This window comes from Bubalus kerabau, chromosome 14, assembly GCF_029407905.1.
Source record: "Bubalus kerabau isolate K-KA32 ecotype Philippines breed swamp buffalo chromosome 14, PCC_UOA_SB_1v2, whole genome shotgun sequence".
NCBI lineage: Eukaryota > Metazoa > Chordata > Mammalia > Artiodactyla > Bovidae > Bubalus > Bubalus kerabau.
This window is the reverse complement of record NC_073637.1, coordinates 65,755,187-65,827,275: the sequence shown is the minus strand read 5'-3', so window position 1 is coordinate 65,827,275 and position 72,089 is coordinate 65,755,187. Positions and strand designations below refer to the sequence as shown.

The 72,089-nt window shown below is 42.8% G+C and overlaps 1 long non-coding RNA gene across 1 annotated transcript; it reads right to left on the bottom strand.

Annotated features, from left to right (window-relative positions):
* Positions 1 to 20,221: 20,221 nt before the first annotated feature.
* LOC129627013 (uncharacterized) lies at positions 20,222 to 39,283 on the bottom strand. Its single transcript, XR_008702383.1, has 3 exons — positions 38,063 to 39,283; positions 35,669 to 35,748; positions 20,222 to 21,482 (listed from the first exon to the last, which is right to left on the bottom strand). It is a non-coding gene; the product is annotated as an uncharacterized LOC129627013 (long non-coding RNA).
* Positions 39,284 to 72,089: the final 32,806 nt, after the last annotated feature.

The window sequence follows — 72,089 nt, the reverse complement described above, 5'->3', positions numbered from 1 at the left end:
TTTCAGCTGGTTCACGAATGACATGGTTTCAGTACCACCCTGGCAGCTGCCCTCCTCTGAATTCACAATCCTTTATCTCAAGAACATTTGCCTCTGTGGTGAGTTGATCAGCACAGAATATTTTAGACTACTGCTCCCTGCATATGGACCTAGTACTGCATGAAATCAAAATGAAACATGTTTTTAAGGTTTATCCTAAGCAGAACTCAATCAATCTCCACTGGAGAAGCTAGACTAGAATCGTCAGACCCTGGAAGTTAGGGGGAATTCTAGGAGGCCAGTAGAGATGAAGTCTTTTAATTAATTTGTTTATGGCTGTGCTGGGTCTTCACTGCTGTGTGTGGGCTTTCTCTAGTTGTGGTGAGCAGGGGCTACTTTCTAGTTGCAGGGCTTGGGCTTCTCACTGAAGCGGCCGCTCTTCTTGCAGAGGACAGGCTCCAGAGCGTGCGGGCTTCCGTAGTTGCAGCACTCGGGCTCAGTAGTTGTGGCATTCGGGCTTAGTTGCCCGGTGGCAACTGGGATCTTTCTGAAACAGGGATCAAACTCATGTTCCCTGCATTGGCAGGTGGATTCTTAACCACTGGACCACCAGGGAAGTCCAGTGAAGCCTTTTTTTTTTTTTAATGGGTTTATATCCAGAGGGGGTTTATAGAAGGAGGCAAGATGGGGAGTCCAAGGTGAAGAGAGACAGCATGAGGTAGACCCTACCCTGTCAGCGGACAGAGGTCCTGGCAGGGAGACAGGCATCGTGCCTGATGAAAGGTGCAGAAGACAAATAACTTATTGTAGTTTCAACTTGTCTACTTAACTTTTTAGAGTGAGGTCAAACTTCTTGTTTTTAATCTATTTAAGAGCAAGTTATATTCTTTTAAACATCCTTTGCAAAACCTTCAATTAATTTACAGGTTTTCTCCTTGCTGATTTCTAGAAGATCTTTATATATCAAGGAAATTAATCCTTTGTGTTGTATGGCACAACTACTTTTTTCAATTTGTCGTTTGTTTTTTCACTTTATGGTATTTTTAAATTCTAGATAGAAAAGTTTTATGTTTTAAGTGGTCAAATGTATCAGTCTTTTCATTTGGGGCTCTTTTCTTCTTCTTTGCCTCCTCCTTATTCACATATATCATTTTTAAAAAGCCTTCTCCATTCTGGTACTATAAAAATAATCTCCCATGTCATCTTCAACTATTTTTATTATTTCACTTTTTACATTGAAATCTTTGATCCTTCTGAAATTCATTGTGGTGAATTCATTTATTGTTCATTTACTGTGTGTGCCAGGCATGGTGTTCAGCATTTTACATATGTTACCTTATTTAATAATAAGATAATGTATAATAATAATATTAATATGTAATAATAATAGTAACAATAATGGTTTAACCTCTATTTTACTGATAAGGACACTGAAACTTAGCAAGGCAAACTCAGCCAAGATCTTACATCTAGTGAGCATCATAATAGAACTCAAGTTGACCTGAGTTCAGTTTTTGCTCTTATCATATTTATAAAAGTTTAGAAATCCCCATCTTCATGAGTGCTATATTATGCAAGATTGCTGATGAGTATGTGATGACAATGACCATTCTATGAGATGTAAAGAACCAGGAAGATGCATTGAGGTAGGGCTACTAGATGTCATTTAGCCAAAGTCACTCTTCAGCAGGGCAACTCACTCATGCATCAACCTAAAAGTTAAGAATTCAAATACTTCTCTTAGAAAAATGATGGATGATTTGATTACATTACACCAGAGTAAACAGAACTGTGACTATGAAATCTTTCAATGTTCAAGAGCCTCTTGAACTTCCTTTGTCAGGGAACAGCAAAGATTCCGAAGTTTGGATTGGGTTCAGTCTGCAAGTAGAGCATAATTACTGAATTTGATTGATTCTTAGATACATATCTTTTCACATTTAACATCTCTGAAATTAGGATGCCTCTTCTGATCAATGGTGTCTTGTAATTTCTGTTGACCAGGTAACAGATAATACAGGGCAGTGACTGCTTGCATAGGAGCCAACAACCTGCTTTATATTTCTAATGGTACAAATGGACAATGGCCACTCATCAACTTTTCACTCAACAAACAATTTAAGGATCAATTCAGGAAGGAATACAATCTTGATTATTTTCTGGAATCTTCTGTTGACACCTTCTGAAAAGAATCAAGAAAGGAGCTGTATTAAAAATTGGGGGTTGGGGGCTGGAGTCATTGGCTCAGGGGGAAAAAAATCCTTGAAAGAACTGTTTAAAGAAATCCTGCCTAACTGACACCTCTGGCAGCAAAGAGGATGATTGTCTTTGGAAAAACAGGACAAATATACCCAACTCTGCAGTGAAATGCATTTTAGAACATTGGATTCCATTAAAGAAGTCTGGGGGAATACCTTAACCTATTTATTTTTTCTTATGCTTTCCTTTTGTATTATGCACAATTGATGTGAAAAACAAATCTATGTCTATTAAACTTTTTTTTTTTTTTTCACAATTAAGAGTCATCAGTAATGGTGACATCAGCCTATATTCCTGGCTCTGTATTGAAGTAACCTGTTGAACAATCTTGGAAGCACTGCACAAATCAATGATCGCTTCTGGACTCTCATCTGGTGTTTTTTTTTGTTTGTTTTTGCTGCGTGGCTTTCAGAATTTTTGTTACCTTACCAGGGATTGAACCTGGGCCCTTGGCCATGAAAGCACAGATTTCTAACTTCTGGGCTGCAAGGGAATTCTCTGGACTCTCATCTGAAAGTGATCCCAAGTCCTAGGACCATTAGCACAAGAAATTTTTCTTGTGGTAATTCTCAGAGTCTTAGTGGAAGACCAAGTCCTTTCACTCTGTGGTTCTTTCCTTTGTGCCTCTAAATAAAGATGCCCACTTCCTGCAGGGGCTTCCTTTCCATCACAGCTGGTTAATGCAACTCTAATTCAGTGAATCTCTCTCTTTGACTCTGAGGGCTTCTTTCTAAAGTATCCTTAAAACCTTCCTCACTAAACTGTTCCTGCACAAAACTAACAGCTGAGGGTTAGGAGGTGCCACAAAGAGCTAGTAAAGTTTAAAATGTTCCTTCCACCATTATGAAACAAAAATGTTAAGTAATATGAAAGCAATATGACAGAAAGTGAAGAACTAAAGAGCCTCTTGATGAAAGTGAAAGAGGAGAGTGAAAAAGTTGGCTTAAAACTCAACATTCAGAAAACTAAGATCATGGCATCTGGGCCCATCACTTCATGGCAGATAGATGGGAAAACAGTGGAAACAGTGACAGACCTTATTTTCTTGGACTCCAAAATCCCTGCAGATGGTGACTGCAGCCATGAAATTAAAAGATGCTTGCTTCTTGGAAGAAAAGTTATGACAAACCTAGGCAGCATATTAGAAAGCAGAGACATTTCTTTGCCAACAAAGGTCCATCTAGTCAAGGCTATGGTTTTTCCAGTAGTCATGTATGGATGTGAGAGTTGGATTATAAAGAAAGCTGAGCGCCAAAGAATTGATGCTTTTGAACTGTGGTGTTGGAGAAGACTCTTGAGAGTCCCTTGGACTGCAAGGAGATCCAACCAGTCCATCCTAAAGGAAATCAGTCCTGAATATTCATTGGGAGGACTGATGCTGAAGCTGAAACTCCAATACTTTGGCCACCTGATGTGAAGAACTGACTCATGGGGAAAGATTGAGGGCAGGAAGAGAAGGGGACGACAGAGGATGAAATGGTTGGATGGCATCACCGACTCGATGGACATGAGTTTGAGTGAACTCCAGGAGTTGGTGATAGACAGAGAGGCCTGGCGTGCTGCAGTCCATGGGGTTGTAAAGAGTCGGACACGACTGAGTGACTGAACTAAACTGAACTGAATATGAAAGCATTGTGTCCTCGTTTAATTGATGGCATTCCCTCCTCTTTTCTCAGTGGTGCTAAGCCACTGGTGCATCTTGAAATCAACAGCATCTCAAATGAGATGAAATATGGTAACTTCAGCTTTGGAGGGGCATGGGTCAGGGAGCCAGTTAAAGAAGTACGTGAAGTCATTGTCGTCACATATTTATAATTTTGAACTAGCCTATAGCAGGCTGACCAGGTCAATACAAGTTTCTACCTTTTGTCTTAAGCTGTGTGTTCTTAATTGTACTTTCTTTTGTAACCAGGGTATAGGATTTTACCATGGTCCTTTAAAAATTTTTATCTTCTCGACTCTGGCCTGTTGTTCTCATCTGCCAATCTCATTTACAGTTTTAGTTATCCCTTTCTCTAGCTTTATGCCATCTGTAAACAAGCCCAACCTTTATATTTTTATTTAAGTCACTAGTAAAAATGTTGAGCAGTTCTGGGACAACTCTGACCCATGGCAGTCATTAGTGAATCCTTCAGGTTGGCATGAACCACAGATTAACTCTTTCTGGACACGGCATTCTACCTATTCATCCAGCTGAAATAAAGCATAGTTGGTAGGCACGCAAAGTTTGATCACACAGTTGGCCCCTCAACCTTAACTCCACCATATCCTGGCTATATGACCCCGGGCAAGTTACCTGATGACTCTGCTTAGTTTCCTCATCTGTAAAATGGGACAGTTGTTTTCACTTTATAGAAATGGGTAGATGTTTAAATTAAATAGTAATCACAAAACACTTAGCAGAGTTCCTGACATAAAGTAGGCTCTCAAAAATCCAGAATAATCCACGGCTGGAAAAGGCTAAACAGAAGAGCATTTATAAGCTATATTTGGAACAAAACAATCAACCAAGTAAGGCTATCCTCAATTTGGGAGAGGAGATGGATAATGCTAACATATATAAGAACATTATAAGAAAATAATCGGGACTTTCCTGATGGTCCAGTGGCTAAAAACGGTTAGTCCTACCAGTTTTCTCACATTTCTCCATCTTGCTCAGTACATATCATGAGACCCTGTGCAAATGCCTAAGAAAAACTCAACACAAGCTAATTCCATCATTCTGCTGTTGTAAGAGACTTATTTAAAAAGTGAGATCAGTTTAGTGTGCATAGTTTTTTATTTATAATTTATAATGACATTTTTCAAGAAGAGGTTGATGCAGCTGAAAGTAAAAGACATGTATTTATTTGTGATGGCTCCAGTCTGACTATCAATGATCAACACTACTTTTAAGTGTTTGTGAATACTATTAATGCTTTCCAAGGTTTTACTAGGAATCCATATACAATTGACAATTCTGTATTTTATTGAATCTTCCCTTTTGCCATGTGATGGCAACAAATACTCATCTACCTCCGTCCAGGCTTCTAGGAATTATACCATTCCCATGAGATGGCAACCCACTCCAGTCTTCTTGCCTAGAGAATTCTGTGGACAGAGGAGCCTAGTGGGCTGCTGTCCATAGGGTCACATAGAGTCAGACACCACTGAAGCGACTTAGCATGCATGCATGCATTGGGGAAGGAAATGGCAACCCACTCCAGTGTTCTTGCCTGGAGAATCCCAGGGACAGGGGAGCCTGGTGGGCTGCCATCTATGGGGTTGCACAGAGTTGGACGTGACTGAAGTGACTTAGCAGCAGCAGCAGCATGATTTCTTAAAGACTGATGTTGAGATGTATATAATTGCATCTGCTGGTTACTTTTTATCCTGGATGTATTTCATAGGAGTTGCAGAATTAAACACATCTAAAGCAGCTGGCACTCTCATCACCTTCTCATTTATCCTGGATTTCATTTCCTTATGCATGCTCAGTCGTTTCAGTCATGTCCAACTCTTTGCAACCATATGGACTGTAGCCTACCAGGCTCCTCTGGTGGGATTCTCCAGGCAAGAATACTCAAGTGGGTTGCCATGTCCTCCTCCAGGGGATCATCCTGACCCAGGGATCGAACCTGAGTCTCCCACATCTCCTGTACTGCAGGCAGATTCTTTACCACTGAGCCACTGGGGAAGCTTATAGCCCTTGTCATTCTGTCCCTAAGAGTAGTGGTTTTAAATCTTTAGGGTATATATTGATCACTTGGAGAAGGAAGAGCTGTTAAAAATGTACATTCCCCACAGGCTTCTAGAGAGAGGCTTGGTAGGTCTGAAATGGGGCCTGGGAACATACATTTTTATAGATACTCTAGATAAGTTTGATGCATCATCTATGAGAAATACCTTCTACAGAGGAAAATGACAGGAAGTAATTTGTTAATTATGATTTTTAATGCATTTTAAAATTTATTTGGCTGTGCTGGGTCTTAAATGGAATATGGGATCTAGTTCCCTGACCTGGGATCAAACCTGGGCCCTCTGTATTTGGAATACAGAGTCTTAGCCACTGGACCATCAGGAAAGTCCCGATTATTTTCTTATAATGCTCTTATATATGTTAGCATTATGCATCTCTTCTTCCAAATTGATCATAGTCTTACTTGGTTGATTGTTTTGTTCCAAACACAGCTTATAAATAGCTCTTCTGTCTAGCATTTTCCAGCCATGGATTATTCTGGATTTTTGACCTTCCTGATGCTACTCACAAAGCTGATGCCTTTTAAAAATATTTGTTCTTAGTTTTGGGCCATTCCTGTCATTGTTAGCCTGTGTGCTTTGAAAGGATAAGCCCATTGGGGTGCTCTCTGTGCAGTCCTCCTTGGCTGGCTTCTTTAGATGCCCACAGGGCATAGTCTATACCCTCATGGCATCCAGCCAGGATTCACTGATAATGAGATAAAGGCTATGGATGACAAGAGCTCTATGAGTTAGATATTAGAATACTATAGGAAATTTGCCCGCCCCAAAATTGGCCATATACTGGTGCTCTGCCACTTGTGGTTGAAGTGTGAAGGGGTAGATTCAGACCAAAACTGAGGTCACCCAGCTGTCTGTCTGAAACTGCTGATTATTGGCCTTCTCCTAGAGCCATTCCCTGAAGATCCATTTTCCCTTCTTCCTCTCTGGCCCTCTGGACCTTGATACACTTTTCCTACTGCATATTCCACACCGGATTTTAGTTATTTGGTCATATGCCTGCCATTTATTACATTAAACAAAGGAACTATGTTTTCTTCATTTAAAACAAAAACAATATAAAACAAACTCTTGTACTCTGCATACTACTTGACATTCAGTATTTGTTGAACTAAGCCACAGATAACAAATATTCGACAGGCATGCTATATTCCCAGTCCTATGTTGGAGCAGATGTTGCTAATGTATCTCAGAGCTCTCTCCTTCTGAACTTAGAAGCAGTTTCAATACTCTTCAGAATGTGGCTTGCCATCAGATCTACCAGAATTGACTAGCAAAATGAAACCTACTTGCCAATTCTAATCAAAACAGAAGTCCTTTTCTCCCACTACATTTCAGTTGTTAAGTTCATTTGTGAAATTAAAAAAAAAAAAAAAAAGCTTACAAATTAAATACTTGGAAGTCAAGTTGGTATGATAAATACTAAGGGGAAAGCAAGGGGAAATATACTGGATATAGAATAGCCAGCATCTTACAGTTAAGCAGGTGTCTGGGTTTTCCCACTTTTGAGATTCTAGAATGATACTAATGATGTAATAATGATAATGATACTAAAACTCAGCACCTCATCTTGTGGGATCAGGGAAGTCTGAAACCTTTCAAGTAATGATTCTCCTATATCACAGAAACAGAGCCTACACTTCAGGGAGATCTAAAATCAATGTGTAAGTTGAGAGCTGTGTCTCCTAACATACATCAGGAAGCCGATTGGCACCCTTTGTGCTGAAACAGAGATAAACAAAAGCAGGACCATCTGGGGCTGTTTCCTGTCCTCCAACTCCCTTCATCTCCCCTTCCCCATTCAACTTTTGAACCCTGATTGTCATCTATCACTTAACAATCTTGACAGTTTCATTTTGCACTGGTTAAGTTATCTTTTCGATACCTATAACCTGGCCCAAATGGGACTGCTCTAAAGTAAAACCAGACCCTCCTCATCTCTGCCTCTTTCTTTCACTTGTGGCCAGTATAGTTGCTTTAAGTTCCTGTTTTAGACGTCAGTGATAGTGAGAAAAATGCCCCTTCTCTCAACTCCTAGATTGAAGGCTAAAGAACTGAAAGGTACATTTAGAGTATTTATAAGCTCTGAATTTTCTGGAGTCAGTCTCAAAGGGAAGTTGGATCAGGAGGCTGTAATACAGAAATGCTTATTTTTCGGGCCCAACTAGTGAGTGAGATTCTCCAAATCGGCAAGCTTTTACCCTAAAAGTAATTTTTAATTTGATTTCCTTAAAAAATACAGGAAATATATCAAAGACATTACATCCCTGTCTTTCTCAGAAATGGCTTCACTGGTTTGATGCTACCACAGGAACAATACCAAGAATGGAGAGGTTTGTTCACTAAGCTGTGAATGGTACCATGAGCCTCCCAGGAGCAACTGCAGAATGTTGGGCAAAATGTCTCCATTGTAGACTTCTCTGGTGGCCCAATAGTTAAGAATCTACCTGTCAGTGTAGGACACGGGCTTGATCCCTGCTCCAGGAAGATTCCACATACACCTCGGGGCAACTAAGCCCAAGAGCCACAACTACTGAACCCACGTGCTGCAACTACTGAAGCCCACATGCCCTAGAGAGCAAGAGAAGCCACTGCAACGAAAGCCCACGCACCACACACAACCAGAGAAAACCCGAGAGCAGCAACGAAGACCCAGGAGAGCCAAGAAATTCTCCACTGTGCCTCTTCTAGAACTTTCTGAACATTTTATACATGTATATATAAAATCCTGTTTTACACTTGTGGGTTTGTTAAGTGCCATCCCTGACTCTTGTAATGAGCCTGCCTTTGAAAATACATGTTTTCCTTCAAGTTATTCCTTCTCTGTGTTTATGGGCTAGAAAACCAAAGAATGAGGTTTCTTTGGATTGTGTATAAAATAAGAGCAAACCAGCTGTGAATGAGGCCTCAAAGACTTCTGATGAATAAAGCACATTAAATAAGGTGACAACACTTTTGTCATCTAACTGGATTATGTGGAGTCATTTTATATACTTTTAGATTCTTGGGTAGTTGAGTTCTATGGAAAAGCAATTTCTCGATAAAATGTTACAATTTAAAAATAATTTAGCAGTGGTTCAAAAATTAAATTTTGGGGGGAAAACTTTTCTTAGAAAATTTCAGATATATTTCTTAAAAATTTTAATGGCCATTCAAGTTTTGTAGCCTATTTAAGTGAACTCTACAATGATTCTTTTCCTAAAGTACAGAAGACTTAAAAAACACGTGCTTGCTTTTCCTATGGTAACTTGCTTACAGAAGATTGTGTTGGGTTTTTGTTTCTAAGTGTGCAGTTCAGTTAAGCCTAGAAAGATGAGAGGACTTGCATTTCCAAGAATAAGGCAGGATGAGGATCAGACCAATCTCCTACTAGAAACAACCAAAAACACTCACTAAAAAAAAATATTTATAACTTCTTAAAAGCATCAAAGATCAGACAAGATAGTAAGAGGTTAAAGCCCCAGATCAAAGGAAAACACGGTCTCTGAAAGTTAAGTGGTACCCTAAAGCTGTTTTTGAACTAAGGACATTTGCCAATTAGGCCAGTTTGGTTCTTAGGGCTTCTTAGGACAAGGAGCACAGAGTCAAAACCTAGGGCTTGCTCCTCTCCTTACTAAAACAGGAAAAACCCTCAGAGCAACGGTGAAACAAAAGTAAATGTGCTGCCGCCCTCAGGTCCTTACACTGGGCAGAGCAGGACAGATGGGAAAGGCAGGGAACTGCCCTGACAAGATATAACTGCAGGTTAGCACTCTCACAGCTTGAAAGCCACATTTATTTGATGATGAAAAATAAATAAATGAAAACAAAGAGAAAAAGAAACCATAATACCATAAAACTCTCTCAAACTAAAGTGAATTCAGTTTCAGTTCAGTTCAGTCACTCAGTCGTGTCCGACTCTTTGCAACCCCATGAATCGCAGCACGCCAGGCCTCCCTATCCATCACCAACTCCCAGAGTTCACTCAGACTCACATCCATTGAGTCAGTGATGCCATCCAGCCATCTCATCCTCTGTCGTCCCCTTCTCCTCCTGCCCCCAATCCCTCCCAGCATCAGTCTTTTCCAATGAGTCAACTCTTCGCATGAGATGGCCAAAGTACTGGAGTTTCAGCTTCAGCATCATTCCTTCCAAAGAAATCCCAGAGCTGATCTCCTTCAGAATGGACTGGGTGGATCTCCTTGCAGTCCAAGGGACTCTCAAGAGTCTTCTCCAACACCACAGTTCAAAAGCATCACTTCTTCGGCACTCAGCCTTCTTCACAGTCCAACTCTCACATCCATACATGACCACAGGAAAAACCATAGCCTCAACTAATGGACCTTTGTTGGCAAAGTAATGTCTCTGCTTTTTAAAATGCTATCTAGGTTGGACATAACTTTCCTTCCAAGGAGTAAGCGTCTTTTAATTTCATGGCTGCAGTCACCATCTGCAGTGATTTTGGAGCCCCCCAAAATAAAGTCTGACACTGTTTCCACTGTTTCCCCATCTATTTCCCATGAGGTGATGGGACCAGATGCCATGATCTTCATTTTCTGAATGTTGAGCTTTAAGCCAACTTTTTCACTCTCCACTTTCACTTTCATCAAGAGGCTTTTGAGTTCCTCTTCACTTTCTGCCATAAAGGTGGTGTCATCTGCATATCTGAGGTTATTGATATTTCTCCCGGCAATCTTGATTCCAGCTTGTGTTTCTTCCAGTCCAGCGTTTCTCATGATGTACTCTGCATAGAAGTTAAATAAGCAGGGTAACAATATACAGCCTTGACGTCCTCCTTTTCCTATTTGGAACCAGTCTGTTGTTCCATGTCCAGTTCTAACTGTTGCTTCCTGACCTGCATACAGATTTCTCAAGAGGCAGGTCAAGTGGTCTGGTATTCCCATCTCTTTCAGAATTTTCCACACTTGACTGTGATCCACACAGTCAAAGGCTTTGGCATAGTCAAAAAAGCAGAAATAGATGTTTTTCTGGAACTCTCTTGCTTTTTCCATGATCCAGCGGATGTTGGCAATTTGATCTCTGGTTCCTCTGCCTTTTCTAAAACCAGCTTGAACATCAGGAAGTTCACGGTTCACATATTGCTGAAGCCTGGCTTGGAGAATTTTGAGCATTACTTTACTAGCATGTGAGATGAGTGCAATTGTGCGGTAGTTTGAGCATTCTTTGGCATTGCCTTTCTTTGGGATTGGAATGAAAACTGACCTTTTCCAGTCCTGTGGCCACTGCTGAGTTTTCCAAATTTGCTGGCATATTGAGGGCAGCACTTTCACAGCATCATCTTTCAGGATTTGGAATAGCTCAACTGGAATTCCATCACCTCCACTAGCTTTGTTCGTAGTGATGCTTACTAAGGCCCACTTGACTTCACATTGCAGGATGTCTGGCTCTAGGTCAGTGATCACACAATCATGATTATCTGGGTCATGAAGATCTTTTTTGTACAGTTCTTCTGTGTATTCTTGCCACCTCTTCTTAATATCTTCTGGTTTTGTTAGGTCCATACCATTTCTGTCCTTTATCGAGCCCATCTTTGCATGAAATTTTCCCTTGGTATGTCTAATTTTCTTGAAGAGATCTGTAGTCTTTCCCATTCTGTTGTTTTCCTCTATCTCTTTGCATTGATCGCTGAGGAAGGCTTTCTTATCTCTTCTTGCTTAAAGTGATTTAAAATGTTCCTGTGTGCCTCCTTCTTTTTCAGACACTAAGTTGTGTCTGACTCTGTGACCCCATGAACTGCAGCATGCCAGGCTTCCCTGTCCATCACTATCTCCTGGAGTTTGCTCAAATTCATGTCCATTGACTCAGTGACGCTATCTAACTATCTCACTCTCTGTTGCTCCCTTCTCCTCCTGCCCTCAATCTTTCCCAGCACCAGGGTCTTTTCCAGTGAGTTGGCTCTTCGCACGAGGTGGCTAAAGTATCGAGCTTCAACTTCAGCATCAGCTCTTCCAATGAATATTCAAGGACCAATTTCCTATAGGATTGACTGGTTTGATCTCCTTGCAGTTCAAGGGACTCTCAAGAGTTTTCTTCAGCACCACAATTTGAAAGCATCAATTCTTCTGTGCTCAGCCTTCTTTATGGTCCAACTTTCCCATCCATACATGAATACTGGAAAAACCATAGCTTTGACCATCTGGACCTTTGTCAGCAAAGTGTGCCTGTGTGCCTAGCAAAGGCAAATGAAAGCTCTTTCTGAAGGAAATTAGTGTCATCTTAGTCTTTAAAGACTAGATTCTTTACCGTCTGAGTCATATTTGCAAAGCTATGTTTTTTCCAGTTGTTTTTCTATATTATACTCTGGATAATTTCTCCTGATCTATATTTTGTTTTCTAATTTTCTCTTCAGTGTGTTTAAATTGCTTAAACATTTATATTGAGTTTTTAACTTGGTTTATTGTAGTTTTTACTTTGAGACATTCTATTTGGTTCTTTTTTAAATTGGCTAAGTCACTTTTTATCATTTCCTGTTTCACATGTATTTTCTTTTTTCTCTGAATTTAGTAAGCATAGTTGCTTGTATATATTGTGTAGTAATTTCAAAATTTCTTTGGAGGTCTCTTTCTTCTAGTTTTCATTCTTGTTAGCATATGTCCTTGTAGGCTTAGTTATTTTTGACTGTACACTGTTTATTGTCCTAGAGAACTTGGAGTATATACCTGTATCTCTCTCTCTCTAGCCTATCAATGTGGCAAAGCAACTAATAAAAGCAACAAAATGATTATCACAGAAGTCGGGATGGTGATGTCTCCAGTGCTCAGGAAGAAAGACAAGAGAAGGGTTCTGAGGCCCTGGCAATTCTATTTCTCAGCATGAGTGGAGGTCACTCAGTCATGTCTGACCCTATGGACTGCAGCCCACCAGGCTCCTCTGTCCGTGGAATTCTCCAGGCAAGAATACTGGTGTGGGTTGCCATTTCCTTCTCCACTGGATCCTCCTGACCCAGGGACCAAACCTGCATCTCCTGCATTGGCAGGCAGACTCTTTACCACTGAGCCTCCAGGAAAGCCCAGGGTGGAGGTGACACACACTAATTACTTTTAAACCATACATATATTTCACGTAATATCAAATACTTTTTCCATAATATCAAATACTGTATAATAATAGAAAATGTCAAAAGTGGAACTTTCTTGGTGATTCAGGGTTAGGATTCCATGTTTCCATGCTAGGACCTAGGTTCCATCTCTGGTCTGGGAACTAAGTTCCCAAAAGCCATGAAGCATAGACAAAAAAAAAGAGTAGAAATCAAGATCAAGAAGCCTGGAATTTAAGTGGTATTCACAGAATATTTACTTAATGAGTAATGAGTTTTTAACAACTGAGAAAGAGATTTTCCAATCTGTAGAATATCCCTGCCCCCTTACAGCCTGCTGACATTTGACCTCTCCTCTGCTCATCAATGGGCTACCCAGGTAGCGCTAATAGTGAAGCATCTGCTTGTCAATGCTGGAGATGTCTTGTGGTTCGATGCCGGTTCAATTACTGGGTTGGGAAGATACCCTGGAAAAGGAGGTGGCAACCTACTCCAGTATTCTTGCCACATCATTCCACCATGATAATGATGATGGTGGATATTAATACCATTAATCAAGTTCGAAGAGGCCAATAGAGCAGGTTGTGGGGTGAAGGGAACAGGCACTGCATTTTTTTAAAAATTGAAGTATAGTTTATTTACAATGTTGTGTGAATTTCCACTTTATTTTACATTTACTGAGTTTGAGGTATCTGTGGGAGAAGGCAATGGCACCCCACTCCAGTACTCTTGCCTGGAGGATCCCATGGATGGGGGAGCCGGGTGGGCTACAGTCCCTGGGGTCGCTAGGAGTCAGACACGACTGAGCGACTTCACTTTCACTTTTCACTTTCATGCATTGGAGAAGGAAATGGTAACCCACTGCAGTGTTCTTGCCTGGAGAATCCCAGGGACGGGGGAGCCTGGTGGGCTGCCATCTCTGGGGTCGCACAGAGTCGGACACGACTGACGTGACTTAGCAGCAGGAGCAGCAGCAGCAGCAGTGGGACATTTAGGTGGTGATTTCTATTAGGGAGTTAGAAATTTGGTTTGAAACTGAGGAGAAAAATGAAATGTGAACATGGAAATTTGGGTGCCATAAACATTTATAAAATGGAGTTTAAAACCAGAAGAGTATACGGGATAGTCTAGTGGGATTGGCAATATGTTTGTTGAATCTACTTGAAAAGTATGCTCACCTAAGTCTAAGTGCTTTTTCCTTAGCATGTATTTTAGATCTTGAGTAAGAACAGCTTCATAGAATATCTTCCTTTATCCAAGATCATACTGGTCTCTCCTTAGAGTAACTACTAATGGCTCAAGTTCAGGATACAGCTTTAATTTAGAACGCTGAAGTTTACTGGGCTTCCTGGTGGTTCCATGGTTAAGAATCCACCTTGCAATGCAGGGGACTCTAGTTCGATCCCTGGTCCCAGAAGGTTCCAGATTCCAAGGAGAAGCTAAGCCCTGTGCCACAACTACTGAAGCCCATGTGCCTAGAGCCCATGCTCCGCAACAAGGGAATCCACCACAACAAGAAGCCTACACACCGCAACTAGAGAGTAGCCCTCATTCACCACAGCTAGAGAAAAGCCCACACACCACAACGAAGACCCAGTGCAGCCTAAAATAAAATAAAAATAAATAATTTTTTAAAAAAGAATGTTGGAATTTAATAAAGTCATTTAAGAATGATAGACATGGGGACTTCCCTGGCTAAGACTCTGAGTTCCCAATGCAGGGGACCCAGGTTTGATCCCTGGTCAGGGAACTAGATTCCATGTGCAACAACAAAGTTTGAAGATTTGAAGATCCTAAATGCTGAAACGAAGACCTGGCACAACCAAATAAATAAATAAATATTTAAAAAAATAGACTGGAGAATTCTATTAGAGTATTCTGACAGGTGAATCTTGTACCTGAATACTAATTATGTAAAAAGTTTACACAAAGTATTTAATGTAGTAACAAGAGTTCTGAGGAGGTCAAGATACGTACTCTTCTAATTGATGCTTTTGAACTGTGGTGTTGGAGAAGACTCTTGAGAGTCCCTTGGACTGCAAGGAGACCCAACCAGTCCATCCTAAAGGAAATCAGTCCTGAATATTCATTGGAAGGACTGATGCTGAAGCTGAAACTCCAATACTTTGGCCACCTGATGAGAAGAACTGACTCATTTGAAAAGACCCTGATGCTGGGAAAGATTGAAGGTGGGAGGAGAAGGGGACAAGAGAAGATGAGATGGTTGGATGGCATCACCAACTCAATGGACATGAGTTTGAGTAACTCCAGGGAGTTGGTGATGGACAGGGAGGCCTGGCGTACTGCGGTCCATGGGGTCGCAAAAAGTCCGACATGACTGAGCGACTGAACTGAACAGATAGAAAACTGGTAAGCAACTTATTAAAAAATTCAGCATATAAAAAATTCCTGATGTTTAAACTTTTTAAATCTAATACTGTGACTTTCAGTTACATATGTCTTAAGTTTCGGCTTCCCTGATAGCTCAGTTGGTAAAGAATCCGCCTGCAATGCAGGAGACCCCGGTTCAATTTCTGGGTTGGGAAGATCCCCTGGAGAAGGGAAAGGCTACCCACTCCAGTATTCTTCAGCTTCCTTTGTGGCTCAGCTGGTAAAGAATCTGCCTGCAATGCAAGAGACCTGGGTTCGATCCCTGGGTTGAAAAGATCCCTTGGAGAAGGGAAAGGCTACCCACTCCAGTATTCTGGCCTGGAGAATTCCATGGACTGTATAGTCTGTGGGGTCCCAAAGAGCTGGACACGACTGAGCGACTTTCACAGCCACAGCCAGCCATGTCGTAAGTTTCAGACTTTTTGAAGCCAGAACCATAGAATTATTAGCTCTGGCATGGATCTTAGAGGTTGTTTAATTGACTTCTTTAAGTTCTCAAACAGAGACTAAAGAGAGAGTGCTACGCCGTGAGCACACCACATCATGGCCACTTGGCCTGGGATGAGCGGCCAGGTTCCTCCATCCCTAGATCATTCTTTCCTCTTTACACCATCTTTCCTCTCAGTGGAATCCAATGTTGCTAAAGTTTCAGGATAGAAATGAATCAAACTTCAAATGAGAGGTTTTAATTTATTTATGAATTTAATGCATATCTGTGACACTCGGAGCTAGATAAGAACAAAAAGCCAAGAGTGATTAAGATTCTTCCTTTGCCTCATTCTGTCTCAGGCTTCTTGGCAGAATGAATTATCGGAGTCCCACAAGGACAGACCCAGAGGACAGGACAATGACAAGAGTCTGATCTTGAGTAGGATTTAGCAAATAAAAATAAGATTTAGCAAATAAAAATAAGAGGCTGCCCAGTTGCATTTCCCTGGGTTGGGAAGATCCCCTGGAGAAGGAAATGGCTCCCCACTCCAGTCTTCTTGCCTGGAGAATACCGTGGACAGAGGAGCCTGGAGGGCTACAGTCCATGGGGTTACAGAGTCAGACACAACTGAAAGTGACTTAGCACAGCCCAGTTACATTTGAATTTCAGACAAATTATGAATACTGTTTTTTAGTGAATGTTCCAGGTGTTGCATGGGACATACTTACACTGAAAAACTGTTTTCACTGTTTATCCACAATTGGAATTTAACTGGGAGTTGTGTGTTTTATCTGGAAACCCAAATCTGGAAGTCAAGGACACAGACTTTCAAGCTCTGAGACAGGAGGGAAGCAGATCAAGTTGGCCCCACTAGAGGTAGCTGATGTTTTACAAAATTGCCAACTTCACAACGAGGATCTGCCACTCTTTGTGCAACAGTGGAGTCGTCCTGCTGTGGCACTGCCACCCGCCACATTGTGGTGTAACGTGGGCCTGATCTTTCAGGAGATTAGCAGGGATGGTGGTGGAGGCAGTGGGTCATATGGACACTGTCTCCATCTCCGTGTGTTCTAAAGCAGCTGTGTCTTTAACAGTGCAGACCAATTTTTCCAGCAGAGAACCAGAACTCATTATATAATCAGTGATTACAAAACCAAAGCTAAAATGTGGAACAATACAGTGTTCCCTTACAGAAGAACATAAAAAAAGAAATATTCTGCAAGACAGTGTCTCATCCTGGCATCCAAGGTCCGGACCCTGCACACAATCCTCACTGAACAGAAGGCTGAGCCTGAAGTCTCAGGAGACAGCAGGGAGCCTTGTCACAAAACCGGGGCTGAGATATGGGAGGTGAAACGCCAGCCGTGTGGCAGCATCTTAGCAGTGTTTGGCCACACGCTCAGCAGCAGCAAGATGTCATACAACACTAACGGTGACTTTCAAGTTCAGCTACAGTGGCCACAGCAATGCCAGCCCTAGACTGTGAGCCTAGGTGTGAAATGATTACCGCGGGCGGCTCAGGGTCCTCAGCTGGAGGCGGTGGGGGTGATGGTAGCAGCGGCAGTGCTGCTGGGAAGAACATGAGGAGTGATTGGGTAAGCCTGGGGAGGAACACTAATTCATCAGCAGTGTTGGGCTCTATGGGCTTCCCTGGTGGCACAGACAGTAAAGAGTCCACCTACAATGCAGGAGGCCGGGCTTGATCCCTGGGTCAGGAAGATGCCTGGGAGAAGGGAATGGCTACCTACTCCAGTGTTCTGGCCTGGAGAATCCCTGGCGGGTTACTGTCCATTGGGTTGCAAAGAGTTGGACACGACTGAGCCACAAACATTTTGAGTTTTCGCTTTCAAAGGAGAAACACTTGGAGACTACTGTTTCTCCTCAAACTTTTGCCTGCTAATTTTAGCAGGATCTTGCCTGCCGCAGTTATTCCTATGGTTCCTAACGGTGAATTTCTATTTTCTTCATTCTTTATACATTTATTAAGTGGAATTCTTTTGTAAGGAAGAGCTGTCCTTTCTCCTACATTTATGTATTGACTTACTTTTAAAATATTTATTTTTATTTATTTTATTATTTATTCGCTGCACCCAGTCTTAGTTGCGGCATTCAAGATCTTTGATCTTTGCTGTGGCATGCAAACTCTGAGTTGCGGCCTGTGGGATCTAGTTCCCCCATAAGGGAACGAACCCAGATTCCCTGCCATGCGAGCACGGAGTCTTAGCCACTGGAAAACCAGGGATGTCCCCATCTATTTATTTATTCAGCTATTTATTTATACCAGGATGGACTCATGGATATTTCTTTTATACTTTGATGCTTTAAGAAATTAATCAAATGTCAGATTATTTCTTAAAAAAGTTCCCTCTTCTCACTCTCATGTTCATTGTCTATGCCTTTCTCTGGTGCTCCAGCTCTGTTGGTACTGTCAACTACAAATTGGCACTTGCCAAGGGCATTTGCCAGCAACCGAGCAACAGCAACACGGGCTTTTGCCATGTGCCCATGCTACTGCAGCTGCTGGCCTTCGACACTCCCTGAAGGGGTTTCAGGGTGGAGAGTGAGGCACTCTGTGCTCCAGGGAAACTGGTGGAACAGGTCTGTAGATATTGATACTTTCAGGAACTGCTTTCATGATCCCAGTCCTTGCATTTCCTCCCTGATATCTAGAAAAGCACTAAATCCTTTCATGGTGACATGGCTCCTCATGACTAGCAGGGAAGCCTTTTGTAAAACAAGTTCTTGATTGCCCCGAACTCCCCCTTCACCAAAATCTTATATACTGACCTTCCCTTACTGCCTCTTTGGAGCAGTCTCTCAGAGCTCTCTGAGGTGCTGTCTCCCGGGCTGCAATCCTCATTTGGCCCCAAATAAAACGTAACTCGCAACTCTCATGTTGTGCATCTTTTTAGTTGACAGGACCCTAACCCTGAGATTGGTCTGGCTGTTGAGCCGCTGCTCTGAACAAACGGGAATGAATGCACGGGGAGCCACCGTTCAAAGGAAGCCTCTTCATGCCGGGCTTGGGGGCAGGTACTGCGAAGGTGTGTAATGCTGCCCTGACTCTCCTGGAATGAGGGGGCTGAAGCCCTGAGGTTCAGGAGGGCGGGAAAGAGGGGGATCCTCACCTCCAGCCATGATGGGCAGGAAAGAGGAAAGGAGTGCTGAGGAAAGCCCGGAGGTTGCAAATGTCTTAACAGCTGGCATGTCTCAAGTCGTGTGGCTCAGGTCTGGAGAGAACATGATTACTCAGGTCAAAGTCTCTGTAGAAAACCAGGCATTGGCTGGGGTTAATCTCAAGGCCGCCTCTGTAATGGGTATCTGTTTATTCTCTGTGTTGGCCCTGATCTGGACATGCGAGGACAAGGTGATTATTTGGGTGAAAGGTCTCCTTCATGAAACGATCCACTTTGAATGGCAGAAAACAACCCTCTTTTCTTCTAAGTACCCTTGACAATTGTTCCTTTTATAAGGGGTCACACTGGGACTTGGTCATTCAGCCAAAATTGGATTCAAGGGGTGAATAAGTCAGATTGACCATCCGTGTGTCCACAGATCACCTTTACAGTTTTGAACTTGACCTTGTGCGTGGCTGTCCTTCTGAGTCAGAAGTCCCCCAAGGAGCACGGGTGACTGTCTCGTCAAGAGAGAAGAACCGCTCACTACAGGCTTAGAGTTCCTCGTAGATGGAATGCCCCCTCCGTGTGGCCTCTTAGTTTCACTTTTGCAGGAAACATAAGGCTTTTCCTCTGGAGAGGAATTCAGGGCAAGGCAGAATTATACTCTGTAGAAACTTTGGTTTTCTTAGCACCCAGTATAATGGAGTCTGTGTGTTTTCGCCTGTTCCTTGCTGAATCTCATCTATGTACCAGGCCCCCACGAAGAATGCTTTTCCATCATAGGGAAGCTTTCAGAAGTACTGTTAGCCCACTTTCCACATGAAGAAACTGAGATCCAGCAGTTCCCATCCCGAGGGAGGGCAGGGCGAGGAATGAGATCTCTCTGGCTCCAAGGGCAAATCCCTCCACCAGGCCTCACCACCTTTGGGAGGGAGCATGTCCAGTTTCAGCCCTTCTTTCATTCCCTGTCCTTGTAATCCTCAAATGTTGTGCATTTGGAATTTTTTTCTTGGCTTTGGGTCTTGGGTCTCAACTCCACAGTGCCTGCAGGAATGTACACACGGCCTTCCAGGGAGGTTTTTTCCTCAAAAAGTCCAGACTCTTCAGTGATACAGTTGGTGGATGGGGAGTCAGAACCTCAGGGTTCAATGTTTCCCCTGGGTGAACTCCAGAGTAACAGGATCGGGGCAGAGCACTCCAATCTGCATTATAATAATAAATTCTAGTTTGTATTTCTTGAGCAGTTACAAACTGCCAGGCATTGTTGTGGGCTTCCCTGGTGGCTCAGTGGTAAAGAATCTGCTGCCAATGCAGGAGATGCAGGTTTGAGCCTGGGGTCAGTAAGATCCCCTGGAGCAGAAAATCGTAACCCACTCCAGTATTCTTGCCTGGAGAATCCCATGGACAGAGGAGCTTGGTGTGCTACAGTCTTTGGGGTTGCAAAGATTCAAACACAACTTAGTGACTAAGTATCAGCAGCAACAAGGCATTGTTAGAATCACCTGATACACATTATTTTCCCTTAGTACTTCCTACAACCCCAAAGAACAGGTCCCCAATCTCTTATTCAGATTCCACACAGGTCCCTGGTATGCTTCAGAATTCAAAATGGTTCATATTTGGGAGAGACAAATCAGTGCATATACTGGATTATTGATAACAGCCCCATAATATCCATCCGTTATCAAACACTGATGTTCCTGCAGCAAACTTCCAGATAATCATGTTTAATGGGATAAATGAAAACTAAGTCTTACATTATTAGTTCAGATCAGGTTTTGCCATCAAATGAATTTTGTACAAGTTTACAAAAAAATCTGTGGTTTTGGAGCCCTTTGGATTTCAGAATTGCTACAAAGGGATTGTGGATCTGGAATGTTATAATTCATACTATAAGAAAACGGAGTGTTTAGCTCTATGAAGAGCCTATCCAAGGTCACACCGAGAGTGACAGGGCCAGCGTTTGGACTCCGTCTGCTTCTGCTCAGCCCACTGCATGTGATCACCTCAGCTTGACAGCAAACCTTCATGTGGCAGGAAATAAAGTACTCAAACCTGCCCTACTTGAGAAACTAGGCATGGGTGACATTCACATTCCTTTTTAATGGGAGTGATGAATACATGTTCTTGTAAATCGGTAGGCCGGAGCGCATAGGGGAACACCTCCTCAAAGAGATGAGTGAAACCAAACTCCACGCGTGTTTGGGGAGGGGAGGAGAAGGGTGAGTGGCTTTCTCATTCTTGCTAAGGAAATATGCTGTGCTTTCTCTTTTTCCAGCTTTGTGTGTGTTCTTCTTAGGCTCCCCTTCTGCTCTGGTGAATGGGCTCCCTGACCTCGGCTTTCTGTTCTCATGGGCTCCAGGAGCGCTTGGCATTTCCGCTGCTGCTTCCCCTGCCGCTCGCTCATTCGGGCCTCTTCCTCTTTCCTGAGGTCGGGTCTCTCTTGACCACGTTATTGGCTCCACTGGTCAAGAGCCTCCCCAATCCTCTCATCTGCTGGTGCGAACCCAGGCACACAGCCACCTGCTAACTGAACTGCAGAGAAATAGTGTAATTTCCCAGGTAGTGGTAGAGTCCACTTGCCAATGCAGGAGGTGCAAGAGATGAGGGTTTGATACCTGGGTTGGAAAGATTGCCTGGAGGAGGACATGGCGACCCATTCCAGTATACTTGCCTGGAAAATTCCATGGATAGGGGAGCCTGGCAGGCTACAGTCCATGGGGTCACAGAGAGTTGGACACGACTGAACAACCGAGCACACACAGAGAATCATTTCACATAAACACCCTCAGTCTCATTCTAGAACTGAAGGTTTGACATTCTTACTGTTTGAGGGGACTGTAGAGGACAAGAAGTGAGGTGCCTCAGTGTGTGTTACTGCTGCTTTGCCAAGGCTCCTGCCTCCTCCAAGTCACCAAGAATGCGAATACTTAGCCAGCTGCTTAGCAAGACGTCAGCTTCCAGGGAGCAGAGGAGAAAAGCAGAGACACACTGGCTTCTTGGCACTTGAATCTCTGCATTTTGGATTAACTTGGCCTTAACTAAATTATCATCATGGGCCATCCCCTCTGGATAATGAGGAGAGGTTGTGGTGAATTTACACGCACCTGGTTAACTTCATCTTTATATTTTTTCGAAAAAGCATATTGTCCTTCTTTGGAGATGTTTGAAGCATGTCCAAATTTTGGTGGGGCACAGCAATTGCTAGTATTTATTCAGGCTACTTTGCAGAAGGGAAAGGCTACCCATTCCAGTATTCTGGCCTGTAGAATTCCATGGACGGTACAGTCCATGCTGTTGCAAAGTGTCAGACATGACTGAACAACTTTCACATTCAGCTTGTTTGGTGGAGTCTGACATGGGCAGTATGCAGGTCAGGAGGCAACAGTTAGAACTGGACATGGAATAGACTGGTTCCAAATAGGGTAAGGAGTACGTCAAGGCTGTATATTGTCACCCTGCTTATTTAACTTACATGCAGAGTACATCATGAGAAACGCCGGGCTGGATGAAGCACGAGCTAAAATCAAGATTGCTGAGAGAAATATCAATAACCTCAGATATGTAGATGACACCACGCTTATGGCAGAAAGCCAAGAAGAACTAAAGAGCCTCCTGATGAAAGTGAAAGAGGAGAGTAAAAAAGCCGGCTTAAAACTCAGCATTCAAAAAACGAAGATCGTGGCATCCAATCTCATCATTTCATGGCAAATAGATGGGGAAACAATGGAAATAGTGACAGACTATTTTTGCGGGCTCCAAAATCACTGCAGATGGTAACTACAGCCATGAAATTAAAAGACGCTTGCTCCCTGGAAGAAAAGCTATGACCAACCTAGACAGCACATTAAAAAGCAGAGACATTACTTTGCCAACAAAGGTCCATCTAAGGTCCACCTAGTCAAGGCTGTGGTTTTTCCAGTGGTCATGTATGGATGTGAGAGTTGGACTATAAAGAAAGCTGAGCATCGAAGAATTGATGCTTTTGAAATGTGGTGTTAGAGAAGACTTTTTGAGAGTCCCTTGGACTGCAAGGAGATCCAACCAGTGCATCCTAAAGGAAATCAGTCCTGAATATTCATTGGAAGGACTGATGCTGAAGTTGAAACTCCAATACTTTGGCCACCTGATGTGAAGAACTGACTCATTTGAAAAGACCCTGATGCTGGGAAAGATTGAAGGTGGGAGGAGAAGGGGATGGCAGAGGATGAGAAGGTTGGATGGCATCACCAACTCAATGGACAAGAGTTTGAGTAAACTCCAGGAGTTGGTGATGGACAGGGAGGCCTGACGTGCTGCAGTCCATGGGGTCACAAGGAGTTGGACACGACTGAGTGACTAAACTAAACTGAACTGACATGGGCAAAGGAAAACTAAATTAAAAATGGATCAGCCCTGTTTAAAAAATTTTATTATTCCACAGGGATCTCTCTTCTTGTGACATCCTGTTTTACCCTTGATGATATTATGAAAGATACTCTTTTGTTCTTCAACTTATGAGAAAACAAACCATGGAAAGTAACAGGAATACCACTGATTTTCATTAAGGGCTGATGAATACTTGAGTCAAATCTATTAATTACAGAGATCAAAGGAGAATCATACATTTTCACTCTAAGTTCTTTTTTTTTTTTTCCTCAGAAGAATAGAACCCAGTGAAACCAAGTATTTCCTAACCCAGTAAAGAAATCTGTGACAATCGGTCCTACGAGCTAATTTACTTAGAGTTTTTGTGTTTAAATTACACATGGTCTGGTGGGTCTTGCCCTCCCTAGACTTTTTTTTTTTTTTTTTTTTTAACCAATTCAAGCCAGTGAAGTCAATACCAGCAAATATTTTCATGGGCACAGTTTCTTCTGACCATGAAGCTCATTTCTTTGTTTACCTTCTGTGGTCACTACACATTCCCAGATTCACTGGTTCCCATCAAAGCCTCTCTTCTCCCACCTTTGATTCCAGTTCATGTTTTCTGTCCTTAACATGGCAAACTTTTGGTGACTCATGGTTTTATATTCAGCTTCCTTGTTTTCTTACTTGGTACACCATCCCTCTGTGATAATCCAATGCTAAGACTTGATTGGTCACCTAGGAGTTAGAGAATCCAATGTATATCCACCCCTGTTAAGCTCTAGAGCTCAGAACTCGACAGCCTCCTCTTGGATTCTGTTAGGATGTTCCACAAGCATCTCAAACTCAATATGCCCCAAAGTGTACTTGTCATTCACAGCTGCCCTTCTCTCCATCACTGCCAACACCCTCCTCCTCCTCAAACCTGTTCTTCTTCTTAGACTTCAAGGTCAACGGAAGGTCTCATCATTTTTCCATCTCCTAAACCAGAGTCATCTTCAGGTCATCCTTCATGACTTTGTCATCCTTCATATTCAACCAACTCTTCTTCCCAGCCATGCTCTTCAGTCCCTCTACTTCCCAACTAGCTTTCGGAGCCAATCCCTTCTCCATCCCACTGACATTGTCTTGGTGTAGACCCTCCTCCCTTACTGTACTCCACTAATTCCTACAGCCCTGGGTTAGCCTCACTCCCATCCATCCTAACCCTCACCTCAAAGTAACCTTCACACATGCTTTCCACTGGAGCTAATTTTCTCAAACACAAATCTGTCTTTTTCTTTTTCACTTCCTTAAAGCTCTTCAAGTATCCCTCTTCATTTACAAAATACAGTCTTATCTCCTTAGCACCATATTCCAGGCCTCCCATGTTCTGGCCCCATCTTCTCCCTCTTCTCTTGCCATATCTTGCCTTGTATGTTTAGATAATCTGACACTTCTCACTGATCCTTGAACATAGCAAGTGGCTTTAAATCTTTGGGTCTCCGGGAACTTCCCTGGCAGTCCAGTGGTTAAGACTCCACACTTTCAATGCAGGGGCTGCAGGTTCAATCCCTTGTTGGGGAACTAAGATCCCACATGCCATGTGACAAGGCAATAAAATAAATAAAAATAATACAAATAGAAACAAATGCTTATTAAAAACAACAACAACAACAACAACTCTTTGGGTCTCAGTACATGAGATTCACTCTCCTAGAATTCTCTTTCCCCTCCTCCACTAGAAGACACCTACAAGGTCATTCAATAAATACCAACAGGGGTCTGTTATGTACCTTAAGACTGTCCCAGACAGTGTAGACAAAAATGTGAAGGCATGGTTCTTTTTCTAACCATCCAGTTGAAATATCACTTCTTGAAACTTCCTTTAAATATCCCCTCGGCAGCCCCACCACCTGTGCATAGTAGATCACTTCTTCTTTCTGCTTTGTGTATACGTTTTTCCACAGCGTGTATGTGATATCATTTTTGTTTGTCTGCCTGGGCTCAGAACCAACGCCCATAGCTTCAGAGAGAGGAAGCGAGTAGTTTAAAGACTATGTAGGCACTGACATCTGTGCAGTAGGCAGAATTCTAAAATGGTCTCTCAAGATTCCTGATCCTTGACAAATTCTATGATGCTGATGAATCTTGATAATCTTTTGGAAACACAAAGTTGCAAAAATATTAGTATTCTTAGAGAGTTCTCCAAAAGAGTTGTTTGTTAGTAAGATATTCTCCTCTCCTGATCACTCTCATGAGCTAGTCACTGTCTCTCACCATAATGAAGTGTTAATATACAGATGTCTGTGTTTAGGGTTGATATTATTAGTCCAGATCATAGTTACGGCATGAGGATTCTCTAGTTGTGATGCACAGGCTTAGTTGCTCTGCAGCATGCAGAATCCTAGTTCCTCAACCAGGGATGAAACTCGTGTCCCCTCCACTGCAAGGTGGATTCTTAACCACTGGACCACAAGGGAACTCTCTGCAAAATATTTTTTGACTGAATGATACAGATAAATTGGAAATTCTTGCTTTAGTTATTTAATCAACCATATTCGAATTTCTCGTAATAGGAGGGATATTATGACCTATAAGTAAAAATAAAGAAAGTACATACATGTAACATGATGAGATTTTGTTTTATTTATGTTTTGCTCTGAAACTGTATGGGAGGCTCAGTTACTAATAGTTGGCAGAGGGAGATTAAAAAGAATCCTGCTGTAACTGTTGCTGCTATAGTTTGTACTTACATAATGTATTTAATTATAAATATGATCATCAATCGGAGAAGGCAATGGCAACCCACTCCAGTACTCTTGCCTGGAAAATCCCATGGGGGGGAAGAGCCTGGTAGGCTGCAGTCCATGGGGTCGCTAAGAGTCAGACATGACTGAGCGACTTCACTTTCACTTTTCACTTTCATGCATTGGAGAAAGAAATGGCAACCCACTCCAGTGTTCTTGCCTGGAGAATCCCAGGGACGGGGGAGCCTGGTGGGCTGCTGTCTATGGGGTCGCACAGAGTCAGACATGACTGACGCGACTTAGCAGCAGCAGCAGCATGATCATCAATATTGACTTGTCACTGGGACATTTGGCAACTGTCTTTAGACAAAGGTTCCAGAGGGATCTTTGGTTATTATCCAGGGATCTAATAGAATGTTAATTCTCCGAGCTACGTTTCAACCTCAAGAGATGTCCTTGGCTGATCTTGCCTTTTAACAAGAGAAAATAGGAGAAAACTTTCTTTCAGGAACAAACCTCCGGTGGAAAGTGATAAGGAATTCCATATGATACACAGCACTAGCTCTATTCTGAGTCATAAGTCTTACATCAAACTTTTTTCTTCAAGTTTTATTGAGATATAATTGACCGATAGCTCCGTATAACTTTAAGGCATTTAGCATAATGATTTGGCTTATGCATCATGAAATGATTACCACAGTAAGTTTAGTGAACATTCATCATCTCATATAGATACAAAATTAAAGAAATAAAAAATATATATAGTTTTCCTTGTGATGAGGACTCAGGATTTACTTGCAACAATTTTTATATTAAATACATAGCAGCATTAATTATATTTATCATGTTATATTGGTATTTATTTATCTTATAATGGGAAGTCTGTGACTGCCTTCATCCAGTTCTCTTACCCAAACCTCCTGCCCCCAATAACCATAAATATGATCTCTTTTTCTGTAAGTTTGTTCCTTTGTTTTTGAACTATAATGGATGTATAATATTACGTTACTTCTTGGGACACAACATAGTGATTTGATATTTCTATGCACTTTAAAATAATCACCATGATAAATCTAGGTATGATATGTTTCCAAAGATACCACATATTATCGACTATGTTCCCACATTGTACATTTCATATCCATGATTCACTTATTTTGCAACGGGAAGTCTGTAGTTCTTAGTTTCCCTCATTTAATTCTCTCCTCCCCCTTCTCCTTTCCTCTCTGGCAACCACTTGTTTGTTCTCTGCATCTGTAACTCTGTATTGTTATGTTGGTTCATTTGCTTTATTTTTGAGATTTCACATATAAGTGAAACCATACAGGATTTGTCTTTCTTTGATTTCTTTTACTTAGAATAACTCCCTCTAGGTCTATCCATGTTGTTACAAGTGACAAGACATAATTCTTTTTTATGGCTGAGTAGTATTTCATTTTATGTGTATGTATCTGTGTATGTGTATATATATATGTGTGTGTGTGTATATATATATATATATATATATATATATATATATCATATCTTCTTTATCCATTCATCTCTGGATAGGCACTTAGATTGCTTCTACATCTTGGCTATTATAAATAATGCTGTTATAAACCTAAGGGTGCATGTATTTTTTCTAAATAGAGATTTCATTTTCTTCAGATAAATATCCAGGAGTGGACTGCTGGATTATGTGATACTTTCTTTTTAAATTTTTTTGAGGACTTTCTATTCTCTTTTCCATAATGGCTGTACCAATTTATATTCCCATCTACAGTGTACAAGGGTTCTGTTTTCTCCATATCCTCACCAACAGATGCTATTTTTTTGTCTTTTTGATAATATCCATTTGACAGATTTGAAATATCTCATTGTGCTTTTGATTTGCACTTCTCTAATGATTAGTAATGTTGAGCATCTTTTAATGTGCCTGCTGGCCATCTGTATGTCCTCTTTGGAAAAATGTCTATTCAGATCTTTTGCTCATTTTTAATCACACTGTATAGCTTCTTTTTTTTGAAGTTGAGTTGCATGAGTTCTTTGTATATTTTGAACATTAGTCCTGTCAATATATCATTTGCAAATATCTTATCCCATTTAGTAGATGGTGTTTTTGTTTTGTTGAGCGTTTCCTCCACCATGTGAAATTTTTAGTTCGATGTAGTCCTGTTTGTTTACTTTTCTTTCCCTTGCCTAAGGAGACATATACAAAAAATATTACTAAGACTGATGTCAAAGAGTGTAATGCTTATGTTTTCTTCCAAGTCTAATGGTTTCAAGTCTTACATTTAAGTTTTTAACTCATTTTGATTTTGGTATAAGAGAATAGTCTAGCTTGATTCCTTTGCACATAGCTGTCCAATTTTCCCAACACCATTTATTAAAGAGGCTGTCTTTTTCCATTTATATATTCTTGCCTACTCTGTGGTATGTTAACTGCCCACACAAAAGTGAGTTTACTTCTGGTCTCTCTATTCTGTTCCATTGATCTGTGTGTCTGCTTTTGGGCCAGTATCACATTGCTTTTATTACTGTAGCTTTGCAGTATAGTTTGAAGTCAGGGTAGGTGTTTCCACCAGTTTTATTCTTTCTTAAGATTGTTTTGGCTATTTCGAGTCTTTTGTGTTTCCATACAATTATTAGAATTACTTTTTCTAGTTCTGTGAAAATGGAGAAGGCAATGGCAACCCACTCTGGTACTCTTGCCTGGAAAATCCCATGGATGGAGGAGTCTTGTGGGCTGCAGTCCGTGGGGTCGCTAAGAGTCGGACATGACTGAGTGACTTCACTTTTTTCACTTTCACGCATTGGAGAAGGAAATGGCAACCCACTCCAGTGTTCTTGCCTGGAGAATCCCAGGTACGGGGGAGCCTGATGGGCTGCCGTCTCTGGGGTCGCACAGAGTCGGACACAACTGAAGCGACTTAGCAGCAGCAGCAGCAGTAGTTCTGTGAAAAATGTCATTGGTATTTTGATAGACTGCACTGAATCTTCAGATTGCTCTGAATAGTATGGTCACTAGAATAAAATTAATTCTTCCAATCCATGATATATCTCCCACCTGTTTGCGTCATCTTCAATTTTTCTTATCAGTGTCTTACAGTTTTTTGAAAACACTCTTTTACTTCATTCATTAGATTTATTCCTAAATGTTTCATTCTTTTTGATGCAATTTTAAATGAGATTGTTTTCTTAATTTCTTCATTGTTTACTTTTGTTTATTTATTTTATTCTTGGCTGTAATGGGTCTTCATTGAGGTGCTGGCTTTTCTCTAGTGGCAAGCGAGGGCTACTTTCTTGTTGCAGCGTGTGGGTTTCTCACTGTGGCGGCTTCTCTTGTTGCAGAGCACGGGCTCCTGGTCATGGAGGCATCAGCAGTTGTGGCACGCGGGCTCAGTAGTTGTGGTTCCCAGGCTCAAGAGCTCAGGCTCAACAGCTGTGGTGCACGGGCATAGTTGCTCCACGGCATGTGGGGTCGTCCTGGATCAGGGGTCAGACTCGTCGTCTCCTTCATTGGCAGGCAGATTCTTTACCACTGAGCCACCAGCAAAGTCCCTTAATTTCTTGTTCTGATAGTTTGTTGTTAGTATATAGAAATGCAACATATTCTGTATATTAATTTTGTATCCTGAAACTCTCAAACTCATTGATGAGTTCTAGTAGGCTTTTGGTAACATCTTTAGGATTTTCTATGAATATATATAAATTAATATTAATATTATATATATATAATTATATATATAATATATTATATATATAATATTCACCCCAAAAAGATGTCCTTTTCATTATAGGGGACTGGAGTGCAAAAGTAGGAAGTCAAGAAACACCTGGAGTAACAGGCAAATTTGGCCTTGGAATACGGAATGAAGCAGGGCAAAGACTAATAGAGTTTTGCCAAGAAAATGCACTGGTCATAGAAAACACCCTCTTCCAATAACACAAGAGAAGACTCTATACATGGACATCACCAGATGGTGAACACCGAAATCAGACTGATTATATTCTTTGCAGCCAAAGATGGAGAAGCTCTATGCAGTCAACAAAAACAAGACCAGGAGCTGACTGTGGCTCAGATCATGAACTCCTTATTGCTAAATCCAGACTTAAACTGAAAAAAGTAGGGAAAACCACTAGACTATTCAGGTATGACATAAATCAAATCCCTTATGATTATACAGTGGAAGTGAGAAATAGATTTAAGGGCCTAGATCTGATAGATAGAGTGCCTGATGAACTATGGAATGAGGTTCGTGACATTGTACAGGAGACAGGGATCAAGACCATCCCCATGGAAAAGAAATGCAAAAAAGCAAAATGGCTGTCTGGGGAGGCCTTACAAATAGCTGTGAAAAGAAGAGAAGCGAAAAGCAAAGGAGAAAAGGAAAGATATAAGCATCTGAATGCAGAGTTCCAAAGAATAGCAAGAAGAGATAAGAAAGCCTTCCTCAGCGATCAATGCAAAGAAATAGAGGAAAACAACAGAATGGGAAAGACTAGAGATCCCTTCAAGAAAATTAGAGATACCAAGGGGACATTTCATGCAAAGATGGGCACAATAAAGGACAGAGATGGTATGGACCTAACAGAAGCAGAAGATATTAAGAAGAGGTGGCAAGAATACACAGAAGAACTATACAAAAAAGATCTTCATGACCCAGATAATCACAATGGTGTGATCACTGACCTAAAGCCAGACATCCTGGAATGTGAAGTCAAGTGGGCCTTAGAAAGCATCACTACGAACAAAGCTAGTGGAGGTGATGGAATTCCAGTTGAGCTATTCCAAATCCTGAAAGATGATGCTGTTAAAGTGCTGCCCTCAATATGCCAGCAAATTTGGAAAACTCAGCAGTGGCCACAGGACTGGAAAAAGTCAATTTTCATTCTAATCCCAAAGAAAGGCAATGCCAAAGAATCCTCAAACTACTGCACAATTGCACTCATCTCACATGCTAGTAAAGTAATGCTCAAAATTCTCCAAGCCAGGTTTCAGCAATATGTGAACCGTGAACTTCCTGATGTTCAAGCTGGTTTTAGAAAAGGCAGAGGAACCAGAGATCCAATTTCCAACATCCGCTGGATCATGGAAAAGGCAAGAGAGTTCCAGAAAAACATCTATTTCTGCTTTATTGACTATGCCAAAGCCTTTGACTGTGTGGATCACAATAAACTGTGGAAAATTCTGAAAGAGATGGGAATACCAGACCACCTGATCTGCCTCTTGAGAAATTTGTATGCAGGTCAGGAAGCAACAGGTAGAACTGGACATGGAACAACAGACTGGTTCCAAATAGGAAAAGGAGTATGTCAAGGCTGTATATTGTCACCCTGTTTATTTAACTTATATGCAGAGAACATCATGAGAAACGCTGGACTGGAAGAAGCACAAGCTGGAATCAAGATTGCTGGGAGAAATATCAATAACCTCAGATATGCAGATGACACCACCCTTATGGCAGAAAGTGAAGAGGAACTAAAAAGCTTCTTGATGAAAGTGAAAGTGGAGAGTGAAAAAGTTGGCTTAAAGCTCAACATTCAGAAAACAAAGATCATGGCATCCGGTCCCATCACTTCATGGGAAATAGATGGGGAAACAGTGGAAACAGTGTCAGACTTTATTTTTGTGGGCTCCAAAATCACTGCAGATGGTGACTGCAGCCATGAAATTAAAAGACGCTTACTCCTTGGAAGGAAAGTTATGACCAACCTAGATAGCATATTCAAAAGCAGAGACATTACTTTGCCAACAAAGGTCCATCTAGTCAAGGCTATGGTTTTTCCTGTGGTCCTGTATGGATGTGAGAGTTGGACTGTGAAGAAAGCCAAGTGCCGAAGAATTGATGCTATTGAACTGAGGTGTTGGAGAAGACTCTTGAGAGTCCCTTGGACTGCAAGGAGATCCAACCAGTCCATTCTGAAGGAGATCAGGCCTGGGATTTCTTTGGAAGGAATGATGCTGAAGCTGAAACTCCAGTACTTTGGCCACCTCATGCGAAGAGTTGACTCATTGGAAAAGACTCTGATGCTGGGAGGGATTGGGGGCAAGAGAAGAAGGGGATGACAGAGGATGAGATGACTGGATGGCATCACTGACTGGATGGACGTGAGTCTGAGTGAACTCCGGGAGTTGGTGATGGACAGGGAGGCCTGGCATGCTGCGATTCATGGGGTTGCAAAGAGTCGGTCACGACTGAGCAGCTGAACTGAACTGAACTGAATATTTTGATAAGGATTTTTGCGTCTATGTTCATCAGTGATATTGGTCAGTAATTTTCCTTTTTTGTGTTATCTTTGTCTAGTTTTGGTGTCAGGTGATGCTGGCCTTGTATTAATAGAATCAGTTTGGAAGAATTTCTTCCTCTGCTATTTTTTGGAATAATTTGAGAAGGATAGGTGTCGATTCTTCTCTGAATGTTTGCTGGATTCTACCTATGAAACCATCTGATTCTGGATTTTTTTGTTTTGGGAATTTTTCTTTTTTATAACTAAATTTCATTACTAGTAATTGCTCTGTTTTTTTTTTATTTCTTCTTGATTTAGTCCTAGAGGGTTATATATTTCTAGGCATTTCTTCTAGGTTGTCCATTTTATTGGCATACAATCATTCATAGGGGTATCATGACATCCTTTGAATTTCTGTTGTGTTGGCTGTGAAGTTTGCATTTCTGACTTTATCTTTTTTCCTTGATAAAAAGAAAACCTTCTGGTAAAGGTTTGTCCATTTTGTTTACCCATTCAAAGAATCAGCTTAGCTTCATTGGTCTTTTTTTTTTTTTTTTTTTTGGTCTCTATCTCATTTATTCCTGCTCTGATCTTTATGATTTCTTTTCTTCTACAGATTTTGGTTGTTTATTCTTTCTCTGGTTCCTCTAAGTGTAGGTTAGGTTTTTTATTTGAGATTCTTCTTGTTTCCTGAGGTAGGCTTGTATCACTGTAAACTTCACTCTTAGAACTGCTTTTGCTGTGTCCCTAGAGTTTGGATCATTGCATTTTCATTTTCACTGGTCTCTAGGTATTTTGTTTGTTTGTTTGATTTCTTCAGTGTTCCATTGGTTATTTAGTAGCATACTGTGCCATGTGTTCGTGTTCTGCAGTTTTTCCCCTCTGTGGTTGAATTCTAGTCTCAAAGCATTGTGGTCAAAAAAGTTGTTTAATATGACTTCAGTTTCTTAAATTTACTGAGAATTGTTCTGTGGCCAAGCATGTGATCTATCCTAAAGCATTTGCCATGTACATTTGAGAACAATGTGTATTCTGCTGCTTTGGGATAGAATGTTTTATATTTATGAAGCTATTCTGGCTTTCTTTTCACTTCCATTTACATGGAATGCCTTTGTCCATCCCCTCACTTTCTACCTGTGTGTCTTTAGATTTAAAGTGAGTCTTTTGTGGGTAGTTTATATGTGGGTCTTTCTTTTGTATCTATTCAGCCACTCTAGGTTTCTTACTGGAATATTTAGCCCATTTACTTTAAGAGTTAACTACTGATGGGAAATGTACTTATTGCTATTTTGGTAATTGATTTGAGGTTGTTTTTGTAGTGCTTTCTTGTTCCTATCTTCTTTTGCTCTCTTCTCTCATGATTTGATGACAATCTTTATGTTACATTTGGATTCTTCACTCTTTTTCCTGTGTGTATCTATTACAGAATTTTGGTTTGTGATTAGCATGAAGTCTATATATAGCTATATATATACATACATATATATATATAATGTATATAATGTATGTATATAATTATAAATTGCTGATCTCTTAATGTTTAATGTATTTTAACAACCTTGAATTTTTACTCTTCCCCTCCCCTTTTACTGTTCTTAACATCATATTTTACATCTTTTTGTTTTGTATCTCTTTTAACTACTTATTGTGGATATAGATGACTTTACTACTTTAGTCTTTTAAACTTCCTACTAGGTTTATACCTGGTTGATTTACCTTCTTTACTGTATATTTGCCTTTACCAGCAAGATTTTTCCTTTCATAATTTTTATATTTCTCATTTCTTTTCTGCTCAGAGCAGTTCCTTTAACATTTCTTATATAGCTGGTTTGGTGGTGCTGAACTCTCTTAGATTTTCCTTTTCTGTAAAGCTCTCTCCATCATTTCTGAATGAAAGCCTTGCTGGGTAGAGTATTCTTGCTTGTAGTTTTTTCCCTTTTATCACTTTAAACATATTGGGCCACTCCCTTCTGGCCTGCAGAGTTTCTACTGAAAAAATCAGCTGATAGCTTTATGGACATTCCCTTGTACATAACTTGTTGCTTTTTCCTTTGCTGCTTTTAAGATTCTCTCTTTATATTCAATTTTTGTTATTTTTATTACAATGTGTTTTGGTGTGGCCCTCTTTGGATTGATTCTGTTTGGATTTCCAAAGTCTCCTGTGTTGCAGGCAGATTCTTTACTACTGAGCCACCTGTTTGGGATTTTCTATGCTTCTTGGACCTGGATGTCTGTTCCCTTTCCTAAGTTAAGAAACTTTTCAGTTATTACGTCTTCAAATGTGTTCTCTGCCCCTTTCTCTCGCTCTTCTCCTTCTGAGACTCCTATGGTATGAATGGCAGTACACTTGATGTTGTGGGCCCTGGGGTCCCTGGAGGCAGGGCCTAGGGTCTGGGAGCTGGTGTTGGTCTTCTGTTGAGTGGGGCCAAGTCCTGGGTCCTCTGGTGGATGGCACTGTGTCCCAGGGCAGCTGGTTTGCTGGTGAGTGGGGCTGTATCCCCACCTGGCTAGCTGCTTGACCTGAAGTGTTCCAGTACTGGTGTTGACAACGTGGTGGGTGGGGCCATGACCTAGCGCTAAGTTAGAGAGGGGATTCCAAAATAGTGTTTGGTAGCTCCAGAGTCCTCTTGGTAGAATAAGTTTCTCCAAGTGACTGCTGCCCATGTCTGTGTCCCCAGGGTGAGCTCCAATTGCCTCTGTTTCTCTGGGAAGCTCTCCAAGATCAGAAGGTGTGTCTGATCCAAGATTCTTTCAACTTAGAGCTTCTTCTCTGAGTATCAGAGTGTGTGAGATTTTGTGTGTGCTCTTTAAGAGTAGAGTTTCTATTTCTCACAGTTCTCTGGCTCTTCTGAAAGTAAGCCCCACTGGTCTTCAAGGCCAAACATTCTGGGGGTTTGTCTTCCTGGTATAGAGCCACAAGGCTGGGGAGCCTGCTGTGGGGCTTGTACCCTTTGATCCTTAGGAGAACCTGTGCAATTTTAATTATCCTCCCATTTGTGGACCACCTACCTGGGGATATGGGTCTTGATTATACCATGTCTCCAGACCTACTATTTATCTTGTTGTGGTTTCTTCTTTATATCTTTAGTTGTAGGAAATCTCTTCCACTAGGCTTCGGGTCTTTGTTCTCAATAATTTTGCTGTAAATACTTGATTTTGATGTGACTGTGGGAGGAGGTGAGCTCAGGGTCTTCATACTCCACCATCTTGGCCACTCTGTCTAAGTTAAGCTTTTCAGTTCAGAGCAGAACACTGTTCCCCAAGCAGTCTCTGATAACCATACTCTTTGAGCAATAGTTTGTGAAGAATGAGGTGCAGGAAGACTGACTAGTTAACTTGTGTGTGTGTGTGCTGTGTTGTGTTGTGTAGTTTCTGTGCTTCTGGGTGGATAGGAATGTAGATTAAGGGGTTAAACAATCCTACTCACCCACACCTGCTCCCAGAAGACACTGGCTGTCCCAGGGTGGAGTAGCAATAACAGAGGGTCTTGGCATGATTATTAGTGTCCTGAGGGAGAGAAAAGCCCCATGTCACTTACAATGGTTCAGCCTTACCTTCTACAGGAGGAGAGAAACTAGTAGGCTTGTGCAGGGAGTAGAGAGAGGTGTCAGTGATCATCAAGGGAGAGAAAAGAGAGGCTAAATTTTCTAGGTTTCTAAAGATGTAAGGACCTCAGATCGGAGAAGGCAATGGCGCCCCACTCCAGTATTCTTGCCTGGAAAATCCTATGGATGGAGGAGCCTGGTAGGCTGCAGTCCATGAGGTCGCTAAGAGTTGGACAGACTGAGTGACTTCACTTTCACTTTTCACTTTCATGCATTGGAGAAGGAAATGGCAACCCACTCCAGTGTTCTTGCCTGGAGAATCCCAGGGACGGGGGAGCCTGGTGGGCTGCCGTCTATGGGGTTGCAGAGTCGGACATGACTGAAGTGACTTAGCAGTAGCAGCAGCAAGGACCTCAGATAGGCCTCGAACCCCACTCCTCCACAGGGACGACCACAGCCAGAAGCTATAGCTTCTCAGAAGCTATAGCTCCTTCACTGCCTACTCTTTCAGATGCTGGGGTCAGAAACCAGACACGGGCAAAATACCAGGTCCTGGGAAATCCTTGCTTCGTGAAAGGTGTTCCCGTCCCCTTATGAAGAGATGCAGGGTGGAGTAGAAATAGCCTCTGTCCTGGGCTCTGGGAACTGAGTCACTTGTAGAGTGCATCCCAGTTACAAAGAACCTTCCTCTGCCCAGTCTCACTGAGTTATCATAATAGCCCCAAGAGATAGAAATCGTTATTCTTAATCTGATTATTATGCAATAGAGAAGGAAACAGAGTCTTGGTGAAGTTAATGATCTTTCCCAGGATGACACGGCCAGCCTGGCTCCAGGTCTCTGTAGCTGGACCTTCTTTTAATCCTGTGCTCCATCCATCTGATGCCCAAGGGTCGGAAAGAGACCCTCTGTCTGATTCTCTAGCTTAGCTGATTCTGTGAGGTCATGAACTGCAGTCTAGGGGAAGCTTTAAACATCTTCAGTTCTGCACCCTTAGAGAAGGCATCTGGGGGAGGTAAGGGCCTATCCCGTGCAAGGGATGTGAGGCACTTAGTGGGAGCATCAGCAACGGTGCCTGCCCACAGAGGTGGGTGTGTGGAGGAAGCCCCTCCCCTACTCCTCTCAGGAAGGACAGTCCAGGTGTAGAGCATGAACTGTACAGGTCTAGCCCAAGCCCCACCTCTACAGTTGTTAGTTATTTGATCTTGCACAAAGTTATTTTTTTCTAAGTCTCTGGTTCCTCAACAATAAAAACAGAGAAAAAAATTGCCCCTCCCTTGTGCTGTTATGAAGATTACATGAAATAAAGAATGCAAAGTACTTAGCACAGTGCCAGGCCCACTGAAAGAATGCTTTAATGACATACAACACACTGGATGGAATGCTCATTCATTCATTCATTCATTTGGCAAGAATTTATTAAATGCCCAGTCTATGTCTGGCTTCCCTGGTGGTGCTAGTGGTAAAGAAGCTGTTTGCAACGCAGGAGACATAAGGGACACAGGTTCAATCCCTGGGTTGGGAAGACCCCCTGGAGGAGGAAATGGCAACCCACTCCAGTATTCCTGCCTAGAGAATCCCATGGACAGAGGAGCCTGGTGAGCTATGGTCCATGGGGTCACAAAGAGCTGGACATGACTGAAACGACTTAGCACTATGTCTAAGGAGCAGTATGCTAAAAACTCAGTCCCTGGGACTTTACCAACACTCATCTCTGTAGAATCTAATCACACAAAAGTTCTTTTCTTCATAAATGTTACAGTATGAACTGCTTTTATAATCATGGGAAATGATTTTTGTTGCTTACTTCTGCCCTTTATTCCTCCTTTATTTCCTACATAAGAACATAGATGGAATCAGATGGGATCTGGAGTGAAGCAGACCATGTACTTGTCGTGAACATTTGAGCAAGTGCCTTTCTCCTGTAACTCTCAGTTTCTCATCTGCAAAATGGGGAGAGTCACATCTTCCACAGAGGACTATTAAAAGGAAAAAAGGAAATAGCGGATCAGGTAAAGCACCTGATTTAGGGCAGGTGCTCAATACGTATCAGCTGTCCTTCTACTTTTCAAAACATATGGACAGAACTTCTGCTTTCTGGTCTGGCATTGTAAGAAGTGTGAGAGTCACCACTCCATCCTAGCAACAAGTAAAAGACTGAACACACTGCAAAGTTAGCAACTCTTTTTTAGATCCATATGGAAGTGAGGTCACAGGACAAATCACTGTCCCCTAAACTGGCAAGAGTGACAGGCAAATACAGAGCATCACAACTTACCAAGGAAGAACCCTTCATGGGAACCAGCGCCACGTTAGGGAAACCTGAACTGTAACTGATGAATTACTGGAGGCTCAGTGCGGGCAAGTCAAAAATTCCAGAGGGATCCAGTCATCAGGACACCTGAAACTTCTGTGAGTTTTACTTCCTGGAGCTCTACTGGATTCTTACAGTGAACACTGGAGAAAAATTCCCCCATGCTTCTGGTAAGGGGAGGGGAAGAGGAACCATTTTGAAATACTTCTGAGCATTCTGTTCTTAACAAGATCCACTCTCAAGAGAAACTATTTAACCAGAGCCTCACATGCTGGAGCTTTATCAGATCCAAACTGACTTCAGCTGGCTGTAGCCTTCCACATAGGAGAAAGGAAGTCCCCAACTCCAGCTCCCTCCAGCCATCCTGCCCACCTAAAGAGAGGGGAGTGCTGAGAAGTACCTGTGAAGTTCACAGTTCAGAGCCATAGCCTCACTAAAAGACTGAGCTCTAATCTTAGGATTATAAAATGCTTCCCCTTGCCCTGCAATTCACCACATCACCAAAGGAACAGCAGTTCCTCTTAACCAATTCATTATATCTGGCTATCAAGAAAAAAATGTTTTTTAATTTAAAATTAAAAACACACTTTGAAGGGTCAGAGCAAGCAAGCATCAGAACCAGACTCAGTTATGGCAGAGATGTTAGAATTATCAGACTGGGAATTTGAAGCAACTTATAATTGATATGTTAAGGGCACTAATGGACAAAGTAGTCAGCATGCAAGAATAGATGGGCAAGGTAAGCAGAGAGGGGCTTCCCTAGTGGCTCAGCAGTAAGGCATCTGCCAGTAATGTACGAGCCACAAGAGACATAGGTTTAGTCCCTGGGTCTGGAAGATCCCCTGGAGAACATGGCAACCCATTCCAGTATTCCTGCCTGGAGAATCCCATGAACAGAAAAGCCTGGTGGGCTACAGTCCATAGGGGCACAAAGAATCAGACACAACTGAAATAACTTAGTATGCACATACACACACATGGAAGCAGAAAGATGGAATTCTAAGAAAGAATAAAGAAATGCTAGAGATCTAAAACACTATAACAGGAAACAAAACAGAAGCACAGGAGAAATTAAGAATGCTTTTGATGGACTTTTTAATAGACATGGCTGAGGAATTTGAAACAATGATGATTGAGAAGTTAATGTTAGACACCAAAACACAGATCCAAGAAGCTCAGACAACACCAAGCAGAATAACAGCAAAAAAAAAAAAACACAAAAAAAAACACCCTACATCTAAACTTATAATTTTCAAGCTAGAGAAAATAGAAGATTAAAAAAAAATCCTGAAAAAGGTCAGAGGGGAAAAATCTTACCGAAAGAGAGGAGCAAAGATAAGAATTATATCTGACTTCTCCTCAGAACCCAGGCAAGCAAGAAGAGAATGTAGTGAAACATTTAAAATGATGAGAGAAAAAAAACAACAGTTCTGTTTGTGAAATTAACCCTCAATAGTAAACGAGGAATAATTAGACAAACAAAAATTGATTGAGGGAATTTTTTTGCCAATGGATCTGCATTGCAAGAATGTTAAGTTCTTTAGAGAGAAGGAACATGATGTAGGTTAGAAACTTGGAGCTACATAAAAGAGGCACATAGAAGGAATAAGTGAAGGTAAAACCAAACCTTTCTTTTTATTTTTCATTCTTAATTGATATAATAGATAATAATTTTTTCATAATTGTATTAGCAACAATTATTTGAAAGTGAGTGAATGGATCAATAAACTGTGGTACATTCAGACAAGGGAATATGATTCAGTGCTAAAAAGAAATGAACTATCAAGACAAGAAAGACACAGAGGAACCATAAATGTGTATTACTAAGAATTAGCACCAAAGAATTGATGCTTTCAAACTGTAGTGCTGGAGAAGACTCTTGAGAGTCTCTTGGACAGCAAGGAGATCAAACCAGTCAATCCTAAAGGAAACCAACCCTGAATATTCATTGGACAGACTGATGCTGAAGCTTCATTACTTTGGCCACCGGATGCAAAGAGCTGACTCACTGGAAAAGACCCTGACGCTGGGAAAGATTCAAGGCAAGAGGAGAAGGGGGCGACAGAGGATGAGATGGTTGGATGGCATCATCGCCTCAGTGGACAGGAGTTTGAGCAAGCTCTGGGAGATAGTGGAGGACAGAGGAGCCTGTCATGCTGCAGACCATGGAGTTGCAGAGACTCAGACATGACTTAGTGACTGAACATCAGCAAGTGAAAAAAACTGATGTGAAAAGTTATATAATGTCTAATTCCAATTATATGACATTCTGTGGAAAAAGCAAAACTAGGGGGACAGTAAAAGGTCAGTGGTTGCCAAGGGCTAGGGGTAGAGGGATGGTGAACAGGAAGCACATAGGCCTTTCAGGGCCATGAAACTACTCTGTGTGATGCTATAATGGTGGATACATGTTACTATACATTTGTCAAAACCATAGATTGTACAACACCAAGAAAGAAGCCTATGGACTTCAGGTGATTATGATGTGTCAATGTAGATTCATCAATTGTAACAAATACCCAAAAAAACTGTGTTTGCCTCTTGGTGGGTGTTGATCCAAAAGACACAACCAAGCCAAAGATTGGGAGAAGGAAGAATTCATTACTTTCAACAAGTAAGGAAAACACCGAGTATCTTTCCCAAATTAGTGTCTCCCTGAACAGTAAAATTGGGAAAGTTTTAATCTAAGCATATATGTATATTAATGAAAAGGCTTTGGCAGAGAATTCAGCATAGAACTGGGGCAAAGGTCAACAGAGTCCAAGCTTTAGTTGATGTCACAAAGGCCAGAAATAAACAATATCATTAGGCTCCAGTCTATCTGGTGGTTATCTTCAGGCTAATCTTTACTACTAGAAATCTTTACTTCCCTGGGAGAAATATCAATAACCTCAGATATACAGATGACACCACCCTTATGGCAGAAAGCGAAGAAGAACTAAAAGAGCCTCTTGATGAAAGTGAAAGAGGAGAATGAAAAAGCTGGCTTAAAACTCAACATTCAAAAGAACAAGATTATGGTATCCAGTATCATCAGTTCAGTTCAGTCGCTCAGTCGTGTCCGACTCTTTGCGACCCCATGAATAGCAGCACACCAGGCCTCCCTGTCCATCACCAACTCCCGGAGTTCACTCAGACTCACGTCCATCCAGTCAGTGATGCCATCCAGCCATCTCATACTCTGTCGTCCCCTTCTCCTCCTGCCCCCAATCCCTCCCGGCATCAGAGTCTTTTCCAATGAGTCAACTCTTCACATGAGGTGGCCAAAGTACTGGAGTTTCAGCTTTAGCATCATTCCTTCCAAAGAAATCCCAGGCCTGATCTCCTTCAGAATGGACTGGTTGGATCTCCTTGCAGTCCAAGGGACTCTCAAGAGTCTTCTCCAACACCACAGTTCAAACGCATCAATTCTTCGGCGCTCAGCCTTCTTCACAGTCCAACTCTCACATCCATACAGGACCACAGGAAAAACCATAGCCTTGACTAGATGGACCTTTGTTGGCAAAGTAATGTCTCTGCTTTTGAATATGCTATCTAGGTTGGTCATAACTTTCCTTCTAAGGAGTAAGCATCTTTTAATTTCATGGCTGCAGTCACCATCTGCAGTGATTTTGGAGCCCCCCAAAATAAAGTCTGACACTGTTTCCACTGTTTCCCCATCTATTTCCCATGAAGTGATGGGACCGGAGGCCATGATCTTTGTTTTCTGAATGTTGATCTTTAAGCCAACTTTTTCACTCTCCACTTTCACTTTCATCAAGAGGCTTTTTAGTTCTTCTTCACTTTCTGCCATAAGGGTGGTGTCATCTGCATATCTGAGGTTATTGATATTTCTCCCAGCAATCTTGATTCCAGCTTGTGCTTCTTCGAGTCTGGCGTTTCTCATGACGTACTCTGCATAGAAGTTAAATAAGCAGGGTGACAATATACAGCCCTGATGTACTCCTTTTCCTATTTGGAACCAGTCTGTTGTTCCATGTCCAGTTCTACCTGTTGCTTCCTGACCTGCATATAGGTTTCTCAAGAGGCAGGTCAGGTGGTCTGGTATTTCCATCTCTTTCAGAATTTTCCACAGTTTATTGTGATCCACACAGTCAAAGGCTTTGGATAGTCAATAAAGCAGAAATAGATGTTTTTCTGGAACTCTCTTGCCTTTTCCATGATCCAGCGGATGTTGGAAATTGGATCTCTGGTTCCTCTGCCTTTTCTAAAACCAGCTTGAAAATCAGGAAGTTCACGGTTCACATATTGCTGAAGCCTGGCTTGGAGAATCTTGAGCATTACTTTACTAGCGTGTGAGATGAGTGCAATTGTGCGGTAGTTTGAGCATTCTTTGGCATTGCCTTTCTTTGGGATTGGAATGAAAACTGACCTTTTCCAGTCCTGTGGCCACTGCTGAGTTTTCCAAATTTGCTGGCATATTGAGTGCAGCACTTTCACAGCATCATCACTTCATGGCAAATAGACAAGGAAACAAGGAAACTGTGAGAGACTTTATTTTTTTGGGTGCAAATTCACTGCAGATGGTGACTCAGCCATGAAATTAAAAGATGCTTGCTTCTTGAAAGAAAAGCTATGACCAACCTAGACAGCATATTAAAAAGCAGAGACATTACTTTGCCAACAAAGGTCCATCTAGTCAAGGCTATGGTTTTTCCAGTGGTCATGTATGGATGTGAGAGTTGGACTATAAAGAAAGCTGAGTGCTGAAGAGTTGATGCTTTTGAACTGTGGTGTTGGAGAAGACTCTTGAGAGAGTCCCTTGGACTGCAAGGAAATCAAACCAGTCACTCCTAAAGGAAATAAGTCCTGAATATTCATTGGAAGGCTTGATGCTGAAGCTGAAACTCCAATACTTTGACCACCTGATGTGAAGAATTGACTCCTCAGAAAAGACCCTGACACTGAGAAAGATTGAAGACAGGAATAGAAGGGGACGATAGAGGATGAATGGGTTGGATGGCATCACCAACTTGATACACATGAGTTTGAGCAAGCTCCGGGAGTTGGCGATGGACAAGGAGGCCTGGCGTGCTGCAGTCCTTGGGGTCGCAAAGAGTTGGACAGGACTGAGTGACTGAACTGAACTGAGGAATCTTTACAACTGATACATTATTTTTACTATTGTTACTTCTCTTGCCTAATAGCAGTTATTTGTTCCTGCATTCTTTTGTTCTCTTACTACTACTACTACTACTAAGTCGCTTCAGTCATGTCCAACTCTGTGCGACCCCATAGACGGCAGCCCACAAGGCTCCCCCGTCCCTGGGATTCTCCAGGCAAGAACACTGAAGTGGGTTGCCATTTCCTTCTCCAATGCAGGAAAGTGAAAAGTGAAAGTGAAGTCGCTGAGTCTTGTCCGACTCTTAGCGACCCCATGGACTGCAGCCCACCAGGCTCCTCCATCCATGGGATTTTCCAGGCAAGAGTACTGGAGTGGGGTGCCATTGCCTTCTCCGTGCTCTTAAGATCAGTAATCACTGAGACCCATTTAGGCCCATGTATTTTGGCCAGACTTAGATCACAAAATGGCTTAGACCAAAATGGCTTCTCCTATGTCAAGAAAGTCATGCTTGGTTCTCTTTCCCTGTGGACCCTCTTTCCTGGTTCTCTTTCCCATGGACCCCCATCATATCTACTCAGAGTACCATTCTTGTGGAGGATGTTGATCATGTGTGTACAGGATCCTGCATTGATGAGATTAAGATGTGTAGCTGCTGCTGCTGCTGCTGCTGTTGCTAAGTCACTTCAGTCATGTACAACTCTGTGCGACCCCATAGACGGCAGCCTACCAGGCTCCTCATCCCTGGGATTCTCCAGGCAAGAACGCTAGAGTGGGTTGCCATTTCCTTCTCCAATGCATGAAAGTGAAAAATGAATAAGATGTGTTAGCCTATGGTTATTCTTCAGTCCACCAATAAGAACTCCAGCCAGATTCAGCCCAGTTCCCCATCTTCCCTGAGGCCTTGCCAAAGCCAATGTGGCTTCCCTGATGGAGATTTCAGAGAGGAAGTAGAAAGAAGTGTGATAAGAGGTTGAGGCCCCAGAAGCCTGTTAGAGATACTGGATTGTTTTGGGACGAGAACCATGAGCCACTCAAGAGCAGGGGTGCGGGTGGGGACAGTGGCCACCTATCCTTCTTTCATGGCATTTGAGAAATCTGGGTACAGATGAGCTTATTTATAAAACAGAAACAGAGTCACAGACATAGACAACAAACTTGCTGTTATCAAAGGGGAAAGGAGTAGGGGAGGGATACATTAGGAGATTGGGGTCAGCAGATACAAGCTACTGTATATAAAATAGATACACAAGGACTTACTGTATCGCAAAGTATATTCAATATCTTGTAATAACCTATAATGGAAAAGAATCTGGAAAAGAATATAAATAGCTGAATCACTTGGCAGTATGCCTTAAACTAGCACAACACTATAAATCAACTGTACTTCAATTAAAAAGAAAGAAAAGGATCTGAAAAATTTTGAAATTACCTTCATTTTCATGGTCTGTTTTCTCATTTTTGTTTCTGGCTATTACCTGATCCCAGAAGCAGTTCAGAGCATAGCATCCTGGGTCATGGCTGCACATCCATTTATACCTACCTTCCCCTGGGTCTGGTGGGAAACATGAAGACAGGTTTCTGCTTTTCCTGTTGCTAGATATCAGTGAAGAGCACAATGAACAGCCATCTGGATGTGCAGGCTTCAGGTTCTCTGGGTTCTCCTTGCACAAGTAGCGTCCAGACCTGTTGGTTAACCTTGGACATACCCTTTCCTTTTTTCACTCCCTCTCCACCTCCTACCAGATCCTGACACTGGCCTTCAATGCATCTTCTCGCCTCCACTCTCTTTGTTGCCAGCCCATCCTACACACAGCTCCTGGACTGGTTTTCCTAGAGCACAGCTGGTAAACTTTCTCCAAAAAGCTCGATGATGATAAATATGGCTTTGAGGGCTATTTGGTTCATGTTATGATGGCTCAGGGGCTTCCCTGGTGGCTCAGACAGTAAAGAATCTGCCTGCAATGCCAGAGACCCGGGTTTGATTCCTGGGTTAGGAAGATCCCCTGGAGAAGGGAGGGCTTCCCAGGTGACTCAGCGGGTGAAGAATCTGTCTGCAGTGCAGAACCACAGAATACTTGGGTTCTAACTCTGGGTTGGGAAGATCCCCTGGAGAAGGACGTGGCAACCCATCCCAGTATTCCTGCCTGGAAGATCCCATGGACAGAGGAGCCTGGCGGACTACAGTCCATGGGGTCACAAGAGTCTGAGCACAACACTTGTATGTATCATGGCCCCGTCCTTCCCTGGCAGAGCAAATGTAGCTATATTTGGGGATAACCTGTGATGTAGCAATAGTGACCAGAACCATTTTTATTGAGGTTCTCGAGAAAGAAGTCTTAGCCTGGTTGATTTTGTTCTACAGGTTACTAGCCAGTCTACTGCCTGCATTTGGGTCCAGTGCCTACCCCAACGCCTTCACCTATGTCTTTGTATCCTGGTCCCGAAAAACAGACCTGTGGGCTTAGAGGAGGCTCTGGATAGGAGGCTGAGTAAACACATGAGGCCCGTGCCCCTTAATTGGCTCCAACCCCCTTCCAAACCATTTTCCTTGACACTCGAAGCCAAGCACGGCTTCTGCTGCTTTCTCCACTCTGTGGATTCTCCTCCTCTGCCTTCTACCCTAAATGTTCTCATCCCCACTCCTACCTCCAACCATTTCCAAAAGCTGCCCAGCTGTCAAGGCCCAGCTGAAGATTCTTTTCCCCTCCTGGAAGCCACTGTGTTCTTTCTTCTTTTTTATTTTTTGGCCACCCCAAAAATCTTAGTTTTTGGATCTTAGTTTCCTGACCAGGGATCAAACCTGCACCCCCTGCATTGGGAGTGTGGAATCTTAACCACTGGACCACCAGCAGAGTCCCCACTGTGTTCTCTCCTCTGAGTGTTCATATCACACTTTATTGCTATCTCTTTTAAGACACTTTCTGTTTCTTACACTTTGGTCACTCCTAGTATAAGTTGTCTGAAAGCAGGACTCAGGTCAGATTCAGATTCATACGTGTATCCTACAGTTTTTGCCTAACACCTAACTTAACAAACCACAGATCCTCAGGAATGGTTACTGAAAGAATGGGCGGTTGAATCAATGTACCTGTGATGGAGGCTCAGAAGCATGGGTAGGAGACCATTTGGCAGGAATCATGGAATACAATAATCTAACCATTGTAGAATACTTACTATGTCCAGGCATTGCACTAAGAGGCTTTACATGGATTTTCTTCCCTAGTTCTCACAACAGCTTGACAAGTTTAGCTGGGCTGCATCCCACAGGCCTACAGGCCCTGTACCTGCCCAGCCTCAAGCTGGAAGAAAGAGCCCAGCATCACTGACAAGGACCTCAGTGGCTTAGTGGATAGAGGATCTCACATGTCTGAAGCAAGGTCCTGGGGTGACAGTCCACTGTGGGCAGCAGATGGCAGGCAGACCATGGAAGCAGTCTTTGCTCTGGGGGAAGGTGGAGGATACCAGGATGTCAGTTGGCTCACTGGTTACCAGGGAAACCAGGAGAAGAGCATGCCCTTCACAGCTCCTTTGATAAGCTATGGTAGTAGAGACTTTCTGATATAAAGATTAAAACAATCACTAGCTGGGGCTGGGAGCTCTATGATTAAGAGGGAAGATCAGCCATGTGAGTAGGTGTAGGTGAATAAAAGGCTGATTGGACTTCCTGGTGGCATAGTGGATAAGGATCCACCTGCCAAGGCAGGGGACATGGGTTTGATCTCTGGTCCAGGAAGATTCCACATGCCGTGGAGCAACTAAGCCCATGTGCCACAACTACTGAGCTGGTGCTCTAAAGTCCAAGAGCCACAACTATCGAGCCTGTGTGCTACAGCCATTGAAGCCCATGTGCCCAGAGCCTGTGGTCAGAAACAAGAGGAGCCATAGCAATGAAAAGCCCGTGTACTGCAATGAAGAGTAGACCCCACTCACCGCAACTAGAGAAAGTCCATGCAAAGCAATGAAGACCCAGCACAGCAAAAAATAAATAAAAGTAAAAAAAAAAAAAAGAAGGGTCTGATTGAGTAGGGGACATAAGACAGCAGGAGAACAGGCATCTTGGGTGGCCTGATCATACAGGTCCATGCAATAATTAAACCCATTTACAAGAACACACAGCTAGTGGTAGAGCTGGGATGCAAACCCAAGCTAAAACCACCTCACTTGGCTGTCTGGGAAGTTCCCCTGGGATTTACCAGGGACATGGGGATATATCATCAGGCTGTCCTTCCTACGTGACATTGAGTCTTCCGTGTTGCCCCTGTTATTCCAGGCAGGCATGGAGTGACTTGGGAAATTTAGCTTTGGCCCTTCCAGGGCATCAGAGTCCAGGATAATTCCCAGTTGTGTAGTACCAACATCCATTTTCCAAGAGGTTAGAGGCTCCAAGCAGGTGAGGCAGGTGGAGTGAGGCCCAAATGAAAGGGGAGAGACAGAAAGCCAGGCAGGAAGGGAGTTTCTGCTCTGTAGAGCCTCTCCCTGCTGCCTTCCATCTGCTGATCAGTCATGGACTTAACCCTCACCAGGCTGCTTCACTGTCTATTTCTGAAAAGTTTAAATACTATTTTTCATTCAATCATTTAATATCAGTTGGACAGCTACTCTGTTGCTGCTGCTAAGTCACTTCAATTGTGTCCGACTCTGTGCGACCCCAGAGATGGCAGCCCACCAGGCTCCCCCGTCCCTGGGATTCTCCAGGCAACAACACTGGAGTGGGTTGCCATTTCCTTCTCCAATTCATGAAAGTGAAAAGTGAAAGTGAAGTCACTCAGTCATGTCCGACTCTTAGCGACCCCATGGACTGCAGCCTACCAGGCTCCTCCATCCATGGGATTTGCCAGGCAAGAGTATTGGAGTGGGGTGCCATTGCCTTCTCCAGCTACTCTGTACCAGACATCTAAAACAATCAATTTAATCACCTAGGTCAACAAAAATGTGAGGAAATAAGAGGTTTGAGGGAGTGGGGGAGGGCAAGAGCGAGTTCTGATATGTTTCTTATGCTCATGCCCATAATTAAATCTCTCTTAAGAAGTGCCTTCCTTAGTTCTGCACTCCAGACAAAAATAGAATAGAAACCTTACCATTTTACTTGGCTAAAGCTGAACATTTGGCTTCCCCGTGCACCAATGAGTTCCATATACGTCTACCAAAGTGTCCTGTAATAACAGACAATAGGGTCACACGCCCCATTTTGGTGTTTATTCCCGAACCTGCCTCTCTGCCATACCCCAGTCATCTCTTATAGGTTAGGAGGATATTAACATTACTGAAATGCTGCCCCAGCCAACATTTTTGCTCCTGCTTCTTCCCAAACTAAAGGGATTCCTTGACCCATCCTTTCAGAATATGCCACAGTTTCTGTGCTCAATGCTTCCCATTTCAGTCTAGTAGAGCTAAAGGCTGGCCACCACCAAGTTTATAACACAGAGACACGCGTCATCCTAGAACTGACTTAGTGGGGTCGTCTAAGCTACATGTTTACACTTAAAAACTTTTCTTTTATTAATTAATTCAGCTGCATTGGGTCTTAGTTGTGGCACGTGGGATCTTCACTGAGTTGCGAGGGATACTTCATTGTGGTGCACAGACTCTCTAGTTGTGGTGTGGAGGTTTAGTTCCTCTACAGCATGTGGGATCTTAGTTCCCTGACCAGGGATCGAACCTGCATCCCCTGCATTGCAAGGTGGATCCTTAACAACTGGACCGCCAGGGAAGTCCCCTTATTTTTGCATTTTTAAAGGTACATTCAGATTTGGCAAGAAGATGCCTGGATGTGCACACATGTGCACACTTGCCTGCACATCACTTCAGTATAAATTCGATTTTGGACCGGCCTCCTAGGTCAACCAGAACCCACCTTCCTCTAGAGCTGCCTTGGGCTGGTCACACTGAGAAGCAGGGCTCTGGGAGGAAGGAAAATCTTTGCTGAAAGCCCATGCACAGGGGCTATTTGGCCCCGGGGAGGACTGAGTCTCAGCTTTCCTGAATGCATGTCCTATCAAAGAAATCTGCTAAGCTTCCCGTAGATCGTTATATGGCCCCATTTATATTGTTGTAAACAAACCTATGACATTGTGACCGTATTCCAGACCCTGTTTATAGCAACCTCACACCGGATAGCTAAGGGTTAATTATACTATCTTGCCCTTTTGAAGAACCTTTCAGCAAAAGATTTCAGAGAATTTTACCAAACAATCCCACACCCTCCCTCTCCCATTTGACAGGCAGAGGAGCTGAGGCACAAGGAAGCCAGAAAAGCATAGTCCAAATGTGAGTCAGAGATGGGGCCGGCTGGGCTGGTTACACCTCCTTGCTCACCTATGCTTACGTTGTTGTCACAGACTTCCTGGAAAGGGGTAGCTTCTTCTTGGCTTATCTGGTGAGTAAGCATTGCTGTGGGCTTTCAATGTTTCCCCAGGTCGGAGGAAGCTGTGTCCCTGAAAAGAAAATGAGAAGCAGAGGGCCCCCTTGGTCAACACCAGTTTCCCTGTGCAGGTTTATCTGCAGTCCTCAGAATCCCACCTCCTCCTATTGTGATGTGTTGCAATACCTTTCAGCAATTCCTTAACAAATTACCTCTTAGAAGTCCTCTGGGGTCACATTGCTTTCCCTGCCCCAAATCCTACCCCAGTGTGTAGGAACAAAACTCTTTGGGATGGTGGGGTCATCTGTTTCACATGCTGTTATATGGTCCCATTTCCATGAAGATGAGCTTTGCTAAACTTTCTGCCCCTCCACTGTCTACGTTGCCACCAGCTCCCTGTCTGGTCTCTTTCCCAGGGAAGCTCTTCACTCTGTGAAGGGAGAATTCAGAGCAATGGCATTTCTGCCTCTACCACAAATGAGACTTATACCTTATAATGAGACTTACACCTATCAAGATCTCACAGAATTTAGGGTTGATTGAGTTAGGAGCGAAGAAAAAAATGCTCCCAAGGATTAAAAAAAAAAAACAGAGTGAACTCTGATTCCATCAAAACAACCATGACACTAGATTCCAAAACAAACCTCCTCTGTTGCCAACTGGCAATCATTCTTTTCCCTTTTCATAATAAGAAACTGTGTAAATGTGTTTTTGAAAGGTAGGTGTTAGTGAAAGCAGGTTCAGTTCCATTTTTTCCTTGGATAGATAATAAGCTATGAATGCCTTCTTTAAGAATATTTGTAAATGTGCCCAGAGGTTAGTGAAAAATAAGAACATTCGATATAGCAAATAATGCCAGCTTTGTGTGCTCTCCCGGAAGTTCTCTAAGCTTGGAATCTAAGCTAGAATCATTTTCTCCAATATCTTAAGACTACATGAAATAAAACTTGGTATAACCTAGGAAAGTAATGTTTACAAACAAATCAAAGAATTTCTCAATTTTCTGTAGATAAGTGTAACTTTAGAGGGGGAAAAATCACATTCAGGGGAAAAAAAAAAAATAACCCAACTCTGACAGTTAAAATAGCTGTGACAAAGCCCAAGCACTTACTAAGAGGGAGACCCCCTCCATCCTTCTTCAGGGCTTCTAACTATCTCTTAGTTTGCACACATTCCTACAGGGTATAGTGTCTGACTTGCATGGACCATTTGAAAAAGAGCGATTGAGGCAAGCAGGGCTCACATAACCGGAGTGACAGCTAGGAGTGACAGCTAGAGAAGAGACAAAAGCTATTTGTGGAAGCTTAAGAATTACTGGTCCTAATCATCAGCATGATTCATTAAGAAAAAGTTAGATCGTGTTCATCATCCTCCGTACGTAATCCCTTTTAGGTTATTGGTCAAAAAAGTGGTTACAAGGGTGAGCTGCAAGCATGTGAAACATTCCTTAGGTGGACAGCGACCTCGCTCTACAAGGAAGGCTTCCCGGGCTTCCGCCTCCTGCGGGTGGAGTTGGCTTCCTGCCTGACTCACCGGCTGTTTATAGGCAGCTGCTGGCTTCTCAGGCCTCTTTGCCTCCAGTAAAAAGGGGGAAGAAGCTCACGAGTACTTGGTAGGGAGCCCCGGAGACCTTTGATGGCAAGTTCTAAAGGAAGGCCGGACTTCACAATAGGGCAATTACGCTTTAGGCTAATTGGCGCCGAGACGCTGTAAAAGCACTTATTTGGAACGCCGCACAGAATAGCACGAGAGTGCTGGCGTTTGGCAGTAATGCTGTTAACACCTCGAGACACAGGCGAAGCCCACTAGAAGCCTGGAGATGCGCCTGCCACTCTGCACGGCCAGCCCTCCATACCACCTGGGCCAGGACCAAGTGGAACCACGGAGAGGGCGGCCTCCACTTGACTCTTTGTGAGCTTTCGGTGGGGATTGGTACCTCCCTTCCAACTCCCCAGCACGGCCCAAGCAGCCTGCCAGACACCCCAAAGGAAGAGGTAGTCAGGGATCCAAGACAGGGGGGCGTGGCCAATTCCTTCCGCCCCTGCCACCCATCCCCCACTTCCTTCCCCTTCGGTTGGATGCACCATGTATACTGGAGATGCCACCGTGAGGGTCGGAGGGGACATCTTAAAATACCGATGGAGGTTTTTTCTCCCAATTTTTACCTTGCTCCAAACTGCGAAGCCACCTACCACGTGTGGTTGCTGAACACTTGAAATGTGGTTCAGAAAGAGAAAGACAAATACTCTATATTAATGCATATATATGGAATTGAGAAAGACGGTACCTACGATCCTACATGCAGGGCAGCAAAGGAGACACAGATGGGTAAAGAACAAGACTTCTGAGAAGAGCACTGACACATGTACATTACCATATGTAAAACAGAAGACCTGTGCAAGTTGGATGCATGAAGCAGGTACACAAAGCAGGTGCTCTGGGACAACCTAGAGGGATAAGGTGGGGAGGGAGATGGAGGGGGGGTCCAGGATGGGGCGGGACACATGTATATATACCTGTGGCCAGTTCATGTTGATGTATGGCAGAAACCATCACAATATTGTAAAGTAATTATCCTCCAATGAAAATAAATAAAAATTTTAAAAAGAAAAAGGTCCTTGGGGAAAGGGAATCCTCTTCACCAATGTCCTCTTCAAGAATAAAATGTATTATCTGGAATCCTCTCAGGGATTACATATAGATGTAACAAACACTTTAAAATGCTTGTTGGTGTTCACTTGTGAAAATTCATCAGGTTGTATACATTAGATTTGTGCACTTTTCTATTCATGTTGTATTTCAATAAGAGTTTACCGAAAATATTCTTTAGAAATAAAAAAAAAAGAAATGTGGTTAGTGCAAACCTACGGTAGTGCTGTGAGCATAAAATATACATGGAAATTCAAAGACAGGACAATAAAAGGGAAATTATCTCATTAATAATTCTTTCATACTGATTGCATAGTTACATGATAATGTTTTGGATATATTAAGTAAAATAGGGTAGTAGTAATAAAATTAGCTTTCATGTTCTTTTAATATTTTTTAATAAGACTACTAGAAAATCAAAAATTACATAGTTATGTGACTTGCATCAGTGGCTTGATGAGCTTTTTTACTGGTTGGCGCTGCTGCAGGTGACTCTGGGCTCTTAGCCTGGCGGTCCTTGGCTCACTGCCTTAGGAAGGGAGGGGCTCGGAGGCAAAGGCTTTCATCAATGCAATAATTTGGGCCTATGGGGCAGAGAAAGCACTCTGGCAAAGCCAGATCTGGAAGAATCGTGGAAAATGATATGGGGCAAGGCTCCCCAGCCCCACTCTAACACATCTCAGATCTAGTGAGGACTCCTCTGCTTGGAGAGTAGAGGGTGAGAAAGTCGGCAGGGAAGTGAGCAGAACTGAGGTTCCGATGTGTCCCAAAGAAAGGGGAAGGGGATCAGCCCACCACAAATCTATGTTGAGCATCTGGCCTGTGTGCCTAAGGTGCTGGGTCTCTACAGTGAGAAGCAGACAGAGTCCATCCCTATGTGCACAGTGTTATGAGACAGAAAATAAACATGGGAACAAATGAATAAGAAAACTGCAGGTATTGCTAAGTGCTACAAAGACTCCAACGGATTTGTGGGCCTGGAGAACACCTATTCTTGAGTCCTCATCTCCTGCCCTTTCAGCCAAATGAGTTTTCTAAGAATGCCTGGTCCTAATCATTTTAGTTCTTTACATTCCTTTATAAAAACAGTTTTGTTTGTTTCCTTTGTTTAAGCCACTTTAGGTTTACAGAAACCATGAGAGGAAGGTACAGAGATGTCCCATATACCTCCTCCCCCATCCCGTGCCTAGCCTCGCCCATTGCCAACATCCGCCACCAGAGTGGGACATTTGTGGCAACTGATGAACCTATAGTGACAACATAAGTATTACCCAAAGTCCATGGTTTACCTTAGGGCTCGTTCTTGACGCTGAGCATTCTATGAGCTTAGACAAATGTATGAAGACACGTGTCCACCACTATCATTTCCAAAAATCCTCCCCCCCCCTCTCTTTTTTCTAAATCTTTTGGCTATGCTGTGGGATCTTAGTTTCCTGACCAGGGATCGAACCTAAGCCCTCCACACTGGCAGAGCAGAGTGTTAACCACTGGACCGCCAGGGGATTCCCCCCAAAATCCTCTGTTTTTAATTTTAATGAAATCCAGCTTGTCAATTATTTATTTCATAAATTGTGCCTTTGGTGTTATATCTACAAAAGACATCACTATATCCCAAATCATCTAGGTTTCCTCTTATATTACCTTCTAGGAGTTTTATAATTTTGCACCTTACAATGAGGTCCATGATCCTACTTTTGTGAAGGGTGTTAAGGTCTGTGTCTAGATTCACCTTTCTACATATGGATGTCCAGTTGTTCCAGCACCATTTGTTGAAAAGAACATTTATTTTTTAAAGTTCACTAGTTTCATTGATTTGTAAGTTTGCTTCATTTATTTATATTTTCAGCTTGTGCCTCTGAAAATAATTTCTCCTTGGAGGTTTTTGCCACTGTGCCCAGCCCAGGGAGTCATACTCTCTGAGCTTTAACCAACATTTAAGTTGGCATGTTGCAATTTAAAGTTAAATGTGTGTTGCTTGATTTGCCCTGCAGAGAAGCAGGAGCCCTGCTGGAAATCTTAAAATATTTTTTAATAATCTAGTTAGCTTGATATTAGAGTGTTCCCTTGTGTTTATGATTTAAATTTTCCCCTGAATTTTATTTCATTATGTCTGATTGTATCTGCTATAACAGTGCTACTTAATTTCTCACTCTTTCTTTATGTTTTGAACTAGTACATGTTTAACTACTGCACTGATATTACTCATCCCTCCAACTGATACTAAACTGCCCTGGCATCTCCAGGCCTCCTACATCTGAGCTGGCAGGTGTACCTGTGGGCTAAGCTTTGTTCTCTCTCTGTGTGAGTAACAACAGGCCTTTAGGGCTTCCTCCGTGGCAAGTGGGGCCTGCCTCTCACCAACATGCACACAGCAGGCATGTCTCTAAGTACAGGAAGAGGTTAAAAGGCGTGGCCCCCTGGGTCTTTTTTTTTTAATTGTTTTATTTATTGATTTATTTTTGGCTGTGCAAAGTCTTTGTTGCTGCACGGGCTTTTGTCTAGTTGTGGCTAGTGGTGGCTAGGCTCTGGTAGCAGCGTGCAGGCTTCTCATTGCGGCGGCTTCTCTTGTTTTGGAGCATGGGTTCTAGGCCTGCGGGCTTCAGTAGCTGCGGCTGCCAGGCTCTAGAGCACAAGCTCAGTAGTTGTGGCGCGCAAGCTTTGTTGCTCCGAGGTATGTGGGACCTTCATGGACTGGAGATCAAACCCATATCTCTTACATTGGTAGGCAGATTCGTGGTCCAGTGGTAAAGAATCTGCCTTGCAATGCTGGGGATTCGGGTTTGATCCTCAGTCAGGAAAGTAAGATCCCTTATGCTTTAGGGCAACTAAGCCTGGGCTGTAACTACTGAGCGCTCTGGAGTCCGTGTGCCCCAGCTAGATAGCCCACGTGCCGCAACGAAAGATATACCCGATCATGCAACTAAGACCAGGAGCAGCCAAATAAATAAGTAAATAAATAAATATTTTTTAAAAATGCTCGACCCTTGGTCCCTCAGCTGCCAAAGCTTGCCTGTCCCCTACAGGTAGGCAAGCCTTGAAGAGATATGACTTAGTGCCTTTATGACAGGACAGTAAGGGACAGACAGGTGACCTGTGGGCTTTCTCTTCCAACTCCAGCTTCTCTTTCTGGGAAAGTAGACAATGTGCCATCAGAAGTGTGTACGTAGTTTGCTTCTGTTGGTTTCGAGTAGCCTGTTTCCACTGACTGACTTTTGGTTGTGCTGGGTCTTCCTTGCCATGCACGGTCTTTTCTCCAGTCTCTTCGTGGGGTGGGGGGTGGGCTTCTCATAGTGGTGGCTTCCCTTGCTGCTGAGCACAGGCTCTAGGCGTATGGACTGTAGCAGCTGCAGCTCTCAGATTCATTTCTTGTGGCTTGTGGGTTCTGTAGCTCGGTCTGCTAGTTGTGACGCACAGTCTTAGTTGCCTGAGGCACGTGGGATCTTCCTGGACCAGGGATTGAACCCGTGTCCCCTACACTCACAGGCGGATTCCTATCTATCATAGCACCAGGGAAGTGCAGTTTGTTTGTTTGTTTTAATTTTTATTGGAGAATAGTTGGCATGAAAGCATGAAAGAAACAATACTTGCCTAAAATATATTGCTTTCCAGTTATGCTTATGAGTCAGTATATAGAATCCATCCCTTCCAATACAAAGAGGAAAGATTTAATAGTCATGTCTCTGCAATAATCACTAAATAATGCTGTCTGGAAAAAGACAGAGTCACAAACATTCAGCAACAGAGAGCAGAGAAGAAACCCAGATAATTAACTGAAGATAAATTCTTATCACTGGACTGATCACAAAATGATGTTCAAAGGTGGTAAAAATATTAATCAAATCTTCACAGTTTCCAGCAAATAAATCCAGATTCTCTAGGCCGGCATTCAAGAGTCTTCAAAATTAAGGTTCTATTCTCATAGAACATAGATGCTAAAATACTATACAAAAAAATTTTAAGTAATGCACTATGACCAAGGCAGTTCAATTTTAGGGCCGCAAAAGTGGTTCAACATCAGGAATTCTATTAATGTAATTCATTATGTTAATAGATTGAAGGAGGAAAAATCAATTGAATATCTCAGAGATATCGAAAAACTTTTCATTAAATTCACTACCTATTGCTACTAAAACTCTCAGTAGGTGGAACAGAGGGCTTTTCAGATGGCTCAGTGGTAAAAAAAAAAAAAAAAAAATCCACTTGCCACATAGGAAATGTGGGTTTGATCCCTGGGTCAGGAAGATTCCCTGGAGAAGGAAATGGCAACCCACTCCAGTATTCTTGCCTGAGAACTCTACTCAATATTCTGTAATAACCAAAATGGAAAAGAATCTGATAAAGCATATATATATATATATATGTATGTATAAATGAGTCACTGTGCTGTACACCTGAAACTAACATGATCTTATGGATAGAGGAGCCTGGTGGGCTACAGTCCACGGGGTTGCAAGAGTTGGACATGACTCAGCGACTAAACAACAAGACAGACTAGATGAAAACTTAGCTACTAGGACCACACGATAAACATGATACCTATGGGTGCAAATATAGTATTTCCACTAAACCAGGGAAATGACAGTATTATTTTCTACATCTACTACTATTCACTGGAATCTACCAAAAGTCTTACTAAATCAATAAAATACGTACAAGAAAAGCAGTATAAAGGAAATTTCCTGGCCATCCAGCAGTTAAGACTTCTGGGTTCCACCCCTGGTTGGGGAACTAATATCCCAGAAGCCTCACGGTGTGGCAAAAAAAATAAATAAAATGAAAAGTAAAAATACTTTTTTCAAAGTAGTATAAAGATTGAAAGGAAATTATCATACTAAGTGAAGAAAGCCAGAGAAAGACAAATATCATACGATATCACCTTATATGTGGAATCTTAAAAAAAAAAGGTACAAATTAACTTGTTTCCAAAACAGAAGAGACTCACAGACATGAAAAACAAACTCATAGTTACCAAAAGGGAAAGGTGGGTGGGAGGAGGAATAAGTTAGGAGGTTAGTATTAACATATACACCCTCAGTTCAGTTCAGTTGCTCAGTCGTGTCCGACTCTTTGCGACCCCATGAATAGCAGCATGCCAGGCCTCCCTGTCCATCACCAACTCCCGGAGTTCACTCAGACTCACGTCCATCGAGTCAGTGATGCCATCTAGCCATCTCATCCCCTGTTGTCCCTTTCTCCTCCTGTCCCCAATCCCTCCCACATCAGAATCTTTTCCAATGAGTCAACTCTTCGCATGAGGTGGCCAAAGTACTGGAGTTTCAGCTTTAGCATCAGTCCTTCCAAAGAAATCCCAGGACCGATCTCCTTTAGAATGGACTGGTTGGATCTCCTTGCAGTCCAAGGGACTCTCAAGAGTCTTCTCCAACACCACAGTTCAAAAGCATCAATTCTTCGGCGCTTGGCTTTCTTCACAGTCCAACTCTCACATCCATACATGACTACTGGAAAACCCATAGCCTTGACTAGATGGACCTTTGTTGGCAAAGTAATGTCTCTGCTTTTAAATATGCTATCTAGGTTGGTCATAACTTTCCTTCCAAGGAGTAAGCATCTTTTAATTTCATGGCTTCAATCACCATCTGCAGTGATTTTGGAGCCTCCCAAAAATAAAGTCTGACACTGTTTCCACTCTTTCCCCACCTATTTCCCATGAAGTGATGGGACCAGATGCCATGATCTTAGTTTTCTGAAAGTTGAGCTTTAAGCCACCTTTTTCACTCTCCTCTTTCACTTTCATCAAGAGGCTCTTTAGTTCTTCTTCACTTTCTGCTGTGAGGGTGGTGTCATCTGCATATCTGAGGTTATTGATATTTCTCCCGGCAATCTTGATTCCAGCTTGTGTTTCTTCCAGTCCAGCATTTCTCATGATGTACTCTGCATGTAAGTTAAATAAGCAGGGTGACAATATACAGCCTTGACATACTCCTTTTCCTATTTGGAATCAGTCTGTTGTTCTGTGTCCAGTTCTAACTGTTGCTTCCTGACCTGCATATAGGTTTCTCAAGAGGCAGGTCAGGTGGTCTGGTATTTCCATCTCTTTCAGAATTTTCCACAGTTTATTGTGATCCACACCGTCAAAGGCTTTGGCATAGTCAATAAAGCAGAAATAGATGTTTTTCTGGAACTCTCTTGCTTTTTCCATGATCCAGTGGATGTTGGCAATTGGATCTCTGGTTCCTCTGCCTTTTCTAAAACCAGCTTGAACATCTGGACATTCACAGTTCACGTATTGCTGAAGCCTGGCTTGGAGAATTTTGAGCATTACTTTACTAGCGTGTGAGATGAGTGCAATTGTGTGGTAGTTTGAGCATTCTTTGGCATTGCCTTTCTTTGGGATTGGAATGAAAACTGACCTTTTCCAGTCCTGTGGCCACTGCTGAGTTTTCCAAATTTGCTGGCATATTGAGTGCATATACACCCTACTATATATAAAATAGAAACCATCAAGGACATACTATATAGCACAGGAAACTTTACTCAATATTTTGTAAAAACCTCTAAGGAAAAAGAATCTGAAAAAGCATATATATATTTTTCATATATGTACGTATAAATGAATCAGTGTGCTGCACACCTGAAACTAACATGATATTACAAATCAACTATACTTCGACTTAAAAAAAAAAAAGGAGGGGGGACTTCCCTGGTAGTCCAGTGGTTAAGAATCTGCCTGCCAATGTAGGAGACATGGGTTCGATCCCTGGTCTGGGAAGATCCCACATGCCATGAGCACTGCAACGAACAGTAGGGCCCACTTGCTTCAATGAGAGGAAGCCCTCGAGCAGCAAGGAAGACCCAGAACAGCCAAAAATAAACAAATACATTTTTTAAAAATTAAAGAGAGAATTTAATTGTCACTATTTGTCAATGATATCATTGTCTAGTCAGAAAATGCAAGATAGTCAAATGAGATAATAGGAGACTAATAAGAAGGATACAAAAGCAACACACCAGGATTCTATTTATTGTTGCCATACACACAAAAATACTAAAATACTGAGGCAAAACTATGGTCAGAAATATGCAAGATATTGGGGTTTCCCTGGTAGTGCAGTGATTAAGAATCTGCCTTCCAGTGCAGGGGATGCAGGTTTGAGCCCTGATCAGGGAAATAGGACCCCACGTGCTGCAGGGCAACCAAGCCTGAGCACCGCAGTTACTGAGCCTGCATGCTCTAGAGTCTGTGCTCCGCAAGCCACAACTAGAGAAAGCCCATGCCTTGCAACGAAGACCCAGCACAGCCGAAAAAAGAAATATGCAAGATAGGAATAAAATCGTAAGTTTACTGAAGGACATTTAAAAAAGACCAAAATTGTAGAAAGGCATTCTAGCTGCTGAATGAAATTTGTTATTGTATAGATGTCAATTTTCCCTCAAATAAATCTATAAAGGCAATTCAGTTCTAATGGAATTGAATCTTCGCCTTCCCATATTCTTCACTTTTCCTTCTCTGTGTCTCTAGGAATGGATGAAGAGCAGAAAACAGGTATCTTTGTATCTCTCTTGATGTTTCTCCTGGTGTCTGATGGAGTTCACTGCGTACCTTTGCTTTCCAATTGATGCCAAGTGCAAGCTTCCCCAGAGTCTACCTCCCACTTCCTCAGCCCTGGTCCCCCACACCCAAGGGACCCATCAGACCTGGGCCTCCCTCCTGCCTCTCCTCAGAGTAGGGCATGAACTCAAAAAGGCTCTCTGGCCGTATGGATCCCAGAGCCCAAGGAACTCTGTGCATCAAAGGATTTCCACTGTCCTCTGTGGATCTGAAAGGTGCAGACTATACTCAATTTACAGTGGAGTAGCAGGTAACCAGGGTTTCCCTGGTGGCTCCGATGGTAAAGAATCTGCCTGCGATGCAGGAGACTGGGCTTTGATTCCTGGGTCAGGAAGATTTTCTGGAGAAGAGAAAGGCTACCCACTCCAGTATTCTTGCCTGGGTAATCCCATGGACAGAGAAGCCTAGAGGGCTACGGTCCATGGGATGGGAGTCAGACACGACTGAGCAACTTACACCTTCACTACCTTCAGGAGCAACAAAATGAGTTAAAAAATAATTGCCCTGGGGTCTTTCCTTCCACTAATTGGCATTCTCCACTCTGAGCAGGGAGCTGAACTAAACCCAAAGTTGGAAAGTGATATTTTAATTTGAATTGAAACTGAATTCAAATAACAATATTGTTCTCTCTTTGAAGTTTGAACTGGATCTGACCTGGACAAAATCCAAAAACTTTCTTACTCTATTTCTTCTCTCCAAAAACAACCCACAAGACTAGACTAGATCTTTCTCAGTTCTGAACCTGCTTCATGTTTTGCTGTATTTTTCCAACTGAGTAGAGTACTATGTTAAATAATTTTTTAAAAACTATTTTATTATCATAATAGAGGCATGACCTTTTAAACAAAGCTTCTATCTTTGCTTTTGAAAGAACAGCAAAATAAGTTGGTAAGCTTCAAGAGTTTCTTTTTTAATTAGAAAAATTTTGAAAACTGATACAAAATTTGATTTGAAGTTCCATACTGTATTTGCCATTTTTGTGCTTCTTTTTTCAAATGATGGTTCAAGCCACTCAGTCATGTCCGACTGTTTGTGACCCTATGGACTGTAGCCTACCAGGCTCCTCTGGCCATAGGGATTCTCCAGGCAAGAATACTGGAGTGGGTTGCCATGCCTTCCTCCAGGGTATCTTCCTGATCCAGGGATCGAACCCAGGTCTCCTGCATTGCAGGCGGATTCTTTTCCATCTGAGCCACCAGGGAAGCCCAAGAATACTGGAGTGGGTAGTTTATCCCTTCTCCCCAGAAATTGAACTGGGGTCTCCTGCATTATGGCAGATTCTTTACCAGTTGGGCTACCAGGGAAATCCTCAAGAAGATACATAGAACTGAAATTGTAAAGCTTGGTGACTATTATATTGCCCTATTTAAAATTTTTTAAATTTATTTATTTATTTTTGGTTGCATGGGGTCTTAGTTGCAACACTCAGGATCTTCGCTTTGGTTCTGTGGGCTTCTCTCTAGTCAGCTCGTGTACTCAGTAGCTGTGGTGCATGGGCTTAGTTCCCCTGCAGCATGTGGGATCTTAGTTCCCTAACTAGGGATTGAACCCATGTCCCTTGCATTGCAAGGCAGAGTCTTAACTACTAGACATCAGGGAATTCCCTGTATTGCCCTATTTTTGTCACTAGGTCTTTAAAGAAGAATTTCAGTAGGAGAGGGCAAGGTGGTAGTAAATGTAGATCCCTTGAGTCAGTGGTGGTATCTTTTCAAGGCATGGCACAGCACCTCAAACAAAGCTCAGTATCTATCTGTTGAGTAAATGAAGCAAGAGAGAGGCCACTCAGCCTTCTTCTATTCAAGGACATACTTGTTTCTGTTGCTTAGCAGGCCTTTGGTCCTGACTTCAAGTGTTCTCTAAGCGTAGTCCTTTTATAGTCTTCTAGGCTTATCTGTGTCTCTGGACCAGGGATTGAACCCATGTCCCCTGCTGCACTGGCAAGCAGATTCTTAACCCCTGGACCACTAGGGAAGTCCAAGAGGGACTATGTTGACTGAAGACATTTACTTATTTTGTCTTTAGACACCCAAACATAGGCTAGCCCTTATGCTCTGGTTCAAAGTTTGTGAATTTTTTTCCTTTTCTTTCTTCCATGTTTGTCTCCTATCTGTGGTTAACACTAGTGCCTTCCCACAGGCACAGCTAATGGGGCGCTTTCCCCAAACTGTACATGGCAGCTCTGAAGAGAGGGGAAGGAAGAGAAGTGTCCCACCTCTCTTCACATACATCCCTGAATGGTGCTCTTTTCTGAGACTGCCTCCCGTTTCTTTCCTGCTGTAGTACTTTCCCTATTGCTGTTTCTCATATTTCCAACCTCAATTCTAACCAGCAGGGCTGCTTTAAGATTGACTCCGATGAGAGCCTACCTGCTTGTCTCCAGGGAAAGCCCAGGTGAGTGAATACACAGGGGCACACTCCTTGCGCAGCCCTTGTGTCTCCATCTGTGTCCCATCCAGACACTGCCCTGTGCACAGCACGCAGGCCTAGTGGGGCTGTCCCGCAAGGTGCCCCACTCCCAACCAAACATGAGCACATGTTCCAAACCAAGCAAATGGGACTCTGGTCCTGTAAAAATTAGACCCTGGGCCTCGAAACACAAGGATCCCAAATGGCAAAACAGGTTCATCCCCAAGGACAGGGTTGCCCATCACTTCCACTTCCTGAATCTCTGAACTGCCCTAGTTTCTGCCCCTATTGAGGCCTTTTCTCAGTTCTCTGGGCTGCCCAAATTCTTCTGTATGAATGAAATAATGCCATTTGCAGCAACATGGCTGGATCTAGAGATTGTCATACGGAGAGAAGTCAGACAGAGAAAGATAAACATCATATGACATCCCTTATTTGTGGAATCTAAAAAGAAATGATTCACGACCCAGATAATCAAGATGGTGTGATCACTGACCTAGAGCCAGACATCCTGGAATGTGAAGTCAAGTGGGCCTTAGAAAGCATCACTACGAACAAAGCTAGTGGAGGTGATGGAATTCCAGTTGAGCTATTCCAAATCCTGAAAGATGATGCTGTGAAAGTGCTGCCCTCAATATGCCAGCAAATTTGGAAAATTCAGCAGTGGCCACAGGACTGGAAAAGGTCAGTTTTCATTCCAACCCCAAAGAAAGGCAATGCCAAAGAATGCTCAAACTACCACACAATTGCACTCATCTCACACGCTAGTAAAGTAATGCTCAAAATTCTCCAAGCCAGGCTTCAGCAATATGTGAACCATGAACTTCCTGTTGTTCAAGCTGGTTTTAGAAAAGGCAGAGGAACCAGAGATCAAATTGTCAACATCCACTGGATCATGGAAAAAGCAAGAGAGTTCCAGAAAAACATCTATTTCTGCTTTATTGACTATGCCAAAGCCTTTGACGGTGTGGATCACAATAAACTGTGGAAAATTCTGAAAGAGATGGAAATACCAGACCACCTGATCTGCCTCTTGAGAAATTTGTATGCAGGTCAGGAAGCAACAGTTAGAACTGGACATGGAACAACAGACTGGTTCCAAATAGGAAAAGGAGTATGTCAAGGCTGTATATTGTCACCCTGTTTATTTAACTTATATGCAGAGAACATCATGAGAAACGCTGGACTGGAAGAAACACAAGCTGGAATCAAGATTGCGGGGAGAAATATCAATAACCTCAGATATGCAGATGACACCACCCTTATGGCAGAAAGTGAAGAGGAACTCAAAAGCCTCTTGATGAAAGTGAAAGAGGAGAGTGAAAAAGGTGGCTTAAAGCTCAACTTTCAGAAAACTAAGATCATGGCATCTGGTCCCATCACTTCATGGGAAATAGGTGGGGAAAGAGTGGAAACAGCGTCAGACTTTATTTTTCTGGGCTCCAAAATCACTGCAGATGGTGACTGCAGCCATGAAATTAGAAGACGCTTACTCCTTGGAAGGAAAGTTATGACCAACCTAGATAGCATATTCAAAAGCAGAGACATTACTTTGCCAACAAAGGTTCGTCTAGTCAAGGCTATGGTTTTTCCTGTGGTCATGTATGGATGTGAGAGTTGGACTGTGAAGAAAGCTGAGTGCTGAAGAAGTGATGCTTTTGAACTGTGGTGTTGGAGAAGACTCTTGAGAGTCCCTTGGACTGCAAGGAGATCCAACCAGTCCATTCTGAAGGAGATCAGTCCTGGGATTTCTTTGGAAGGAATGATGCTAAAGTTGAAACTCCAGCACTTTGGCCACCTTATGCGAAGAGTTGACTCATTGGAAAAGACTCTGATGCTGGGAGGGATTGAGGGCAGGAAGAGAAAGGGACGACAGAGTATGAGATGGCTGGATGGCATCACTGACTCGATGGACGTGAGTCTGAGTGAACTCCGGGAGTTGGTGATGGACAAGGAGGCCTGGCGTGCTGCGATTCATGGGGTCGCAAAGAGTTGGACACGACTGAGAGACTGATCTGATCTGATTTGATCTGAAAAAGAAATGATGCAAATTGCCTTATTTACAAAACAGAAACAGACTCACAGACTTAGAGAACAAGCTTGTCACCAGAGGAGAGGGATCGTTAAGGAGTTTGGAATCCACATGTATGTACTGTTATATTTAAAGTGGATAGCCAACAAGGACCTAGTGTATAGCACATGGAACTCTGCTCAATGCTGTGTGGCAGCCTGGACGGGAAGGGAGTCTGGGGGAGAATGGATACATGTGTATGTGTGGCCGAGTCCCTTAGCTGTCCGTCTGAAACCACCACAACATTGTTAATTGTCTATACTCCAATACAAAATAAAAAGTTTTAAAGAAATATTCTTTTTGCCTTCAGTTTTCCAGAGTTTACTTCTGTTGTTTGCAACCCAAGTGCCCTGAGTAATACAAGTGTTTGCAATTATTTGAGAACTTTTCCTGTCTTTTTCTCGTGGTTCACCCAAAACTCTCTTCTGCTGCCACAGGGACCAGTGTGGACCTTCAACCCTGGCAACCAGATAGTTGTTCTCTGAAGGCTGCCTTCTCCAAGCTTCTCTAGGTGACTGGGCATCCACCTTTGCTTCCTCGGTCACCACTGCCTTCAGAAAATGCAGAACAATCCTGTTCATATTAAAATCAGCTATCACTCTGGGGTGACGGTACAGTTCACGGCCATTTGGGAACCAGTTGGAACTCCACCCCTATTAATTTACTTAAACAAAACCAGCTACCTAGGATTATCATACTAAGTAAAGTACTTCAGGAAAAGACAGACTATATCACTTCTATGTGGAATCTAAAAGAATGATACAAATGGACTTTTTAACAAAACGGAAATAGACTCACAGACATAGAAAATAATGTATGGTTACCAAAAGGGGAAGGGGAGGGGGATAAATTAGGAATTTGGGATTAACAGATGCACACTACTATATGTAAAATAAACAGCAAGGACCTACTGTGGAGCCCAGGGAACTATATTCAGTATCTTGTAATAACTTACAATGGAAAAGAATAAAAAAAATACAGATTTATACATATAATGTACAAGTGAATCACTTTGTTGTATACCTGAAACCTTGTAAATCATGTCAACTACAAATTGACACTTGCCAAGAACATTTGCCAGTGACTGATCAGCAACAAGAAGGGCATTTGCCATGCACCTGTGGGCTTCCCAGGTGGCTCTAGTGGTAAAGAACCCACGTGCCAATGCACATAGACATAAGAGACATAGGTCTGATCCCCGGGTGGGGACGATCCCCTGGAGGAGGGCACGGCAATCCACTCCAGTAATATTGCCTGGAGAATCCCACGGACAGAGGAGCCTGGCGGGCTACAGTCCATGGGGTCGCACAGAGTCAGACACGACTGAAGCGACTGCCCGCACACGTGCTGCGGCAGCTTCTGACCTTCAGCACTCCCTGATAGGAATTCAGGGTGGAGAGGGAAGGACTCTGCTCCAGAGAAACTGGTAAAACAGGTCTTTAGATAGTGAGATATTTTCAGGAACTGATTTCATAATCCTTGCATCCTTGCCTCTCCTAGTATCTAGAAAAGCGTGGTGACATCAGCTCCTTGTGACTAGCAGAAAACTTTTTGTAAAGTAAGCGCTTGATTGCACTGAACTCCCCCTTCACCAAAATCTTATATATTGACCTTCCCCCCTGCCTCTTTGGAGCAGTCTCTCAGAGCTATCTGAGGTGCTGTCTCCCGGGCTGCAGTCCTCATTTTGCCCCAAATGAAACTTAGCTCACACTCTCACATTGTGCACCTTTTTAGTCAACAACCAACCATACTTCAATTAAACAACAAAAACAGAAATCATAAAAATCAGAATGAAACCAGCCTACTGGACCCTTTCTCGTCTTACTTTCTACCTGGGCTCCCTCTGACAATAGGTGACCTTTGGGTGAAGTTGGTACAAAATGGCAGGAGACAGGATTCCCTGCTGGGTGACATTTTCAGCACAGAGCAAGTCTTTGTGAAGCAGCATCCTGGAACGTGTTCCTTGAGAACATCCGGCGTCTTGTCTGTGACTAGCCCTCTGCCACCTCTCCCCCTCCCTCTTGCTATCTTCCCTCTTCCAGTCTCTGTTTCTGCCTCTCTGAACCTTCGGCTGACTGAGGTTCCCTGTGCAGAGCAATGTCTCTGGGGAAGGCTCAGGGACTCCTCAAAGACCTCATGTCAGAGTCAACCAGCCCTTCTCCTTGGCTCTTCATGGGCCTAACTAATAGGCATCGTGGCCCTAGGCAACAAAGATGATGGTTTTTGTTTTGAATAGTAGGACAGCTTCTGCCCTGGCAGTCCTGAAGGACCCTGTGGAGCCTCCAGGGTATGAAAGTTTCCAGTGTTTCTTGCTTGTGGGGAAAAGGCTTCAGCCTCTTAGACCTTTGTTTCGGTATGTTTGGCCTCACTGTGCCCTGGACACATGGACTCGTGTTAGGCAAAAGTGAAAACAGGAGGGAAGAGGTCAGGGCACAACCTTTGAAGGAATGACATAGCCCAAGGACACCAACATAAACTGGTTAGAATCAAATGGGCCCAAGATGGTAGACAAGTAAGTCAACTTTGACTAGACCTTGATCCTCAGTGTATGCTCATTGTAACACATCAGCAAGCCAAATGACATCCACAGGCACCATGACAGTTCTAAGGCTAATCATAAAAGACCAAAAAGTGGGTTCTAAGTCACTTCAGTCATGTCTGACTCTTTGCAAGCCTACGGACTGTAGCCCACCAGGCTCCTCTCTCCATGGGATTCTCCAGGCAAGAATACTGGAGTGGGTTGCCATGCTCTTCTCCAGGTAATCTTCCTGACCCAGAGATCAAATCTGTGTCTCTTACGTCTCCTGCAGTGGCAGGCAGGTCTTTACCACTAGGGCCACCTGGGAAGCACCGCTCCCCCCAAAAAGCGGATAGTGGCCCAATTCCTGGAAATCTCCATCCCCTCCCCAAATTAGGTAGAATAATCCTCCCACTCAGCGTATGAAATGACCCTGCCCATAAAAGCTAACCATACCACATTTCAAGGCCACCCTCACCCTCTGAGATGTTCCACACTCTGTCTATGGAGGGTGTTTCTCTCTAAATAAGTCCACTTCTTGCCTATCACTTTGTCACTTACTGAATTCTTTCTGTGATGAGACATCAAGAATTTGAGCTTCATTAGGTCCTGAAACCAGGTGTGTGATCTTATTTTGGAGACTGTGGAGTTTGACTGGGTTTGAGTCTTGGCCATGTGGGTTCAAGTCCCAAGCAGGGTTTTGGCCTGGTTTGAGTTCCAGCACATGGGTTCAAGTTCCAATCTGAGATGAATGGTTTCAAAGGAAGCATTTGGAGCAAACTGCTTGGCAGAGCTTGGTATGAGCCTCTAGAGGGCAGGGTCTGGTTCTCTTCTTTACCCTGGCTTATAGAATAAACAGTTGACTACACTATAGCAGAGCACACACAGCTACCTAATTTTAGTCCTCAACCAGCACCAGGACACAAGAGTCACTGCAGCAAAGTGGAGAGTAGGGAGGGCTCCAGAGCCTTCCAGGGGAGGAAGGGTTTTATTGTGAGTAGCTAAGTGCATGGACCCTGGGCTCAAATGGATTTGGGGGTAACATCCAGCTCTGCTACTTAGCTGTTAATTGAGGCAAATTATTTTTGTCCTCTGAGCCTGTCTATAAAGTAGAGATAATATCAATACTTATCTCATAGGATTCTTGTGACAATTAAATGAGATAAAGTCTTAAAAGCCTCCAGTATGGAGACTGTCCCATTGGAAGAGTGCAATTAACATTCACTATTATCAAGCATCAGTAACTAGCTCCCAAGAGAGGAACAATCTATGTGCCTTGGCTACCATGGGGACCTTTCTGGAAACAAAGTCTGTGGAAGGGACTCCCTAATGAGACAGGACTAGAAACCATAGTGGTGACTCCTCACACCCCCTCCCCAAGTCTATTCTCTCACATCATAAAGGAGGTCAGCATATGCATGCTAAGTCACTCAGCTGCATCCAACTCTGCAACCCCATGGCTCACCAGGCTCTTCTGTCCATGGAATTCTCCAGGCAAGAATAATGGAGTGGGTAGCCTCTCCCTTCTCCAGGGGATTTTCCTGACTCAGAGATCGAACCCATGTCTCCTATGTCTCTTGCATTGCAGGTGGGCTCTTTACACAGTAAAGCCTCCAGGCTTGCCCCCAAGCAGAGCATGCAGTCCTCCCTAAGAATGAAAGGAGAAGGGAGAGGCTGAGCCATTGGGGAAGCCAATCTTCCCCAATGATATGATTCTCTCACATCATAAAGCAGGCCAGCATAGGCCAGACTAAAATCAAGAAGCGTTAGCCCTTCCACACCAATATCAGGCTAATGCATAAGCCGTGAGATTTAGCACTAATCCTAGGGAGAAGGAAGGGCGGGGGCGTGAATTGTGTAGTTACATAAGTTTGTGAGTGGAATACATTCATACTTGTTTCACTTGTAAAGGTCTGTCCTGATGAACTATGATGGGGATGCAGAACAATTTGGCATAAGGAGTGAAGCAAGCCATCTCCCATGTGTCACCAAATCCTCACCACCACTCTCTTCCTCAAGGAAAGAATGAAAGTCTGGTTAGAGGAATGGCGGGACACTGCTGGAAAGCTTCACTGGTGTTCCCCATCCAGGGATTGAACCTGGGACCATGGCAATGAAAGCATCAAGTCCTAGTCATTGGACTACCAGGGAATTCCCCAGAAAGGCTTTGAATGAATGTTTTGAAGCAGTTTGCCTAGAGATGATAGTTGACAATGTGAGAATAGGCGAGCTCTTGTTGGAAGGATCAGAGAGCTGAGATCTGAACTTTGGGAGCATGTGTACAGCTGATCCTATAGGTCTGCCTTTGTAATTTTGCCTACTTGCTAAACTTCACTTGTAACCCCCAAATCAATACATGATGCAGATCAGTAAAAGTTTGAGCTGCCTGATGTATCTGTTCCCAGCTGAGACCACACAAGGCAAGTCTTCTTGTCTCTGCTTTTATACTGTAAACTTTTTGCAGTCCATTTGCTGCCACTTTTTTTTTTACATCTTTATGCCTTTTATCACACATCATACCTTTATGCCTTTTATTGGTAACTGTTGAAATGGCCCCTAAGTACAGAGAGATTGTGATGTGCCTTATGGAGAAAATACTTGTGTTAGATGAGCTTTATTCAGGTATGAGTTATACTACTATTGGCCATGAGTTCAAGGTTAATCAATACATCAGATATATCAAATCAGTATATAAAAATAACATAACATATAAAGTAAATCAATATATTAAGTGGTAGTAGTAGTTTGGACTCTAAGTCTAGCTCCTCTGTCCATGGGATTCTCCAGACAAGAATACTGGAGTGGCTTGCCATTTCCTTCTCCAGGCGATCTTCACAACCCAGGAATCAAATTTGGGTCTCCTGCATTGTAGGCAGAGTCTTTACCCACTGAGCTACGAGAGGTAAGTAAGGTGTCTTTAAACAGAAATATACATGAAACAAGTATTAGATGTTGGTCAATGGTTGGCAATGTTGAAGGCTTATGGAAACCTAAACTTGTGTTTTCATAGGTGCAATGGTTGATTATTTGTGGCAACTCTATGGGACATAACAGCCATGAATAATGAGAATCTCTTGTCCTTGGAGGGGAAATGAAAACAGTAAAGGAACAGAGGGACTGGGTGAGGCCATTCCCAGGGAGCAAAGTATCCAAAGGGAGTTACTGATCAACTTGTCAGATACAGCAGTGGAAGGAAAGGAAACATTCAGCCCTTCTTGTCTCCATCACCACCATCCCTTCCTGCCTGGACAGGTCCCTCCCAGCCTGCTGCCTGCCTCCTCAACTCAGTAAAGCCTCCAGGCTTGCCCTCAAGCAGAGTGTGCAATCTTCCCTAAGAATGTAAGGAGAGGGGAGAGGCTCTCCTACCATAACAAGAGGGGAAAGGGAAATAGAAAGTGTCAGATGACAAGGATACACTGATTGAAAAAAAAGAGGGTTCTGAGGCTTTTACACTAAGTACAAGAACTCTTGACTTTCTCAGAAGTGAACAGAAGGGTGAAATCTTTCAGCAAGAGGGCTGTACATTACAATCTAGACATTTTCGGACAGGAATTGCCAGAAAGGCAAACATCTTTTGATGAACTCCATGTTGAATATGACTGAAAGGAAAAGAAGTCCTAGCTCGGCCTAGGTTTAAGGCAATTTGAGGCAAGGTGAACTCATGGACATGGCCCACTTCCACCACCTGGTGACCACACATTTAAATTGCAAGGCCTGCTTTTAGGAGCCAGGGGGACATCCTTTGGCTGAATGGAGAAAACCAAAGAAATGTACTTACAACCAAAAAAAAAAAAAAAACTGATACTTTTTTTAAAACTAGAAATAATGATTGATCATTCTAGATCAACTTATAGTGATCATTCCCTTTTCTGGTTTAATATATCTTTTTTTGATGTATTTTTTGACCAATACCTGGTAGATATCAAACGGCTCTTAACAATGGGCATTGAATAAGTCAACTGACTGTTCAACAGCAGGGAAGACTGGGTCCTTGAAGACTTTTAAACCAGGCTCCAGAAGAAGCTGGAACTCAGCTAGCTTCCTACAAAGACCGAGTTTTGTTCTTCTCCCTTGGTATGATCTGAAAAGCCAAGGAAGACCCTCCTCTGAAGTGTGAAGGGCCCTAAAATATCTTCATTGGTAACCAGATCTATTTCCGTTCTGACCATTCTCTTTGAAATGGTAGACACCCATTGTGAGCAGGGAGCTATTAATTCATTAACACTGCAGTGTGAAAAACTGCCTTAGCCAGGCCTTTTGAGGGTCCTGGGAGGGGGATGAAGATGAGGGCCCAAAATGGAGAGGAGAGGGCTTAGATACGGTGTCTCTGATTATCCAGAGCCAACAGGGTCATGGAGGACCCCTGGTGAGAGCACCACACAGGAGAGGACTACTAATTACCGTTCCTTTCAGCCCTGGAGGACGGCATGGCAACCCGCTCCCGTGTTCTTGCCTGGAGAATCCCCATGGACAGAGGAGCCTGGGGCTACAGTCCATGGGGTTGAAAAGAGTTGGACAGGACTGAGCAACTAAGCACATCAACCCAGCAGCAGGTCATACTCAGAAGTTCAGCTTCAACACTAGCTGACAGGAGTGAAAGCTTTCTGACTAGATTGTCTTCACAGGCGACAGTCCCCACCAGGCCCCCTTGACTCATTTGCCTTCCCGGGCTGTGTCTGAAACCATCTGAATTGTGATTGTGTCTAATTGCTGTGGTTAGGACTTCCAATACTATATTGAATAAACGTATGAGAGTGGGCATCCTTATGTTGTTCCTAATCTTAGAAAAAATGCTTTCAACGTTTTACCATTAAGTATATTTTAGCTGTGGGTTTGTTGTACATAGCCTTTATTATATTGAGGTATGGTCCCCCTATACTCACTTTGTTGAGAGTTTTTATCATGAATGGATGCTGAATTTTGTCAAAAGCTTTTTTCTGCATTTATTGAGATTATATGATTTTTATTCTTCAATTTGTTAGTGTAGTATATCATTTTGATTGATTTGCAAATATTGAAACATCCTTGCATGCCTGGGATATATCCCACTTGAGCATGGTGTATGACCTTTTTAATGTATTGTTGAATTTGGTTTGCCAATGTTTTGTTGAGGATTTTTGTATCTTTGTTCATGAGTGATATTGGTCTTTTTTTTTTTTTTCATATCTTTGCCTACTTTTAGTATCTGGGTGATGCTAACCTCACAGATTGAGTTTGGAAGCATTATTTTCTCTGCAATTTTTTGGAATGGTTCAAGAAGAATAGGTGTTGCTGCTGCTGCTGCTAAGTCACTTCAGTCATGTCCGACTCTGTGCAACCCCATAGACAGCAGCCCACTAGGCTCCTCTGTC